The sequence below is a fragment of the Schistocerca piceifrons genome, chromosome 4 (genome assembly GCF_021461385.2).
Source record: "Schistocerca piceifrons isolate TAMUIC-IGC-003096 chromosome 4, iqSchPice1.1, whole genome shotgun sequence".
NCBI lineage: Eukaryota > Metazoa > Arthropoda > Insecta > Orthoptera > Acrididae > Schistocerca > Schistocerca piceifrons.
In genome coordinates this window covers 383422548-383483495 of record NC_060141.1, presented here as the reverse complement: position 1 = coordinate 383483495, position 60948 = coordinate 383422548, and the positions used below count along the sequence as shown (strand labels likewise).

The following is a 60948-nucleotide window of genomic DNA, read 5'->3' as shown; positions in this document are numbered from 1 at the left end:
GTGATAGAATGCTCTTTATAAATCGTTCTCTAAGAGAATAGGGCTTGCACACAGTGTAGAGAGTGAGTGTCAGGTATTGCATGGATGTCATGAATATTGTATCAAATAAAGAATTAAGCTGTTCATCCTGATGTTTCTCTCTTTTTCAGTAACCTCTTAAAAGAACACTGCATTTGTAGCATGATCTTTTCCACCAAAAACTGCATGCCATACCATTTGTTCGAGTTCACCACCAATTCTACGGCAGTATCTTTCCTATGAACTTTACTACCACATTGTATTAGGTTAGTATTATGTAGAACACTACCAATTTAACACGAAAGACAGTTTTCCTGTTTGGAGGAGTATCAAGATGAATTCATAACATAGTAAATATAAAAATACTGACGATATAAAAATTATAAACTTTTTTCATTGTGAAATTTTTAAAAAGTTTATTAAAACAGTAACTTTAAATCATTCAAAAACTGGGAATAATTAACATTTGTTGGAGTACTTGCAAATATGTCTTTTAAGCTGTAGCAGAATAGGACAAATAATAAAAAAGTAATTTGAAGGTTAATATTGTAAGTTGCTGATTTTTTTGATACTATATGTTTTTCCCTAGTATTTCTTACATGTGAAACATCATTAGTGTTTCTTAAATGAAACAGGTTTCTTTGTACTATGATGAAATGGGTCAGTACAAATACATTTTTCGATTGCATTAAAAGCGGGCAGCATATCGATTAACTTTTACATATTTGTAGTAAAGTACCTACTAAAGAAGTTATAAAAAGACAAATACAGAAAATTTATTACAACATATCTTAGAAAATGTGTGTTCTGAAACTGTTGCTCAAGAGCTTGCTTTGTTATTAGCAGACACCTTGGTTTACATCTATATTTACAAAGAAACTGCACTGGTCCCAGGAGTATTTTATGCAGTGTAGGCAGTTTAGATCTCTATGCAACAAATTTATCTACAACCATCAAAAACTAAATTTTTCTTTAGATACCCCTCCCCACACACACACACACACTCACACACACACACACACACACACACACACACACACACACACACACACACACACACACACACACACACACACACACATATATATATATATATATATATATATATATATATATATATATAATATCTGGGTGATCTCGTCATTCTGGAAGGCAAAAGTGATGAATACAAGTATGCATGTATCCTTGGGGACTATATCCCCCCACATGCAGTTTCTTTACTGCAGCATGATGGCATACATCAACAGGACAATGCAACATATCACACAGCTCACAGTGCACATGCATGATTTGAAGAGCACCAGTATGAGTTTACCATACTCCTATGGCCACAAAACTCCACAGGTTTAAAGCTAATTGAGAGTCTGAAGGACCACCTTGATTGGACTGTTTGTGTCATGGATCCTCAGCCAAGAATCCTAGCACAGCTGTCCATGGCACTGGAGTTGCACAGCAATGTTGGTACCTGATTGACTCTCTTCCTGCACGTGTCACAACAGCCTGCACTACAAAAGATGGTTATACCGGCTTTTCACAGGTGGCCACATTACTGTGTACTGTTAAAAATGACTCTGTAGTACCTGAAATGTATGCATCTGATATCAAATTCACACAAAAACCTTGAAGTTCATTAATTAGCTTCCAGTTACTTATTTCCAATATAGCTTCTTCTTTGTCACTAAACAGGAGTAAACACCGTTTGGGCATTACACTTCAACATTTTGAAATTAAAACCACCATAAAAGGCGATGTTTAAACTGTCAAAACATCAGTGCTCTGTGCAAAATTCTATCAGGCGGCTTCCTCTTTCATTTCTTAGCCCCAATCCATATTCACCTACTACGTTTCCTTCTCTCCCTTTTCCTACTACGAATTCCGGTCACCTATGACTATTAAATTTTCGTCTCCCTTCACTATCTGAATAATTTCTTTTATTTCATCATACATTTCATCATACATTTCTTCAATTTCTTCGTCATCTGCAGTCCTGAGAAAGCCTTATTAATTCTCAGTCAAAGAACTATTTTGACTAGTACTCTAACAATCCTAAACTTTCTTTAGGGCAACCTTGCATCATGATCATAAAGTTGATCGGTTAAGAACAAAAATAAGCTGTCTGGATAGTATTTTTGTTTCTTGTAAATCTTCCATATGTTAATAAGATACGGAACCTCAGTGGAAAAATGTCTTCCATTTGTTGTATTTTTCCATCTTTGGATTATTTAATAACTGAACTTTGTATCTTTTTATTCAGCAATTGGCAGTACAAGTGTGTAATCTTTTGCCTTTTGTCACGTGCCTTTGTGTGGCACATTTTTTTGAATAAAGCAAGAGTTGCTCAAGCATGTAAAGGTTACTTCTCCTTCATGTGTTTTTTCAAGTGTATAAAAGTTTGTTTGTAGTACAGTAAATCTCAGCCGGTTATGGGCCCAGGTGCATGTTAGAAGTACACTTGCTCGAAAATGAAAACATAACTCTCTGCTCAGTAGTACAAGTTTATATGCCAACTAGCTCTGCACAGTTTTAATAGTGGTTTCAGTTTTAAAATGATGTGGCCTAATGTGCAAAATGATGATATTCAGATTGACACTAGCTGCTGAAGCTTACACTCTTTTATCACCAAAACCATTCATAATGGAAAAACAATATTGAATTTCTTAACACTGTTGGTACGTTATTTGTGTATCTTGTAATTTTGCAATCATTCTGTAAACCAAGGGTCCTCCAACTTTTTCCTTAGTGTCCCTCTCTGAAACATATTATTTTAACCCCCCACCCCCACCCCCCTGTTATAATTAAAGTGCAACTACTTATGGAGGCCCAGAATAGGCTCTAATTATCATATGGCAGCAAAACTAGATAGATATTCTAATGTGTCAATGTGGTACTGATTTACACTGGAAAACAAGTAGTTCCAATTTCGCGTACCAGATGCAAATCTGGCGCTGTGAATGCAAGAAAGACATACATAAATGTTCCCATATGTGTTGATTAGAAGTGGGTCATGGGCAGGAAAGGTCAAACAAGTGATAAAGGCATAATGGCGATTTTATTATTAATCACCACTTACAAAATCTGTTCAATATGAGCACCAGAGACAACAAAGAGATGCTGCACCTGTAAAACTATGAGATCAACAGTTGCTCACAGCAGTTCAGGTGGAATATACAACCCACATTAGGTCAATCAGTAACCACACTTCAATCATAGCCACCCTGTAATTTGCACAAAAATGGCCCATGTTATCTATTTACTTCTGTCTAGTTATAGCATCTGTCAGTTACAATGACAATAATAATAATAATAATAATAATAATAATAATTAGTGTCATTTTTAGCTCATCAAATGTATACTTTTTTAAAAAATTATTACACATTTGTATTATTCAAAGACGTGTAAGATGACAAATGCAACTAGTTTATAAATAACCATGGCTGTGAGTGTAATTATTGGAGTTGAGTAAATATGTGTACTTCACTATGTCCTTTTTTACATATCAGTTCTTAAATTCGTTAGTTAGTTAAAATTTAACTGTTTACACATGTTATATTTTTAATTAATTTAGAAAGTTTTAATATTGGAAAGATCATGACTTTCAAATAACGACAGAACAATGTTCAACATTTAAATGCCAATTTAAAAAATGTTATATTCAAACTGATCATCCAAAAAAGAAAATAAACAAGAGAAAAATGCAAATGGGTCAAAATTCTTATCAAGATGAAAGCAGATCCAGTAATGGTTGGATCATTGAAACAGCAACTCAGAGATCCCCTTCCAGCCGCAGTAGAAACTGATGATTCGCCTTGTTTAATGCCAGTAAGTTGATGCAAAGGGCAATGAGATATCTGCTGCCTTCCTTGCTAAATTGGGTTATTCATTCCGAGTCTGCACCTAGACATTTTCAAAAAATTTCGATTTCAATTCATTTAGAAGTGTTCTTTCACTTGAGAATTCTATTAAGTCCAGTTCTACTGGTTACAAGTGGCCTGTTATGATCGTATCGAACGGATTGTGGATATAGTCATATTCAGTTGAAGGTTCTGGAAATTTATTCTAGAATTATTGACGAAGGTCTTAGAGAAGTACTACGCCAATTCTGTTACTTTTACCTACATCCACCTCATTTTCCTCTACAAGATCATTCAAATAACAAAACATCTCTCAGTTATTCTTCTCCATCTGTCCAAGTTTTCTCTTAAAGGCAAGCACTTTCTTGGTTGGATAGATGATTTTACTAATTCGGCCTTGAAATGATGCGTTAACATCATTTAGTTTCTCACAAACGTCGGCCATGTAGAACAATATTAGAAACTACTTTTCGTCCAGAAACTGAGCCACAATTGTGGGACTGCTGTTCAATTGGAAAACACAAAATTCATCCTTTAGCTCCACCACGTGATGAAGAACTTGACAACTTCACCACGAGGCGACCAACGTACTTCCAAGCGCAATAGAAGTGAATCCATGAATAGAACCCATCTGCTCGCAAAGACAGGTAAATAGCGTACTGTTTAAAGCTCGTGCTTTCACCAAATTTACAACACTGACTGCATCGTTCAGCATTTCATTGACTGTCCATTATAATTATGTCCATTATAATTATCCAGGCTGTTATGCCGTGGTCGGTTGATGAATTCTGTGGTGATTCCCAACGTTTCGTCTCCGACTACGGGAGACATTTTCAAGGGGGTCCGTAGCTCGATGGAAGGTCCAACACACCCACTGGCTCGCTACTGACTGCCGCTAAATTCCGTGTCTGCGCGCTCCCGCGCCGCGGCGTGACGTCACGTGTTTTGAAAACGTCAGTGCAATCGGCCGCTGTCCGTCGCCGTCGATCGCCGTTGCCATCACCCAGTAGTGGACGGGTGGTACACATCTTCTTTAACACCGGCATCCATATACCGTTTAATTTCACGCCCTTCTCCTTTCGTTGAAACTATTTGGGTGTTTAGCGATTTCGATTGCCTCCCTGTAGAGCCTTTCGTAATATCCGCTTGTGGCCGCTAGTACTTGCGTCTCCTCGAAACGAATTGACTTCCAATTGTACTACTTTAGAAGCTAATGCCTTCCTATGTATCAAACAGTGTGTGAATTTTAGAGAAGGAGAAACAGCACATGAACCTATTTTTAGTTCCAGTAAATCCTGCCACACCTTCGGTACATACACCAACACAATTTTTCCATAACAGATTGTTGTCAATATAAAAGGAATTCACAAGAAAGAAAACATCTTACCCTGTAGTCCTCCCTTCCAGAGATTTACAAAAATAGAAAGTCCGCATACATTTCATTTTCATAACATTAGCGAACAAAAACAAGAGATTGCGAAGATTTCCAATATTAGTACTGTCAACAATTTGCTGATCGAGTTTTTGGCCAACGAAGGTGTCGTAGCATTTTATTTTTCATGTCAGCGACTACTGCATCAATGAGACGAGCCACAATGTCATGTGAGAGTGGGATTGACTTCAAACTCTCGCCAAACCTGTATCCTTACATGATTTTGCACATTTTTACGGCTGCGGGAGGACTAATTTTTCACCAATAATGTGCGGTGATTTTAATACTGCAACTAGGTAGGATACTTCTGTGTATGATCTTACAGCTTTCTTAGGAACTGATATCTGTTTTTTGAGAAAGCTTACATTTCCTTTCAGTTGTTGCTCGTGACTCTTAAAAATGTTCGATGGGTTTACTTACATTGTCTGGACGTTTTGTCTCCAGATGTCTCTTTAGTTTAACAGGCTTCAAACTATTGCTAGCTAAAATCTCCGAACAAAGAACACATTTTGATCGTTTGCCATTATTCAGAAGAATGCTGCTAAAGCCTAATGTCAGACAATCAACGTGATATTTACGAACTTTGATTTTGCGTTTAGAACTAACGTTGCTGATAGGAGTAGAGGAAGACGCGAAAGAAGAATGTACTTTCATTTAATTCGAATGTTTTTCATAATTAGAACTACATGCTTTCGAAGTCCAAAGGAGAAGAGACATCTGGTGAATCGCTTCCATGGGATCTATTGTTACCGCTGAAAACCAGCCACTTATCAATGGGAAGGACGAAACCTGTATGACTTTATTTTAAATCCGGTTAATTGCTTCCAATGAACACGCTCCAGAATTCAATTGCTACCTATCTCGCTACTCTTGAGCTGACTGCGAAAGCCTGGCTGAAATCGAGTGGGCTGTCAAAGTGGATGTGAATAACAATCTGTTCTTGTAGTCAGTGTTGTAAAGAAGTGGCGGTCACATTGTCAAGCGGCATATTGCCATTAGTGGCTGGTAAATGTTTGGTAAGCAGCTAACCCAACTGGTAATTGGTGACAGGGCCTGTGTGATGAAATACATCTCGCGACTTTTCTCAACATTCCTTCTGACAGGATCTACTGGTCAGTTTCGTGAACTAAGAAGCAAATTAACGATTGCCAAGCATCCTAACTTGAGTCATGGAAATGAGAATCTTACACTAGCAATATTTGTTCACTTTGTCTTTTTCTTACATAATATGAAATCTAAATATGTCATTCAGAGCCGGCACCCCCTCCCCCCCACCGAACCCCAATTACTGTCAGCGCCTTCCGCTTTGAGGACGTTTGCCATAAATCAGTGTTACAGTTTTGAAACGTGTATGAGAGAAACTCATGACGTTCAAATTATCAAAAAAACCAAGCTATGAACATGAAATTTGAGGTAGCGTTTGTCCTTCTGTATGTATTCACCCTCAATGTAAAACATTTTTCCCGATGATGGATGACTTGGTGTAGGCTTTAGTTGTTGACATCTGTATTTTTACTGTCCAGTAAATATTCAACCTCGAAAATCACATCGTCATGAATCCACATTTCCAATGATGGAAATAGCTGTTATGGAATGGTTTCTTCATCTGATCAAAGAGGAAAAACTGATTGGGTGGGGTGTCAGAGGAACAGGCGTGTTAGGCAAAGTTTTGTGGTCCAGGTTCAAAGGAGAAGATACACTCGGTGAATGACTTCCATGGGATCTATTGTTACCCTCGAAAATCAGCCATTTATCAATGGGTTGCCATATGTGACTGTTCCTGTGCAGAATGAGTTGAGGTATTGTATTGAAGTAAAAACACCCCCTTTGACAACTTATGCAACGCTTAGTCGTGATTACCTTGCGAGACCGCGTCAGGACGACATTTAGCTAGTATGTTCCTATGACGGTTTGCTCCAAATAAGCAATACCACACCATGCCAGTCACAAAACATACCCAGTACCACTTGTACAATGATGATTGTCTTGGGCTGTTCTAGTAGTTCTAAATCCAAGTTTCCACTTTTGCTTTGCTTCTTTGTCTGGGGTCATAGTGATGCATTCAGCAATCTATGATAATTAGATGACTAAAGAAGTAATATAGATTGGCCTAACACAGCTGCAAGGTTTATTGACTTTTTGAATAGACATAAGCTGCAACAGAATGAAGTAGGCAGCAATGTTAGTTCTGAATCCAAGTTTCCACAGCTTGCTTTGTCTTGGCTCATAGTGATACACTCAGCTCTCTATGATGATTAGGTGGCTGAAGAAGTCGTATGGATTGGTGTAATATAGCTGCAGGATTTATTGGCTGTTTGAATAGATATAAGCTGCCACAGAACAAAGCTCACAGCAATGTTTGTTCAAAATGTTATGGAAGACCTTGAAAACGATCGTTCACGGACTTTCATCTTTTTACTATTGCCTTAATTGTGATTCGCCGACCTTTCTCTTGTATTTTCAAGTTCTACACAGAGAAATTGTCTAGCACTTTGTTCATCATCATTTGGAGTTGTATGACCACAATGGAATAGCCAGTGCAATCTAACCACCATGTCATATGATGGTGCATTATTGCCCTACACTTCTAACAACTCAGCATGGATTGCTACAGGTGTTGTTCCTTAACAAACGCAGAAAATATATTATTGCACAAAACTCCACTTGACCAGAGTGCTGCCCCATTTTGTTTTGGCTCTTTCACTAGTGTGCTACAGCACTGTTGTACAGTGATTTCAGCCTGTATCAGGATTACAGACATATACCTGAGAAGAAACAAAATATTAATTATGTAACTTTAGTTTACTGATATCATAGTTAAACTTTATTTTGCATCCTTGCATGGTGTCAGAAGCACAGTAAGTAAACAGTAGTTCCCAGTAACATCTGCAGCGGTTTATTGCACAAGGTTAACATTAACATGACATGTGGTATTACAGTATAGAAGGCCTTTTCGGGTTCTTGCCTAGACATGCCATGATCCCCAGCAATACCGACAGTATTGGTAACTCGATGAGCCAACGTCGACAGGCGTCAGCGGTCGGTGGGGGCAGTGTTCAACCAGCAGCTACTGCTCAGGACGTGATGATGGCGATGGGCCAGTAATGGTGATGTTAGTTTGGGCGATGGCGGCGTTGGCAGGTGTCATGAACAGCTCGGAGATGGCACTCGACCAGTGGGGCCACCCAGGAAGTGACTGTATCGACATGTCGGCGAGATGATGTCACTAAGTCAATGAGGCGGCGGCGACGTTGGCAGGCCTTAGGATCAGTGGGAGGCAGTGCTCAACCAACAGCGGCCCCTGAGGATGTGAAGATGCATAATGGCCGACGTAATGTGATGTCATCGAGCTGTTGAGACAGTGACGACGTTGACAGGCATTGGGTACCAACAGTTGCCCTCTGCGAACATGGCAATATCGAATGGCCAGCGAGATGGGCGAAGAAGCTCTGACTGATGGGCCACAAGTGGTGGCTAGTGTAATTCCCCAGAATGAGAAAACGATCTGCCTGCTGGCGGCCGTGTTATAGCCTTTAAAGGCAGGCAGTAGATGTGAGTGTAATCATCTGACTAACTGCAGTGTCATTATAGATGGTGTTCACACAGATATGCCAGACGAAGAAAATTGTTCCATGATCTCAGTGCCACTATCAGTGGTGCGCATGCAGCATAGCAGAAAACCTGCAGGATGCATGTGTAACATTGATGGTTGTAGTGGCATGCCTAGGGGCCAGCTACAATGCTTTATATCTGCCCTCGTACAGTTAAGAGTATGGCACTCCACAAAGAACTGAGTTATTTTGAGATATTAGGAAATAGTAAGTACTCTGCAGGGTATCAAGAACTACAGTTGTTGAAGATGTATACAAATGCAAGCATTATATAGTATTAAGTAGTGAAGATGGGAACTCAAAGAGAAAGAAATACTTTCCTTTGCAGTATTTGAAAATAGCAGCTATTGAGATCTGAGCGTTTGACATACTTCAATTAAATTTATGAACACTCCATTGCTACCAGAGGTTGAAAATACCAATCCAGTTGTAAAGTTATTTTATTATCACATTACCAATTTTGGGCTCTAGTACGCTCATCTTCTGATGTCGTAACTTGGTGCTGTAGCCCCTGAGCCCCACAGTGGATGTGTACTAGGCTCATAGATAGCACACTGTGCCTTGTATTTTCAACCTTTGGTATAATGCTCAGTTGCAGACGTTCATCTAACAGGATTGTTTGTAATTCATTGCTAATTAATAATCTGTTATCAGTAGCTTTACCTAGGGTTGTATTGGAAAAGAGAAAAATTGATAGTAAATGCACTGATTAATATAAAGACAATTTCTCTCAAAATGAATTTTTCTCTGTTCAGTTACCTTTATCAGAAATCAATTATAATCCCAGTTTTATAACATGTCACAATCATTAAATACAATTCTATGCTAATCATATCATATTAATCTAAACTAGCAAATAGGCACTTATTATTTCTGACTGTAGGTGTACTAGAGCAGATGCAATATAATTGAAAGTTAATTTCTGTTAAAAGAAAAATATCCTTGACGTCTATATTTATGTGCTGCTCCATGACTCTGCTGTCAATATCTTTATCCTTGGCTTGTGTGTAACTTCTGTGTATTTTCTTACAGTAAATGTGTTTTTTTCGTATCCAGGCTGTAATTACAAAGTTAATAAAATGTTTTCTTGCCTTTAAATAATATTTTTCATCAGGTTATGGGCCCAGTACACGTGTAAAGGCAAACAACACAGTTTAATTAAAACAATATTTGAAATGAGCGTATGTCTGTAAAGAAACATGACTGCTAGCAGCGATTATAAGGTCAGCATTGATAAGCTTGAAGGACCTGACGACTGGGCTAAATGGAAATGGCATATTTCTATGGTGCTACGTGCATATGGACTAGAAGATATTATTAACGGTACACGTGAACGTGTAGAGTTGCCGCAAGATGCGACAAGTGAACAAAAAGAAGCATATGTGGAATGGCTCAAGGACGACGCAAAGGCAGCAAGTCTTATAGCAAGTGCGCTAAGTAAACCTGTTGCAGAACTCGTCTTAACGTGCAAGAATGCTAAAGAAATCTGGGACAAATTACGCGCCCGATTTGAACGTAGCAGTACTCAGCGTTTGAATATGTTGATTGAAACATTTTTCCGTGTTAAACGTGATGAATCAGAAGATATTAGTTCACATGTGGCCAAACTGCAAAAGTTATTTGTGGACCTGAACGATGAATTATCAAAACATGAAGAAAATACGCTATCTGAAAGAATCTTAAATGGTCGAATTTTGTCTACACTGGGAAAAGACTACGACAATTTTAAGGATCTCTGGGATACGATACCGACAGAAAAGCAAAGCTTGAATATATTGATTGAAAAACTCTGTACTATTGAACTGCGTGAACAAGACGTTAATGGAAGTGCAGCTTTTGTCGTTTCTAAAACAAGAAAACGGTAAACAAGTAATCAGCAAGTAAAGATGACGAAGTCACAATTAAAACAGAAGTTTCCATGTAATAAATGCAAACAATTAGGTCACTGGGCAGCAGAGTGTCCACAGAACACTCGTGACAGCAATAAAAGAAAAGAGAAGAAGCGAGACAGTGAACACGCTGCATTTACTTCATACGCTATGGGTGTGTGTACCAGTAATCACAGTGACCCAAATAAATGGTATTGCGACAGTGGCGCTACAAATCATGTCACTCCCAACAAACAGTATTTTGTTTCGTATAGTGAATTTGATGTTCCTCAAGTAATTTCATTGGGAAAACAAGATGTGAAAATGTGTGCGTACGGTCAAGGAACAGTTTACATCCAAATCCGACTAAACAATAAATGGTACAATGCTAGAATGGACAATGTTTTATACGTCCCTGATGCAAGTGCTAATCTGTTCTCTGTGAGAGCCATTGCCTGCAGAGGGTACAGTACTAATTTTAGTTATAATAATGTCTGTGTTCGAAAACAAGTCAGTGGCAATATTGTTATGACAGGTTATGTGAAAAATGGACTTTATGTGTTGAACATGCGTGTTGTTAGAAATGCAAAAATGAATCGTATGAGCTTGATGACTTCATCCGAAACATTTCAAGTGTACCATGAAAGGTTTGGTCATCAGAATGAACAACATGTGAAGAATATTTTAAAAGGAATGAACATTAATGTGGAAGATGCCAAGAGTGAATTTTGTGACGGCTGTGTGGTTGGAAAGATGCATAGGCTGCCATTCAAAGCATGAACAATACGCGCTACCAGTACTGGTGAATTAATCCACGCGGATGTAAATGGACCAATGAGCACGAAATCTTTTGGAGGCAAGCATTATTATGTATGTTTCAAAGACGATTTTAGTAAATTTCGTCGAATTTTCTTTTTAAGACACAAAAGTGAAGTGTGTACTGTGCTTAAGCAGTTTTTAAATGAAGCACGAACTAATGGACATGTTGTCAAACAATTTAGATGTGATGGTGGCAAAGAATTTAACAATAAGAATGTCAGTGAACTGCTTGCAGACAGGGGAATAGAGCTACTGATTCCTCCTCCTTACACTCCTGAACAAAATGGTGTGGCTGAACGGGAAAATAGAACCATTGTTGAAGCTGCCCGGTCAATGCTAAATCCGAGTAAATTACCTAAAGGGTTGTGGGCAGAGGCATGTAACACAGCAGTCTACCTAATAAATCGTACTGGAAAATCTTCAGTTGAAAATAAAACCCCTTATGAACTATGGTTTAATCGACCAGTAGGACGACTTGATCATCTCAGAATTTTTGGTACAGGCTGCTATGTTCACATTAACAAACAATTCCGTTCCAAGTTTGATGATAAGGCAGTTTTTGGACGACTTGTTGGATATGTTAATGACAAAGATGGGTTCAGAGTTTGGATTCCATCTAAAAGAAAAGTGGTGTTGAGTCACGATGTAAAATTTAAGCCAGAAATTGTTTGTGATTTACATAGTGATCATGTTGAATTTGAAGTCCCTCGGGAAGAATTTAATGATCCGAATTCATCTAAAGATGACCAATGTAAATCTCCTAGGCTGTACACTTCAGGAGGAAGCCAAACTCAAGAAAAAAATTGGCACTCTCGATTCTAGAGAAAGTCAAGAGTCGAGTGAATCTGAAGAAAATAAAGAATTAACAGAATTTCTAAAAGTGGAAGCTGCTGAATCTTCTAATGAAGAGAAACAGAAGAATAAAAGACAACGAAGAAAACCAACCTGGATGGAAAGTGGTGAATTTTGTATGGCAACAAAAGTTGATGCACTTGAATACAAAGATCCAAACTGTTTTACGGAAATATTGCAGTCAAACGAGAAGGAAGAATGGATGCAAGCTATTAGTGAAGAACTTCAATCACTTAAGGAAAACAATACTTGGGTGCTGGTTGACCGTCCGAAGAATGCCAAAGTATTGCAAAACCGCTGGGTTCTACGGCGAAAGGTCGCAGTCAATGGAGGTACTCGCTTTAAAGCCAGATTGGTTGCAAAAGGCTGTATTCAGAAAGCAGGAATTGATTATGACGACGCCTTTAGCCCTGTGGCACGTTATGACACCATACGAACTCTGTTGGCTGTAGCTGCTTCAAAGAAAATGCTGCTAGAACAATTCGATGTAAAGACAGCTTTTTTGAATGGAATACTTGAAGATGAAGTATATATGGAACAACCAGAAGGTTTCGAAGATGGTACAGGCCGAGTATGTTTCTTAAAAAAAGGTCTTTATGGGTTGAAGCAAGCGCCACGTTGCTGGAACAAACGTTTTGTTGAGTTCATGAAGAAAGCTGGTTTTTCAAACAGTGATGCAGACCCATGCCTATTTTATCGTAGACAAAATGGAAATAGCCTTTATGTGGCAATCTACGTTGATGATGGCCTGATCGTCGGCAGTAACAAGAAAGAAATTGCTGTTTTTATGGATGTTTTACAACATGAATTCGAAATAACAACTGGCAATCTTGACAATTTTCTTGGCATAAAAATAAAGCAATATGAAGATGGAGCAATAATGATAAGTCAAGAGAAATACACAGAAGAAATTCTGCAAAGATTTCGAATGGCAGAATGCAATACAATCTCAACTCCTATTGGACGTGAGGACAATAATCAAAACGAAGAAGTTTCGTCATTTGTACCCTACCGTGAAGCAATTGGTTGTCTCATGTACCTTTCAACAGTAACTCGTCCAGACATCACTTTTGCAGTCAATAAAGCTGCTCGAGCTATGGAGAAACCAACCACTGAAGACTGGAATAGAGTAAAGCGCATTTTCCGGTATTTGAAAGGGACCTTAAATTTTGGAATTGTATATAATAAAAAAGAAGAGTTAAAGATTTACGCTGATGCAGATTTCGCAGGTGATAACCGGACAAGGCGCTCAACAACTGGAATTCTTGCAAAGTACTCAGGTGGTGCAGTGTCATGGACAAGTCAGTTGCAGAAAGTAGTGGTCACATCCACAACCGAGGCGGAAATAATTGCAGCTAGTGAAGGAGCAAAAGAGTTAGTTTGGTTACGTCGTCTGCTATCAGAATTAGTGGAAATGTCGGGGCAGCCTCCAGTTCTTTACATTGACAATGCTAGTGCATTGAAGTTGGCAAAAAATCCAGAATATCATCGACGTTCTAAACATATAGAGGTCCGACATTTCTATGTTCGTGAAAGATATCTGAACGGTGAGATTTTCTTGGAACACATTGATGGACACAACCAGTTGGCAGATATTTTGACGAAACCTCTTGAACGAGTTCGATTTAATTTTCTATGTTCAGAAATTGGCATGCAAGAGACAAAGCAATAATTTCATGATTTTTTCTTTTGGAGGAAGTGTTAAAAGAAAAGAAAAAAATCCTTGACGTCTATATTTATGTGCTGCTCCATGACTCTGCTGTCAATATCTTTATCCTTGGCTTGTGTGTAACTTCTGTGTATTTTCTTACAGTAAATGTGTTTTTTCGTATCCAGGGTGTAATTACAAAGTTAATAAAATGTTTTCTTGCCTTTAAATAATATTTTTCATCAATTTCAATTATTTTATCAGTTTATGTTCTAGATTACTGATGAACAGCTTACTTGTGCAGGAGTTTTTCGTTCTTCATTGTTATTGTTTTCAATATGTTAAAACTAAAAACTTGAGAAGGCTTAAGTAACTAAATGATAGAGGATTATTTGAACATAGATTAAGTGTCCATTGCTGTTATAATGACTCAAAATGCAGAAGCATCATTCTTGTTTAATTTTATTAAGTCTTTAGCAATCTAGAAATAACAAATTATTATAACTTTAAGACAGTACTGTTTACATTTTATTTTTTGTGGCATAGTATTTCGTTTTCGAGTCCATTATCAGCACTGAATATTAGTGAAACTGATATACTGCACAACTTGTTTAAAACATAATATAATGATTTTCAATTGCAATGTGGATAAAAATTGGAACACTGAAATCAAGATAAATTAGCTGGGAAGTAGGACCTGGTGAATAGCTCTTTAAGGCAAGCACACCACATTAGCTTTCTAGTTAATACCATAATTAATTAATTAATTAATTGGCTGCAAAAGGTGTGCTCTCTTCTGGCAGCAAACACTGGAAAATGGATGCCTCTTTTGTACATTTTTACCAGTGATCTAAAAAATAAGATGTATCACACACAGTACATGTAGATGAGAAGAAATTCATAGAAAACTGCATAATAAATATATGACTTTAATTTCAATGTATTACTTCATAGTAGCTATGTATTGAACTAGAAACAACTAGAACATCTAGGAATTAAGTTTATGTAATGTGATGTACTATTCTCTGTAATTTACTGTTGTGCCGATATGCGTTGCATAATTCTTAGGGACAGTAATAAATATTCATGGGGTATAAAATTTGTTAGTGTCAAAACGAATAAGTAAAGTCGGTATTGTTTAAAATTTTTAAATTTTTATTGGCACTGTTAATTTCTATTAGTCTTATTTTATCATAATACTATTTGGTGTTATTCTGTACACATGAGCGAGGTAGGTTGAATGCACTGAATGTGCAAGACTGAAGAAAACCATGTCACACCATTAACAATTAAGTAAATTGTGTATAATATGCCCTGACATATTACAGGAGCAACAGGATAGCTGACCATGTTAAAGCACCAATTCTGGGATACATGAGCCAACCAGCGTGTATGTGGGTCTTATGGGTTTTCCACATTGAAGCAGGTAAATACCTGGCTGGCACCCATGGACTGCTACACAAACATTTAGAAAATGTTCTCACACTTGAACATAGATTTGGTCAGTTGACTGATTGATTTTGGAGAGGGGACCAAACAGTGAGGTCATCAGTCCCATTAGATTATGGAAGGAAAGGGAAGGAAGTTGGCCATGCCCTTTCAAAGGAACCACCGTGGCATTTGTTTGAAATGATTTAGGGAAATCACGGAAAACTTATATCAGGATGGCCAGAGATGGGTTTGAACAGTCGTCCTCCCAAATGCAAGTCCAGTATGCAAACCACTGTTCCATGTCACTTGGTGAACATAGGTGTACTCTAGGTGCAGACAGATAAGGTACACAATTTATGTCGTAGAGAATGTGGTGGTGCTAGGAAGGGAATCCAGCCACCAGCTACAATTAACATTGCCTCAGTCTATATAAAAATGCTGATTCCGTAGGAGGTATGGGTATAGGGAAATGAAGTCATATTACAGAAAATATATGTAGGAAAAATTAACAACTTGGATCTTTGAAGTAATGAATGCTGCAATTCTAGATTTAGACTGGAAACATTATGTGAGGCCTATTTAATATCCAGTTTAATGGATCTGAACTTACTCATCTCGTTCTGCTGGACTACTAATATGTTGTTGTTATTAATTTCGTCTTTTAAAAACTGGAAGCAGCAGTTCCTCAAAATTTGTTTATTTATTTTTTACTAAGCATTAACGTTTCTTTAAATTCACATGCTAGGACTGCTTTTAAGAATTAAAAATATAGTCTTTTTTTATACATGTCTTCCTTTCATCAACTTATAAGGCATTTATTTGTTTACTGGAGTGAGGAGCGTGCATGTAGGGCTCTAAATATTTACAATGTCAGATGAGGAAATAGAAGGAATTTATTTATCTATGTGCATAGCAATGTGAACTGAAATTACAATGAAATGAATACCCTGAAATTGTAGTTGTCCAGAAACAAACAATTGCTGCCGCATTTCCTTGTCCCTTGAACAGCTCCTACTCACCCCAAAAGTCAGGACAACATAAACACTGATGCAGATGTTTTGTTATCTTGTGCTTGTAATTACCCCCTCCTTTCTAATTCCAGTTATTGTCCAAAATAAGCGAAGTCTTTCATGAAAAATTTGAGAGGAGTGAAAATTACAATAAACTTTCTAGTTTACTTAGCTTTTTGTGTAGAGTAGGCTCCAGTTCTTCTTGTTTAGGGGTCTGATTCTTGAAGCTAAAATTCTCAGATTTTAGGTCCACATGGTTGAATGGATCTAAATAAATTTGAAGATTGTTGTTGAAGAATTTCTGTTGTTACATTAATATATTTTGACAGATTTTAGTATATCATTCAATCTTCTGAATTTTCATATTAACAAAACCGAAATTATATTGTTCATCCAAAATACGAAAATATGTCCGATCACATCAGAGGCATGCTTACTACTGCATCACTCAGAGGAAATAACAATATTCCAAAGGGTTTACAGTTTTTCTTGACAAATGAATTTCTGTTAGTTTAGATTATTGTTATTATTATTAATCCAGAAATAAACATAATAAACAGAACTAGATTGCATGATTGACAATAGAAATTTTAAGTGTGCCAAATAATTTGTAATTTCAAATGTCCCTAAAAAACATAATTTTAACTGTACATTCAGAACTAGTACTTATCGATTGTATAACTGAAAATAACGTAATTACCTTTCATGAATTTTAGCTTGATATATGACATATTGTGTATAAAACTGCATGAAAGTTTTCAAAAAAGCAGCTGAGATAATACTGACCTGTCTAAAATTCGAGATATAATACTGGTATTGACAACTACCGTTGAGCAAAAGTAATGCTAGGGGAGGATGTCCCGTTACATGCTTTTCCACATTCACACATTGTTAGCACTTCGAAGTATCCCCAGCTCATTAGGTCATTCTTTGATTTACCTGTGCCCTTTCGTTAACCTGTTCAGTGATATCTATGTGGTCCAGTCCAAGTTGTGCCCAGCCGGTAAGCATTCTGCTGGCTTTGCCCATGCTTGGAAATGACTACCCACAGTTTTTCTCTTACTCTGTTGGTCGATGTATCTATTGTTGATGTTGACTGTAAAGTGCACTTCCTAGACTTCAACCATGCAGTGGGTGTAAGTCATTGTCATCACTTTCTTCCTTTCAGCATTAGCGGCAACTTCGCAGAAAATCTCAGGAAGAGCAATGCCGGCCATGCAGTACAATATGTCAACAGGAATTGGTTTCAGACATCTAGTAATGATCTTTGCAGTTTCATTAAGGGCTGTGTCTACTTATTTCATGTGGATGGGTCTATGTCACACTGGGTAGGTATATTCACCGACTGAGAAACAAAGTGCCATAGCAAAAGGGCAGGACAGGGGGGGGGGGGGTACCCCAACTACTACCAATAAGTTTCTTGATGATATGGTATTGGACTGACACTTTATGTTTGGCGTTACATCATCGCTGGCAGTGATTGAGTGATGTTTCCAAAGTAACTTCAAGGTACCTGGGTGTAAAATAATGCTCCCACCCAATACCTTCCCGAATAACTTTCTGTTTTCTTCCTGCCTTGCTCTTTTGTAGGAGTTCTGCATAGGTTTGACTTCAAGTGCTTCTTGTTACAGTAGTTAGAAAATGTTCCCAGTGCTCTTGTGAGCACATGATAGACTGTTCAAAAGCACCATTTCAAATATGTTATTAAGATGACATCATAATGAGACAGGTTAATAGCTCTAGCGATCAGAAGGCTAGTTTTCTGGCTTCAGAATAGCGTTATCTTGGTTTTGCTCCATTTGTTGTGAAATATTTTTCTATTTTAAGCAGTTATTGTAGGCTTCCATAAGCTTTTTCAGTGTTGTTGCTCCGAATTTCTTTATCTGCTCTATGCATATATCGTCCGAGGAAGCTACCTTGTTATTCTTGCACTGTTGTACAGCTTTTTGCAACTCCTTTCTGCAAATTGGAGCTGAGAGATGATTTGTTTCTAGATATTCTTGCCTCCTAATCTTAGGCCCATTGCCATATTTGTCTGTACTGCCATTTTTAAAAAACTATTGAAGTACTTTTGGTTATGTCTAACCAGTCTACCATTTCTGTCAACTGATTTACCTTACCTTCTGCCACAGACCGAATAATTTTTAAAGCAGCACCTGATATCTGCTTAATAAAAGAGAATTCCTCGAAAAAATTCTTGTATTCTTCCAGCAGATGGGCGTTTTATTTACTAAGAATAGGAATGTAGTTGGTATGACATCCACATGGGAAGGATTTGTTAGATGACTTCTGAATGACTGCTACAGAATCATCATGTGCTTTGGGACAAGGCTTTATTATTGACACAGTGCTGTATAGAGTCTCAGGAAACACATTACAGTTTGCTTTCTTGAAAATGTATAACCTTGTGAATTGAACTGTTAGGTGCCACAATAATCTGACATACGCTATATCTAAGTTGAGTATTTTTAAATGTATGTCTTATGCTCTTGCCACATTGTGAAGCTGTTTCTTCACTGGTGAAAATCAGATTAGGATTGTATCCTTGCCTCCATCGTCCACTGTTGGAAGTAGTTTACTATCATGGATTTAGCTTAAGTTGCTGGATTCAGACCACTGTATTACTCCTCATATCTCCAGACACTATTATGACTATTAAAAGTTCCTGCCATTAACAAGGTTGTTTGATTGTGAATGTTAGATGGTTCCTTAAAGATGAAGCGTGCACTGGGTGGTCTGTATACTGTGGTGGCTACACATTTATTTAATTCAATGCTCAAGATTTCTGTATTATCTTCCTCAGTGAATACTGTAAGAAGCACCAATAAGTCATTTTAACGAATATTGCTCAGTCATACTGTTCAGTAACAAGATTCTTGCCTTGTATCTTATATCTTCTTTGTTTTGTGTCCCTATGGGTCTCCTGGAAACGTAAGATGTTAATCAAACTTGTATTCTTGCCATTGGGTTTGAAGGAGTTCCTCTTTGGGTTTGGATATGCATTCTGTATTTACATATATGATGTTCAAAGTCAGTCATGAAACTTTCGGGTGAAGACTGATAATCATTACAACTGTGTCTGGATTTGAAATGATCAGCCACCAGGTGATTTGCGGCCACCTGACGTTGCACAGGGTATGTTCTATTGCTTTCTTGTTCCATTAAGCGATCTTCAGGGCAGCATTAATAGTTGATACCACGTATTTTATGTTCTAAAAGGTTGCAATTATTAATGTATTATTTATTAAATTGTTACTGATTTTATTTAGTAATATTAAAGTTTGTCTATATTTAAGTAAATTAAAAACCAATAATAATGTTTCCATAATGAATCTTGCACTTTGCAGTCAGATGTATTCCTTTTTCTAATTCCTGAGAGATGAAAACTGTGTGTCAGAGTGGGATCTGAATCTGAAAACGCACCTTTCACATAAAGATTTTCACGATTTGAGACATCTACGTAAGTAGGAGAGATGTGCTGATTGAATTGAAACTGTGAGGATAGGTTGTGAATTACCTTTAGCTAATTCGATAAGAGCATTGACCATGGAAGGTAAAGTTATAGGTTTGAGTTCTGCTCCAGTACACAGTTTTAACCTGTCAGGAAGTTTCAGTACTATGCTGTTTAATATATTTCAATGGGACATGGTATATAGATTCTCATCAATACACTTGCTTTTGTTTTAGTAAGTCTGGCGTCACTCTTACTTTTTGCTTTTTGTTACTGGTTTCATTAGCTGACCTAAAAGTTAGATGAAGGAAGGATTTACAATATTTCAATGAACGATGAATTGTGAATGAAATAAGGTTTCACATATCTTTCCCAAAAATGCATGCTCTTGAAAACTCCATTAATAAAAATGTGCAGATAATAATGCCAGAATGAAAAGACAAGGTTAATAGCTATGTTGGAAAGTGGGCAACTGTCTTGTTAAGATTATATATCTCTCCAAGATCATTTTAGGGTAAAGAGTTGTATGGGTCCGTAATTGATATGTTTGTAAATTAAGTGTGAGATGTTGAATTCTGTATGTTTGCATTAAGAGCAGACAAGCACACTTCAAGTGGCCCCTGGATGGTAAATATAACTCTGCAATATTTTTAGATGCGCAATAATACTGAAGAGGTAGGGATGAAATTAAGAGGTTGCACAATCATATTGAGTATATCAAAAACGTTTGAAATATATTGCGTAGGCTGGAAATATTGTGCCACCTGTGGATAATATTGACGAATCCTTCGAAGTCTCTCACCCGCTACCGACTCTGGATAACTTTGTGTTTGTGATCACTGTTGTTGTGTTGAAAATGAGTTTAAAAGAAAAGATGAAAGAGTGTCGTTATTAGACTGCATCGAAATATACACTCCTGGAAATTGAAATAAGAACACCGTGAATTCATTGTCCCAGGAAGGGGAAACTTTATTGACACATTCCTGGGGTCAGATACATCACATGATCACACTGACAGAACCACAGGCACATAGACACAGGCAACAGAGCATGCACAATGTCGGCACTAGTACAGTGTATATCCACCTTTCGCAGCAATGCAGGCTGCTATTCTCCCATGGAGACGATCGTAGAGATGCTGGATGTAGTCCTGTGGAACGGCTTGCCATGCCATTTCCACCTGGCGCCTCAGTTGGACCAGCGTTCGTGCTGGACGTGCAGACCGCGTGAGACGACGCTTCATCCAGTCCCAAACATGCTCAATGGGGGACAGATCCGGAGATCTTGCTGGCCAGGGTAGTTGACTTACACCTTCTAGAGCACGTTGAGTGGCACGGGATACATGCGGACGTGCATTGTCCTGTTGGAACAGCAGGTTCCCTTGCCGGTCTAGGAATGGTAAAACGATGGGTTCGATGACGGTTTGGATGTACCCTGCACTATTCAGTGTCCCCTCGACGATCACCAGTGGTGTACGGCCAGTGTAGGAGATCGCTCCCCACACCATGATGCCGGGTGTTGGCCCTGTGTGCCTCGGTCGTATGCAGTCCTGATTGTGGCGCTCACCTGCACGGCGCCAAACACGCATACGACCATCATTGGCACCAAGGCAGAAGCGACTCTCATCGCTGAAGACGACACGTCTCCATCCGTCCCACCATTCACGCCTGTCGCGACACCACTGGAGGCGGGCTGCACGATGTTGGGGCGTGAGCGGAAGACGGCCTAACGGTGTGCGGGACCGTAGCCCAGCTTCATGGAGACGGTTGCGAGGACCTCGCCGATACCCCAGGAGCAACAGTGTCCCTAATTTGCTGGGAAGTGGCGGTGCGGTCCCCTACGGCACTGCGTAGGATCCTACGGTCTTGGCGTGCATCTGTGCGTCGCTGCGGTCCGGTCCCAGGTCGACGGGCACGTGCACCTTCCGCCGACCACTGGCGACAACATCGATGTACTGTGGAGACCTCACGCCCCACGTGTTGAGCAATTCGGCGGTACGTCCACCCGGCCTCCCGCATGCCCACTATACGCCCTCGCTCAAAGTCCGTCACCTTCACATACGGTTCACGTCCACGCTGTCGCGGCATGCTACCAGTGTTAAAGACTGCGATGGAGCTCCGTATGCCACGGCAAACTGGCTGACACTGACGGCAGCGGTGCACAAATGCTGCGCAGCTAGCGCCATTCGACGGCCAACACCGCGGGTCCTGGTGTGTCCGCTGTGCCGTGCGTGTGATCATTGGTTGTACAGCCCTCTCGCAGTGTCCGGAGCAAGTATGGTGGGTCTGACACACCGGTGTCAATGTGTTCTTTTTTCCATTTCCAGGAGTGTATGTATCATTGCCGGCATTGTGGGACTATAGGGCAAATGAGTAGAAAAATGGAAACTGTAAGAATGAATGATTTGTGTAGCAACTGCATCTGACACCTTTTGATCCAGCCACGAACCACACAGCGGAGTTCTGTAGGCTGCCGCCCTGCCAAGACGCCTGGAAATCAATTCAAATGGCTCTGAGCACTATGGGACTTAACATCTGTGGTCATCAGTCCCCTAGAACTTAGAACTACTTAAACCTAACTAACCTAAGGACATCACACACATCCATGCCTGAGGCAGGATTCGAACCTGCGACCGTAGCAGTTGCGCGGTTCCGGACTGAGCGCCTAGAACCGCTAGACCACCGCGGCCGGCGGAAATCAATTGCAGCACATCACACTTGCAGCAGCAGTATTAGGTAGCGCCACATCAGCTGAATACGACGCTCCTGCGTTGGCACTAGCTCGCCTCTGCAAGGCATGCCACATTATCGCGATTTATTGGTATTCATCCACCGGAGAGCTTTATAGGACGCTGCCCAGACACACGCTAGTTGGTAGATATCGGGAGTTCACAGCTTCATTTAGAAGTTGACCGTGTAAGCAATCTCACAATCAGTGTTCCATTCGTCGGAGCGCAGTGCACTCTACTGGGAAGGTACAGTCTCACATTCCATTTCCAAACTGCCGAGTTTTCCAGAGTCAATCAATGATGCTCATGTATAGGCATTTCTTGGTTACGTCAGTACTACCTTGCTAGGATGGACAGTGTACATAACTCAGTGGCAATTAGCACAACGGCGTGGCTTGTATGTTCAAGAAGCTTCCATTGTGTTTGTTATCAACGTTTACCGGCGCAGGCCAGTGTTCTTGTTAAATTTTTTTGGTAGCTGTTTTCTGTTGTACTTTCTTAGGTACTGTATACCAAAGTTATATTGTTATTTTGGTTGCCCTAGAGCCCCACAGTGCCAGAAACGATACTTACACCTCCCACAATGGGATTCAACAGTGACGCCGACGTAAAAGCTTGTTTTCTGTAATGCTCTCATCTCAACACTGATGATGAGGGTAAACTTTTTAGGGACGACTGTTTTGGTTTTGAAACTTCATTCCCTGTGTCTTTGTGCTCATCCAGCTAACTTTCCTGCTGCTGTTTGTGTGTCCTCCATGTAGGGTTTTTCTGTGAGTCTGCTCTACATTCAGGCATAGACCAATTTTTGGTTGGTTTCTTTGGCTTACTTGCATTTGTGCATCCCTTTGTAGGTTCTGCGGAATTTTAGCTAGTTAGTTTCACTACCTGTCGCTTCTGAGTTATATGTGGTTATTGCATCTTTCATGCTTTCCAATTCTTTGTTAACCCAATGTTCTCTGAGAGACATTGCTTTGTGTACAATGCCTGCCATTTACTATTTGCTCTTAGATCAGAGTGCTTGCCTCATCATTTGTGTATGCACAATTTTTGCTCTGTCACATTCCACGATTATATACCATAGTATTACTTCTTTTGTCTTGTTCCTGTCTAGAGATAGTGTTCATTATATAACTTGTTATGGTGTTTTGCTGGGTTAGAGACTTGTGATGTTAAGTGTGCTCTTTCCGCTTCTGTTGCTTTAATGTAAATATTGCAAACTCTTTTGTGTGGGTCATGACTTAGCTCTGTGTGTACCTTTGTTGCATTTTAGCGGGCCACATGGATGTGGATTACCACATGTGCTATAGCTATTCCTTTTTGTTCTGGAGATAACTGTCTGTGGCGAAACAATGTCAAATGAAACGGTTCATCACAGGTAGCTGCTGATGGTTTGACAACAGTTAACTTTGATATTGTGTATTTGCATAGACAGTCTGTGCAACTGTTTTTGGACATGCCCTTGTAGGTTTTGGACATTATATGACTGAGTAGCTGTACAAGAAGACCACTGTTGGCAAAGCGACTAGTATCGTTTGCTCATTTGTCATGACTGATCCAGTGCCACAAGTATTATGAATGCTTGTGCAGTCACAGAGGCGCATACCTTCACTCGTTTGGTTCAATGTGTATCCCATCAACTGTGGAACATGCCATTCCAGCTTCTGCTTCCAGTCTGGCTCTTGCAGTATGCCTCTGTGCTTCTTTTCTGGCAGCTCACCCACCTCGTCTCTCCCTCAGCCATGCCATGGAAGACTTGGAGTCCATCTCCTCTGGATTACCATGACACCTTAAGAGTCATGGCCTATCTTGCTCAAGTGTGGCTGACACTCTTCCTCTAGGCTCTTACAGCATGCCTCTGAGCTTCTTGTCTGGTAGCTCACCCACCTTGGCTCTTCCTTGGCCTTGGCATGGTAGTCATGGAGTCATTATCCACTGGAATATAACAACACCTTAAGAGTCATGGCCCCAGGACCCTAAGTTCGATGTTGTTTGTCTTCTGTTCTCCTCTGGTAGCTCAGCATCCTGTGCTGCCGGTTTGGCTCCAGCACCTCCACAGGTCCTAGCACCTCCAGAGCCCTTGGCACCTCCACTGGACCCAGAACCTCCATTGGCCCTGGTGTCTACACAGGCCCTGGGGCTTCTTCTGGTTGTGGTGCCTTCACTGGCCTGGCACCTCCATCAGTCTCAGCATCTCCACCAGTTGCAGTGCCTACTTGTGCTCCAGTGCCTTCTCGGGCTCCATAGCTGCCTTGGACTCCAGCATCTCCTCAGACTTGAGTTCCTCCTACAGCTCCAGCATCTCCTACAGTTCTGTCTCCATTTCTGGTTCCTGCACTACTGGTGCATTCACCACTGATCCCAGAGCTTTCAGGTTCTAGCACTACTGACGCGCTTACTTCTGTTGCACTCAACCCCCCTTCCATTGGACTCTCTCTTGTGCTTTCTGTGTGATTTCCTTCTGTCCCATTTGTGACCTGCCCTTCTGATGGTGACATCACTCCATCCTCTGTCAATAGCGATGAACCCACTTGGTTCCCTCCAGACGCATTGTCCTTGGTTCAGCCATCCTTTCTGCCTATGGCCGCCACTCAGCCATGTCTTGACAGCTCTGCTTCCTCTCCCAGGCTTTTTCCCTTCAGAGTGTAGTACATTCACTTCATACACTTGGTTTCTCTTTCAACAAGTACCTTTCCAGCCCACAAAGTGTTTTCTTTTGGATCCTGCTCTGTTCCACACCGCCCTTGTCACTAGTCCCCGATATCTCTGATCATGTTGTCTCCCGTTCCCCACAGAGACCTGACTCTTCCTTTCGGGGTACCTTGCATGGGACTTCAGTTGGTCTTTCTCGGCGTTCCTGTTCTCCGATTGTGGAAATTTCGCCACTTTCCAGGTCGTGCCAGGTAACACAGACTTCAGCAGGCACTGTTGCCCTTTTCTACATTATGACCTTATGTGGTTCTTGTTTTTCAAGTTCGCCGCTTCCCAATGGTGCCAGCATCTCCCTCTTGGGGAATGCGGAATGCTGTGTACTGTGCAGGCACCTATGGCATAGCCATTGACTACATGACAAGATGCCTCCACCACCTCCTCTGTGGGGAAAAGGGATGCAGTAACTATGGCAAACACAATTAGATCAAACCAACAGCCACACAGCAGAGTGTCATAGCTTGCCACCCTGCCAAGGCACCACAACTCAACTGCAGCATGTCACACCTGTAGCAGCCATTGTGGTATCTGATGGTGCCACAGCCACCAAATACAGCACTGCTATTGCTGGAACTATCTCACCTCCATGAGTCTCATGACATCACGATTTCCAGGTATTGTTGTGCGGAATGGCTTTATAGGACACCACCCTACCGCTCGTCAGTCGGTTGACATCGGGAGTTCAAAACTACGATTCTCTGGTCTAGGAGCTGATCATGCAAGCGAATCTTCAATCAGAGTCCCATTCCTTGGAGTGCAGTGAGCACCAGTCAGAGCATACCACATCCAATACACCATGTCTTCGCGGGTGCTTCAACCATGGACTACGATCTTGTACAGACATTTCCTGCCCATGTCCGTGAATATATTGAGGTGTGGTTTTCGCCAAATTATAGTACAAATGATGGAGGTACAGACTGCTCTGCAGAGCTATAAACATTTACTTTTACAGTATATGATAAGAAAAAATTACAAATGCACCCAAAGTAATAAATGTAAAAAAACTAAAAAATAATTACATGAATGATGTGATGGTCATTTCATATACAGGATTGGCAGCTAAACAGGGCACTCCAGATATATCCATAATGAATAAATACACTCTAAAACAAAAAAAGAGACACCACAAAGATATTATCCAAATGGCACAGAAATCAGTAGATGTGACATTCATGTACAGATGAAAAAATAATTACAATATTATAAAAATTGGACAATTTATTCAAGAGAAAGAGCTTTACAAATTGAGCAAGTCAGTAATGTGGTGGCGCAACTCTGGCCCTTATGGAAGCAGTTATTCGGCTTGATATTGATAAATAGGGTTGTTGGATCTCTTCCTGAGGGATATCCTACCAAATTCTGTCCATTTGGCGCGTTAGATCATCAAAATTCCCAACTGGTTGCAGGGCCCTGCCCATAATACTCCAAACGTTCTCAACTGGGAAAGATTCAGTGACGTTGCTGTCCAAGTTAGGGTTTGGCAAGCACTGAGTCAAGCAGTAATAAACTCTCGCCGTATGCAGGTGAACATTATCTTACTGAAACGTAATCCCACGATTGTTTGCCATGAAGGGCAACAAATTGGGGCATAGAATAACGTCGATGTACAGCTGGGCTATAAAGGTGACATGGATGACAACCAAAGGGGTCCTGCTATGGGAAGTAATATCACCCCAGACATCACTCCTGGTTGTCAGGCCATATGGCGAGCGACAGTCAGGTTGGTATCCCACTGGTGTCTGGGGCGTCTCCTTACACGTCTTTACTTGTCATTAAGGCTCATTTCGAAGCAGGGTTCATCACTAAAGAGAATTGTACCCCAGTTAATGAGGTGCTATGGGGAAAAATATTTTGTTCCATACCAAAATAACACAGTTGGAGTCATAATTCGTCACTATAAATGATAAAAATTACTTGCAAACCTCAGGACATTTGCCATATTGTCATGTAAAACTTGGCGAGAATCGCACATTGATGTATTCCTTCTGGATGTATTTGGGATGGTCTACCTTGGGTGCCTCACTCTGTGTATGTAGGATTTAGAAAGTTTAATCTTCAACGAGATGTCAGAAATGCTTATTTACAGTTCTTCTTCAGATGATTTCTAAGATAAATTCCTTTAAATATCTGTTGACATTAAGAAATGTCTTATTTTGCTTTTTATTTTTATGCTTTAATTATTTTTAGTAGTCAGATTCAAACTCATGATGTTTTATAATACACTGTCAACAGTGCACAGTAAATTACGAAAGTTTACAATATAAGTTTAAGAGAGTGCAGTAAATTTGTAAGAAAATAAATTTCAAACAGTTTCTAATAAAACTTCATGAAGTTCACTATCAATTTCAAGGTGCTTATGTACTTGCAGGAGAATATATTGCTTTTTCTGTCTTATGTGTAACGTTAATCCCTTGTCTTCCTTCCTTCTGTCTGAAGTGTACCTGTATATTCCTTTATTAGGGCTGCAGTGTTGATGGTGGGGCAAAACAGTCCATCTTATGTACATTCCACTCTTCTATATACTTCTTTCTTTAATCAACGATCTGAACAGAAATGTGCTGGCTTTCATTCCTTGACAAATAATACACCTGTTAAGAAACATAATATTGAGATGTAGCATCCCATGTATGACAGTATATGGAGGACCTCCATCACGCTGCAGATGCATTACTTTCATGTGGCCACCAGACGTTATTCTAATTGTTCAACTAATGTACTTGTGTTTCCCAAAACCAGCAGGCAAATATTTTCTGAAAGGTAGAAAATTCACACCGCCTGCAATGAAACTAATGTATGGGAAACTTATTCCGACTTGGTAAACATATATTCATATGAACTTCTTTTTGCTCTGAATGACCATCAGGTCATCTCTACGAATGTAGAGATTTCCTTTTGGAACGTCCTGTGAGTAAGGTTTTGTAGGAAAGTAAACTAGGTAAATTCTCTTCAATTTCACTTGTACCAAAAATATGAATTAGTGATACACATATTGTTAAACAGTGCTTAGTTAATTGACAAATAGATAAGATATAAATCCTGTTATGATTATTTATCCTTCTATAGAGGAGAGATATTTCACTATATCTGTTGATGCTATGTAGATTTGGGTAGTAACAGGGAAATACTGGACATGCCATGTTGATGGTCTGCAGGACTACAAAGAAGCTGAGGAACAGGGCGTATTGATGTGCAAACTAAATGGTGAGCAGCTGTTGCACCTAGTAACAGGACATCAGTTGGGAGACAGTGACACTGAGCGGGAGTGTCGGGAGGCAGTTTCTACAGCACTACTACTGTTGGCCATAGGACATGGCCGCATGACGTGCCAAGTGCTGCACCAGCCTTTCCTTCAACATGCACTTAGTGTTCAGCTCCTCTGGCCTTCTGCACACCTTGATCGGAGGCGCTGGACCATCGCCGCTCTGTCTCTCGCTGCCTGCTTCATCGACAGCTGCAGACTCAGGTAAACCATTGAAATAGAATGGTCGTAGAACATAACACACTACACTAATGTTTGTGATAACTGTTAACCCCAAGATGCATACTTACGAGTGACGTGAGCTCTGTATCACATACGACTCTCTCCACACTTCTTGAATGAGAGTCCACAGATAATTAACGGTGAGTGGCAGAGAACTGTCATGAACAAGCTGCCAATCTACAATACATCTTATGTGTTCAGTGGGTGACATATCAGCAGAAACCATAGTACCCATTGGTATTCAGTGGAAGTTTATCTTCCTTTCTGTGGGTATCCAAATATGCCCTTCTGAAACATATGGAGTTCCAGAAAAGTGGTTTTGTGCCTCGAGGTCTGCATCTTCAGTTCAGAGACTGAGCACAGATGTGGACTGAATAACGAAGGTGAGGAATCCAGCCCTAACTTTAGTAAGAAACTAATCCAGCATTTAATGATATAACCACAGGAAACCTATTGTAGACAGGCAAAAAGGGCAACTGTCCTGTTGTGATCTCTCAGGTTTTTTTGGCGTTAGTAATCACTAGCGTGATTCTGAGTGTTCTGTTGAATAGTCAGTCACCGAAATATTTTGCACAAATGCAAACAACAGCGCAACATAGCGCTAGGAAGCAAACTATTAATTGTCCTATTAGTATAAAATCCAATTACGTCATTTGTGCTAAGTATAGAATCCAAAATTGCTGAAATGAGGATAATGGCCCAGCCTGCATGGTTGCCAGGTCACTTCTGCTAAGTTTAGAATCCAGGTCTAAGCTTAAAATGGTAAGCAATTAAAAAATCAATGTCCCTACTTTAAAGTGATGGAAAGCCCACAAGTGCAACCTACACAGTTGTTAGAACTATAGCACTATACCACTTCTCCTTATTTGAAAACTGTGCAGATCAGTGATGCAACCTGCATGGTTGCAAAACAGTTGTCAGTACTGAGTGTAGTAGGACAGGAATGGGAGAATTGTGCACTTGCGTTTTATTTGTTCAAACGTTGGAACTCGTGCTAAGCCAGTCCACTTACAGAACTTCCAAAGACTTCACCTACCTACTACTAAGAGATAAGCTGCTGCTGCCCTCCCCAGACAGGTGGCTGTACCATGACTAGCTACACACAGCCGCAAGTCCCCATACAACATGTCAAGAGATGTCGCCAGGGTAGGTGACATACATTAAGAGTTTGTGTGCACTGCACCACACCAATACAGTGATGGACTACTCAGCAAGGCAGTTATCAATTGCACGCATCTCGACCACTCAGGAACTCAGTGTGGGAAGGCTGTAAGGATATGGCAGCAGCTGGCACATCGTGTGGCATCATCGGTGTGCCCCACTGGCTCGGCACTGCTCATGTATCATCTTGCTTTCACCAATGTTAGGCTTGTTGCAGCAGAGTAATGCCACTTCACGCAGTTAGGAATATGGGCAGATGCATGACACGCAACTGCACACTGTGGACAGCGCACCCCACCACAGTTGGTGCACTTTAAGACTACACAGCTTTGCTCTTAACTCTGTTTAGAAGTGGACAGTTTCTAGTCTCTTAGACATCTGAATTGTGATGTTATTAACATTCCGCTGATTAACCTATCAAAGTTTATTTCTACACACACACACACACACACACACACACACACAAACACACACACAAACACTCTCTCTCACACACACACCAAGAAAAGCAAATTTCAGGTGAAACTCTGACATAGTAATCGCATAGGATCTGCAACAACTACAAATTTTTTTGATAGTTGTATTTTTTTATATATGACATCATCATTCTGTATGTAGCATCAATTTTCCTTGTGTGTCACAAGCCACTCATAGGATTCTAGAGGTTTATGGTATCAAATATTTACCAAATTCACATCTGATTAAGATTCAGCAGCTATGGTATTCTTCTGTCATTCTGACAGAACGGCTAGGCAAGTGCATCTACTGCATCATTTTACAATGCAACAAACTGCACTGATTACGTATTTGTTTATATGTTCATATCTGCTAACAAAACAAATGGGGTTCCATTTAAAACAACGTAGGTTTGTGTCAAAAAACAGACTTCCGTGCATTTTTTTATGGTTTGTATTAACCAATTACACTAGCCCCTCTCCTCACGTTCGGTCTGTGGAATCGATTCGTCAGTATTTGATGTGGTTTACGAAATATATCCAGTGGTAATGTTAGGTGACTCACCCTGTATATATCTATATCTTGGTTCTTACAAATATATATATATATATATATATATATATATATATATATATATATATATATATATATATATATATACCAAGATATAGAAATATTCAAATATTCAGAATGAAAATGTATCTACAAATTAATTTGCAAAGTGAATGTAAAATGACTTGTTTCACATCATTATGATCTATTGCCCAAAATGATCCATAGAAGATGTAACTAACTTATCAAAACGATATAAAAGAAATGAACATGTACAGATACCACATACATACAGAAAATCTGTCAATTTTCCTTCGAAATAAACGAATTTTGCTTCGAAATCTTTGAATTTCAAGTTGAAATCGCTGAATTTTATAGCTGAGTCAGTGAATTACGTGTTAAAATCCAATAAATCAATCAATTTTTGTACTGAAATCAACGAATTCTGTGTCGAAATCATTGTATTTTGTGTTTAAATCAGTTAAGTTTATACTGAAGTAATTTATTATTGTGTCTAAATCAATGAATTTTATACTTAAATTAATGGAATCAGTACAGCAAAGAACCTTATGTTGTTGATTCAGTTTTCTGGTCTGCAAAATGCACCTGACAGCAACATGTCATGGAACATTACCATCTAAGTGTTCTTGATTCGCTGTGTTTTACATTGGAAGTATGGTGTAAGACATTTTCATAGGATTTCTGGCAAATACATCCAAGATTGAAAAGGAAGAGTTGCATCAATCTGGTGGAGATACATCTGTAAGTGTTATATAGATGTCATATGTTTCTACAGGATTTCTGAATAATTTATCATGAATGAAGGTGTAGTTCCTTCAACAAGGTGCTCATGTGGTAAGTCTTTCACTTGCCAAGGTTGTAGATGGTCTTGATAGTGAGGACCTACTGTTACAACTTCAAAGACACTCTACATGATGACTTACTATGTTAGCAAAAACAGTATACAAGTGAAGCAGTGTTATAGTGGATTTTTCCAGGTTTCCAGAGTTATTTGGCATTGCATGTTTACACAATTCATATAAACTGCGAATGCACAGCTGATACCTGATAGGGCACCAGATATATTCAGAGCGGATGAATGTGATGGCTACCACATTGGTGTGAATGCTCCTGAAACCACTGTAGCCTAATTTGAACCTTATACCATGACCAATTATAGAGGTGCTCTAACGGGAAGTCTTTTGCTAGTAACCTGCAAGTCTGCTATGTTATGGAACAGTACAATATACTTGACTGTAGTTAGACTTTGACATTTTTCTGACAGTCCTTAAACTTACGAAATTATTCGAGGTGATGGAGAGTCTGATTTATGGAAGCCACTCCAAAATGTTTGGGATTAAGTTCAGACTTTGAATATTTTTAAGTGAAGTGGGATACAATGGTGACTACATACCACTTAACCCCTTAACATGGTACAGTACAAATGCAGAAAATTTCCCCATGTTACAACAAGATTGTAACAAATAGCACTCATGCTAGTGAAATTGTAACAAACTGCCCCATTTTTCAGCAAAAATGGGAACAATGTGCTCCTGTTACAAAAAAGTGAAATATGAGCAAAATGCCTCATTTTACAGCAAAAATTATAATGTATTACCTTGTATAACACTACCTTGTTAAGCAAAATTTGCTGAATGCCTGCAAGATTCAGTGAGATTTGTAGGGCAGACCACAGACCCAGCCTGACAGGTCAGTACAAGTTCCTTATCACTCACATACCAATCATGCTGATATGTGGGCTATTAATAGATGCAACGTCATAGCTTTGACAAGTGCATGGTGCAGTTATGAAACCCCTATGTTGTCACAGTCAAAGATGTCACAGATGGCTTAAGACTCTAACATGGCGATCCAGGATGGCTGATCTAGGGATACGGATGCAGCCTGCTAAGTTACCAGTCCAAATTCTGTGATGTTGCAGTTGCCTTTTCCTACTGCTCTTCTGCAGAGTCCAAGTTTACTAGCCCTCAGATGGACTCACCACTCATTCTCTGCACACCATAGTGAAAGGCTGATCATCTTCAGAAAGGCTCATCAGAGTTGAACTGCCTCCAGACAGAAAAAAACTTGCACAGTCGATTGCAAGTATTCACCCATTCCAATCTCTCATGTTTATTCATTATGGTGTGTATGTATATGTTTCCATGAGTTCCATTTATTTTCCATCAGCACAGCACAATGCAATATATTTGCACAGCAGCGGAAATCAAGTCAGTGTGCTGATACGCTGTCTGGTGCAGGTTCCAGTGCATTAATGTGCAAATATGTCAACATGCTGAACTGCTTCCTGACTCCCAGTGTCCATTATATCCAATGTCTGCACCAATCGTTGAGCTACCATCATTGATTAGTGCAGCCAACATGTTGGCGTGAAATTCAAGTCAGCACACAGTACTGTTTCCACACTTTCGAGTTTCCCCTATCCTTAATATCTACACTGTTGGTTGAGCTATAGCTAACATGTTTCAAAATGCTGCTGTTTGACATTACGAAGGATCAAAAAGTGTAAATATCTGCCTAGCATGACGATCAGTATGTGAGTGATGCAAAGCTTGTACTGACTTATCATTTTCGGTTTCTGATCTGCCCTACAACTCTCACGTATTATGTTACAATTTTTGCTGTAAAGTGAAGCATTTTGATCATATTTAACTGTAACAGTAGCACATTGTTACAATTTTTACTGTAACATGGGGCAGTTTGTTACCCTTTCACTAGCATGGGTGTTATTTGTTACAATTTTGTTGTAATGTGGGGAAATTTTCTACAGTTGTACTGTAGCATGTAGATCTGGGGGGTAAAGTGTTATGCAGTCCCCATTGTACAGTCCACAAGTTGTTCAATTTCTCACCATATTCCCACTTTATATAAAATATTCAAAGCCTGAAGCTCGTTCAAGACATTTCGGAGTAACTGCCATAAATCAGACTCTATATGACCTCTAATAACTGTATAAGATTGAGAACTGTCAAAAGTTTAACTATAGTCAAGTATATTGTAGTGCTCACAACATAGGAGACATAGAATTTCCCCAAGTGTGCACATGTGGCCATTTCACATCTCATCTCACAACACTCACTATTGTGACCATCTTCAACCCTGACTAGTAAAAGACATCCTGCAAAAGTGTCCTTATAATTGTCCATGATCTAATGCTCAAGTCAGACAACAATGGTTTTGCAAGCATTCACATTTAAACTCCCCCTTACTCTTTTTTGACTTCAATAACCCAAGTACTAAAGAAATTATCAAGATAGGCATTGTATAAACAATGTTCCCATTTGTGTGATAATTAGAAAGTTATTATGAGCAAGTGGAAACTAAAAGATGTTAATTACTTACTTTTGTACTCACTGATGCTGAAATTATTGTATGACTGTTTGTCTAGATCGACAAGTCTGTTTCTGCAAGACAACAGGATTATTGGTTGCATACATATGTGCTTCAAAATGACACAATGCTCCAGATTATTTTATTTCACATCAGCTTTTAATGAACATCAAATCTTACACTGCAAAACACTCAGAATATTTGTCTACAATTTAATAAAGTGATTTACAAAACGAATTTACAGTCCAACACCTCATGTCTGCTTCCATCTTACCACCATTACTTACATGCCGTTTCCAACCAAATACATGTTTGTTATTCCAGCGATATAAAAAAACTCACATACAAAGATATGCATATACTGTCGATATAATCGATTTTTCTTTGCCAAAGATATACAGTAGGGGAAGGTTCAAGATTATTTTTGCTCACTAGCAGCTTATCATGTGGAACACCACCTGCCTTTTCCTCCCATATTCTTTCACCCATGTCAATTTTCACTATTAATTGTGATACACACTGTATACAGATTTTGCACTTTGGTGCCTCTGGCTTCTCTTCCAGCTTGGTATCCTGAGCAAACACTACTCTAATTGTGATATGTCCCGCACACAAATCTTATAGTTAAGGCGCCTCTCTCTGCTTGGCACTCCATGTGGCAGCTTGTGTTGCTTGGTCCTTAAACAGACCCTGTTTACAGACTTAATATTGGACTAAGAAAGGCATCTGCCTTGTCAGTTTTATCTTCCTGAGAATGGTCATAGAATACAATTAATAATTTATTAACAATGTATTGTAAGAGTTAATACTTTAATCTGTATAGTTCATGTACTTTGATAATTCACGAAAAAGTGATGTGTTGAGCAGTTCCATTACAATGTTGATGTGTAAGCCGTCAATTTTATCTGATCTGAATACATCTGGGCCCCACTGTACATCCTATTTGCATTCAAAATTTACGGGAATTGAGTAAACATGCAGTGCCAAAAACCTCAGCGAATATGGAAGACTCACTGTAACACTGCTCCACTAGTGTGTTTGATCTGACAACATATTAAGCCGTCTTGTGGCGTGTGGTGTAAGTTGTAACTGCAGGCCCTCACTAGCATTACTGTCCACAACCTTTGTGGGTGAAAGACTTCCCACATGAGCGCCTTGTTGAAGAAACCACACCTGTGTTCATCATAAATTATTTAGAAATCCTGTAGATACAGTCACTTCTGCTTATCTTTAATGATACACCTCTAAAGCACCATGGGACTTCGCCTGTCTGACTTCTGGAAATATGTTTCTTGATGTATTGGATGGCAAATTTCAGGGAGTGTTCCCTTGTTATCTAAAGATAATTCCCTGTTTTACTAGGAGGAGCTAAGAGGTTGGAAAGATCAATTTAGGAATCACAATTGTGTGTGACTACAGCTGGGCGGGTTGGGACAGGGGCTCTAGCTCTTCTCAGGCCTTTTCTGTAGTGCGACTTTCGCTGGGAACTAAATGAAGCACTCCATCTCGCACAGGATGGCTGCTGCTTCATTGCTCTGTGCTTCTAGTGAGAGGAACTGAGCTCTTGTGTCGAGTTCTCTGAGCAGATCTATGATGTCTTTCATCTCCTCTTCTCTCTTTGGGACGAGTTGTCATGACGTTTGAGTGGACGTTTCTATAATCACCAGCCCTGTCTAAACTTGTGGCCCTGAGGTCTGCAGCATCTCAGTTCTCAATCGCTGCCCCTAAGGTCTCCTGTGTCTTCTGTATCGCTGCAGGCACCACAATAGTGAGTGGCTGCTCGATCTGTGCGACTGCCTCAACACGCAATGGCATGGCGGTCACCCTCTCATGGGCTGTTGCAGCATGTTTTGACGCTGCGAACATCTTGGTGGTGGGAACGAAGTTTTTCGCGACGGTACTTATATGTAAAATATTCTCGTATTCTTTCCGTGTCAATCCTGGATAAAATCTCGAGCTTTCAACGATTACCTCCATCGTCATCGTCAGGAGCTGACTGTCTTCACTGCTGATGTGGTAGCCTTATTTATAGCCCGGGGACGGCTTCTGATTGGTCGTTTTATGATTGGTCGGTGATTGCATACTGCTGTCGCAGACGATGTCACTGCGTCCCCCGGTGGCGCCACCGCTTCCATTGGAACGTAAACCTTGGAAGGAACGTCTCTGATGCTTTTCGGCGTCAAGCACTCGTTTCCACGGGCAGCTCAGATGGTATCCGCTATCGCGGTTAAAGTTATTTTGGCTCATTCTTATTTCAACAGCCTCCTTAATAACAGAATCCCAGTACGTGGAGTCATGGGACAGAATTTTTGTTTCATCGAACAAAATTTTATGTTTTTTCGTGAGGCCGTGCTCCGCAATTGCCGATTTCTTCAGTTCTCTATTTTTAAAATGGCGTTGGGGTTCTGTACAGCGGTTGGAAACGGTACTGTGAGTAGCCAACTGGAGCGCCGAAAGCAGGCAAAGAATGTCTCGTTCATTCCGGTTCGCTGGCAGGCATTGGGCTGCGCAGGTCGGCGCCGCCACCGACTGTCGTTGTGTACTGCTTCATTAGATAACAAGGGGATATTTTCTATACTGGGTCAAGCAGCATCATGGTGGGCCCCCCTGTGCATGTAGCCCGCTTTCGTTACATGCACGTTCTGGCCACATTTCTAAAACCAGAGCGGAACAATCCGTCGTTGACTGCCATCTCATCGCAGATCCAAGGACAACCCATGAAGAAGAGCCTTGGATATCTTCTCTCACAATTTTGGCGTCATCGTCCTCTTCTTCCCTGGTGCCTCCACGGTGAGGGCAGCCGCAGTACTTTGAGTGCGATGTTGCTGGCCGTAGTGGCTGCCTGCAGCTTGATAGCAGCATCTGAGTTTACAGACTTGATGCCGACTACCTGATTACAGCTGCCAAAAATCGTATCGTATATTTCTGACCGTCCCGCGTCTCCGCATTTTATGTACAGGGGTGGAACAGGGAGTCCTCTTTCCTCTGTTGATCTACAAAATCCCCAAGTTCGACGTTCGAAAACCCATTCATTGCTTCTAATTTCTTCTCTCCTCCTCTCCCCATGCTGCGGCGCTAGAAAACAACATAATTTGTGTCGTGAGAACAACACGCAACAACTCTGCTCTATATCTCGCCATAGCACAAGCATATGCTGCGGCTGAAGCACTTCTTCGCAGCTCCCTTGCCTCTCTGAAACAACACCATTAGAAACTTCAGATGTCTATGTCGCCCTTACATAAGATCTGTCCAGAAAATAACAGAACATTTTGAATTACACGTGAAAGGAGGTATTTAGTGATATGTGGTTGCACTGTCTTGAGCATTACTTCCTTTCTAACAATGTGTTTATTACTATCTCGTTTAATTTCTGAGATTATTTGACTGCAACGTGTTTAATGGGTTGGTGACGATTTTTAAAATATGCGATTTTGTGGAGTAACACAAGGTAACAAGGTAAAATTTTGTTCAAAACTTGGGAAAAGTTTCTTTAAAATAAGCTTACAGATATGATGCTCAGGATTGTACACAATGTTACAAATAGTTTTCACAATTTAAAGGTGGTTGTCAGTCAATTGAAGATGATCCTGGATCAGTAAGTCCTTCCACTTCACCTGATGACTCACACATTCAGAAATGGTGAAACAATGAACTGTGTGTACTAACAAAGCATTTTGCAGTTGTTACATGAGCTAATCCTCAAAAAGAGGCCAGAGTTCTGACGATACAACTCATAGTTCTTGCACCATGACTATGTGCCTGCGCACTCAGCTTTGTGATTTCGTTAGTTTTGCGCCAAAAATGAGATAACTGACCTCCCACAGCCTCCTTACTTGTCAGACCTGGCTCCCTGTGATTTATTTTTATTCCTGAAATTAAAGTCAGCGCTGAGAGACACTGTTTTCAGAGCATTGATGACATCAAAGCAAATTCGTCCAGACCTTAGATGCCATCTCAATTGATGATATGAAGCATTGTTTCGTGAAATGAGGAAACCACTGGGAGAAGTTTGTGACTAAGAGAGGGGATTATTTTAAGGGGAACAAGGTACAACAGTCTGTAAAATTAATAACAAAGTTTAAGAAATGAAGTTCGATTATTTTCTGAACAGACCAAGTAGACATGTCTCCAGCAGACTGTTTCAACTCTTCCTTTTTCAGTCCTAGACGCATTCGTCAGAAATCTTATGGAAACGTCTGATGTCATATGTATAATGTAAAACACATAGTGAAGCAAGAACACTTAGACGTAAATGTTCTGCAACATGTTGCTGTGAGGTGTCATTTGCAGATTGTAAAATGAACGAATAACTACATGCCTTCTTTGCTATACTGGTTCACTTGCTGTGGTGTAGATCTGGCACAAAATTCGTTGATTTAGAGATAAAATTCATTGTTTTAGGCATAGTATTTGCTTATTTCAGTGTAAAAGTATCTGGTCTCAAAACAAAATTGATTTGGACACTGAGCTCCCTGATTTCGAAGGAACACTTGAATATTCCGCTGAATTTCGATAAGAAATTTGCTCATATTTCTATAAAACTCACTGATCTCAACATGAAATTAAATGATTCCGTCGCGAAATTTGTTTATTTCGAAGCAAAATTGACTGATTTTCTGTATGTATGCGGTATACTGTGTCTGCTCATTTCTACTTTTGTCGTTTTAGATAGTTTGTGTCTGTGGTTCTAATACTAAACCAGGATTATAGAGGTCTATGAATAATAGTAGATTGTGATGCTAAGCTTTTTTGATGAAATTTGTGATTACATTCTTTCTTCAGCTGTATTTCAGCTAAAATTGCAAGTCTGAAGTAGCGAATTGGATATTATCAAATCGATGTACCATTTGAAAATATTTGTTTAAATTCATCTGTTTTCCAAGTCTTTTTGTAATTCTTTGGAATATTATGTTTATTTTAAGAAGTGAACCATCCTACAAATTCCATTTATTTCATTCGGCTATAACGAGAATATATTTCGCACTTCGCAAATATTTTGGTTTCGAAATTTCCCATAATATTTTATTTTTCATTAAATTAAGAAATATTATCAGTTTTTAAAAGTGAACTCGATATATCATAAAAACAGTCCTATGGAAGAAAATACGAAACGTTTATTATATTGAAAATGTGACATACTTCATAAATTTAACAAAACTTTATTTCTAAATTATGTCTAATAATAATTACTTCTATCTTTAAAACTTTTGCTAACACTAAGACGTATGATTGCTTTATAAATGTTCACTCATATATGCAGAAAGATAGGTACAAAATTTAATTTGACCAATTATCAGTTCTGAAACAAATTAGAACTTCAAGTTGTAATACATCATACATCATATGCATCAAAAGTTGGTGAGTCTTTGTTTCGAATAGAATAGAACAATCTTTGTCTAGATGCTGCGTAGTAAGTTAGTCTTTATATTGTGAACAAATTGTACATCATGTACATTGGGAACTGTGATTTTTAATGGAATATGCACCTAAAAATTTAACGAAATTGTTAATTCAAATCAGTGAATATTAAGAAATCTGTGGAAGTCTGCAAGAAGACTCTGTTTAGCAAAGTGCAGAAAGTTGATGCATAAGTGCCACTGTTTGTAGTGTGTGGATGGGAAATAAACCATAATATCACGAAAAAATTTGGACCTTCACATCATCCAATAGACAACAAGAAGATGACGTTCAGAGCCACAATTACATTGATATAACAAGATCAGTATTAAAAAAATTTTCTTATTGCAACAATAATTTGACATCATATACCTTTGGAAACTTATGAAGGGCTTGTGTCACATAAGAAAACTCGACGCTAGTTAAAGAATAATTGTGTGCTATGAGAAAAATTCATACTAACTACACTCTCTATGCGCTTACTATGCTGGAGTTTCATCTAAAGTTTTCGCTTATTTGTGTGTGTCTGTGTGTGTGTGTGTGTGTGTGTGTATGAGAGAGAGAGAGAGAGAGAGAGAGAGAGAGAGAGAGAGAGAGAGAGAGAGAGAGAGAGAGACAGAGAGATGATGATGATGATGCAAGCAGTTGGAAGAGCAAAGTCCACGCAGGTTGGGCCAGTACCCACCAAGTTCACCATTTTTGATTCTCATGTCGTAGGGCAGAGGGAATCTGACAATCATATAGGCTGCGCCAGCATCTTCAGTCAACAATAATGAATTCTACACTTAGCACAAATGAACTACAAGGATTTCCTACCAACAGGACATTTGTTCATTTTGAATCTCTTGCCAGTGTACATTTAGTACAATTGGGCTCTGGGATATGACATCAGAGGGGAGGGAAAATACTGTAGTACAATTGGCTGCTTTGCATTTCCCCAACAATTTTTTAATTTACTGCCATTTTATACATAAAACAGCTGGCTCGTGATGCCAGAGGGTTTGGAGGGGGGGAAATCTGGCAACAGCACATGGTGGCGTCATTGATGACATTATCAGAAATCTGGCAAAAATGGAAAACACGGCAGTACCGTCCCAGCTATACTACTTACATACTGATTAAGTATAACAAGTTGTTGGGGGAGACTACTAGCCTGTCTCAGTCTACTCTTAACTCCTGTCTCCCTTTCATTACCTTTGATTTGTAACAGCAGTGTATTGTTGAGGCATTTGTTCTTTGTATTTCATCAGTGGTAAGTTCAGAATTTCAGCGCACACATCTAAATGAAGAGGTACTTGTTGATGCAGCATGAGCTGTGGGATGTGATTGCGCAAAAGCCCCATACTACAATGACCCGTTCAAAATGCTAATCTGGAATTGGGATGCCTACAACCCTAGAACACAATGATCCACTTTGAAACATGTTCACACTTTATTGCTACTCTACAGTGAATGTGGTTAGTTAGATAATAAGCTAGTATAGACGTAAGTAATGTATGGTGTTGGACTAGATGTCGCAGAACGAGATCAACCCATGGGTAAGACTTCTACTTTATGTTAGGACACTGTTGGCATTTCACGATTGATCAATAAATTAGATAACTACATCTAAATATGTCTTTCTCAAGGCATCTTATGGTTTGTAGCGGACGATACTGCAAGTACCACTATCTTGCAAAGGCAGCCACTGGAACTGGATCAGCTTTTGGTTATGGTCGCGCACTTACTAAATTAACTCGTGACAAAACGTGCAACTCTTCTTTATATTTTCTCCATCTCCTCTACTAATTCTACGAGGTAAGGCTCCCAGAGTGATGAACAATACTGAACAATCTGCCGAATGTAAGCTACCTCTTTCTTCTGTTCCAGTGATTTACGGTAAATTACTGATAGAAGGAGAGCAGTTTCTTTCAGATAATCTAGTCAGAGCTGTAGAGCCTCCAGTCAGACTTTTAGCTCTTTCCCTATTACTTTCATAGTATTTATGTTTGCGGCTTTTGTGCAACAATGAACAGGATGAACCGTATTACGATGTTTCGCAGCGAAATAAATTCAAAACACCTAATTTAGTATTTCAGTCTTCTCTGTGATAGCCTCCATTTCTGAGAGAGTATGATAACCGAGAGAACATATAGATGACTCTAATCTGGTTAATGATTTTACATAAGATCAAAATTTCTTGTAATTATATGTTACATCAATAGGCAAGAGAACACTTTTTGAATTGATTGGATGTGTCTCGAATTTCTCGTCTGATGATCATTTTGGCTTCATCGGCTTTCATTTGTCAATAATGCTTTGACTTCGTGTACATCCATAAAAATGCTCTCTTTTCATTAGCAGCATCTTTCTTAGATGGTTACTGAACCACGTGGGCATGGTACGTGAGTGTCTTAAGTTTATTGTCTAACACTGTTGAATTTTATCATATGGTACTCCACATTTTCATCCACAGAGATGAATATTTTTTTATGTTGACAGCTTAGGTAACCGACAATCCGTTTCTTGTGGGACTTTTTAGGCAGAAACTTATTTCTGCTTTTCTTAACATTCATTTTAATACCTATAGGTATGCAGCAGCAAGTCTTACGACATCTGATTGCTTCCTCTCACCCTGTCGTTGCGGCCCCTCCTCTCGTCGCTGCATTCCCTTCTACCCATCTAAAGCAGTCAAGATGAAACCTCCCTCAGTTTCCCCAGATTTATAAGGAAAATTATGTCTGATATTTTCCCAGTTATCTCTAAAGTATCTTACCTCCGAGCAACTCTTGAGAAACATTGTCTATAAATGCATCCAGTTACCATTTTTGAGCCACCATTGACACTTACATTTTCCTGGATTATTTTACAATTGGAGCCTTTGGTTACCTCTGGATACTATCAAGTTTTTGTTGGTGAACAAAACGCAGCAGCCTTTCCTTGACATACAGGGTGGAGAAAAATTGCGTCACGAAATTTTAACGCTGGATGGCTGATACCAGTAGGAACCAAAATTTCTAATATTGTGCACCATTTTTAAATACGGGAACTTGGCACCACGCACTCCGGTTGGCCGTGGGATTGCCCTGTTGCCTTTCGTCGGGTGACGGGCAGCGCTATGGTTGTCGATTCACACATACACACGTCCCTCTCCCCGTCATTACCCCAACGTGATACGCATACGTGTCGAATGGGTCTTGCCGTTTGTCTCCACCTCACGTCAGACGCATTACGTATTCACTCATAAGCTTCGCTTCGGAGCACACACACGTCACCTGCGATTTAGTCATACAGTAAGCATGGTAGCACAGTATTCGTTTGAAGAACAACGAGATATGGTTTTTGTTTATGGACTAGCCGACGGTAATGCGCATGAAGCTCGACGGTTGTATGAGAAACGGTACCCAGCGAGACGCCAACCACACCCGCAGATGTTTACAGCAATTCACCGGCGACTTAGTGAAATAGGCACGTTAGCGGGATATCATGGTGCTGCTGGAAGACGGCGGGATGCTGCATTTGAAGAGACTGTTCTCGAGCGCTTCGAGGAAGCACCTGCGACAAACACTCGAGCGATTGGACACGACATGGCGGTCACTCATCGGTTCGTCTGGGAGGTTTTGCGGGATGATGGCCAGCATGCATTTAGTTTCCACTCTGTCCAAGACCTGAATCCTGTGGCGGACTATGAACACAGGCTAAGGTTTTGCCAGTGGTTTTTGCAACGTGTTGCACGAGATCCCGACTTCACCACCATTGTGTTGTGTACCCACGAGTGCACCTTCCATCCGAATGGCTCTTAAAACACTTGAAACATTCATTACTGGGCGAAGTGAACTCCTCACGTCACGTACGTCCACGGACACCAGTAACGATTTTCGCTCAACATTTGGGCAGGCATTGTGGGTGACCATCTGATTGGTTCGGTCCGTCTACCTCCTCGACTTACCGGGCAAATTACCTTCACCTTTTGCAAGAAACTCTACTCAGCCTGCTGGAAGATGTTCCCCTGGACATACGACTGCGCATATGGTTGCTGCATGATTGGGCTTCCGGACATAACAGTCGTGCAATGCGCGGATATTTAAAGGAACTCTTCAACGGCCGGGTAATGGGCAGAGGTACTCGTAGGACATGGCCCCCACGATCATCAGACCTCACGCCAACGGACTTTTTCCTGTGGGGATTCTTCAAGGCTCTAGTTCACCAACCCGGACGCGAACCATCTAGAAACGAAGAGGAATTTATGGATCGCATTCAGCATGCTGCCAATCACATCAGGACAGTGCCAGGAATCTTTGAAAGAGTCCGGCAAAACGCCGTTCGACGTTACCAAGCTTGTGTCGCGTCAGAGGGTCGCCAGTTCGAGCACCTGCTTTAAGAAACAATGTCCTAGCTACAAAAAAGGCTCTTTTCAGGGCCGACATAATTTGTAAAAGACTTTCTGTACGCGAACTAACAACTGTTCACGGGTTTGTTCCCAGTACGTCCTATTATTAAACTACAATGGATGTGTCGGGACCCCGGCGGATTCGCCCCCAGGCCACCAGCGTGGAAGGCTGCCGCGCTATCACCAAGCGTGCGAGCCGCCTTGGATACATCGCGACCTCCGACAGGCAAAGCATTCGCGGTCATGCGTTCGCCAGAGCATCCGGCAACAGGGCAATCCGAGCGCGTGGCGCCAAGTTTCCATAGAAATGAAAAAAAGAGAGGGAAGTAGACGTGAAGTGTTCCAGACAAATCCGATGTGTGACGAAACCGAACGCGGACCCATCGGACACCTTTTATTGTGCCACTTACTCGCAATTACCATTGTTAGCAAAGTGATTATCGCCAAGCGTGAACGTGCTTCGTTTTCTTCTCAGTTCTTGCTCTGGGGGGAATAAGCAGGCAGCTAGTTTGTTGATGTATAGAATACCTAATAACAATTCAACACGTAAATACACAGCTCTAAAACGGGCAGTATATTTACAATACGCAGCCGATATTTTTATAGGCCTGTACATTGAAATTTTTCCTTAGATATATAGATAATTTTTCGATTTATCGAACGTATAATGGTGCTCTTTTAAACATCGATATATTGTATTCCTGATATTTTTAGAAAATATCAACAGTCCTAGCAGAACCTCGAACACGTCGTGAACGACACATCGTAGCAAACATACCGAATGGTATGGTCTTCATTTCCGACCTGTGTCTGCATTACCTGCATTACATCCCTAAGTGTCTGCACTACCCGTCTAAATATGTAGCTCCCCAGGGCCATCACACCCAACCTATGAACTGACACTAGAGGCTATGTAATTGCTTGTAATTTTATGTTAGTGCAGTAGACAAAATATTCGTGGAAGATTAGCGAGCGTTGTCCGACAGCTGCGGGTGCGGAGCTGCTTGGGCACACTTTTGGGACCTGAAGTGCAGCTTCAGTTCCTGTCTTTTTGTTTCATCTGTAGAGAGCCTAATTACAATTATACTTGTTTAATATCTTGGAAGAAAAAGAAAATAAGCACAACTGCCTCCATAAAGTCAGGACAGCTTATCAAACAAACAATAAGTCATTCTCTTGGTAACGCAGAAACAGGAGAAGAAAGCAAAACTAAGGTTTGGGTTCGCGATTAGATAGCTCAGAAACAATGTAGTGGTTGTCGTCGTGAGGAACTTAGACATGTTTCCACTCTGGCACACCTTTGATCTAGCACAAATTTTCCTTTTCCAGAGACGCATTTGGAGTGAGAAAAGTGTGTATGTGTTTTTGCAGGGCCGCTCGCCGCTATCTGTGTGCCGCGGGATACATGCTGCAACAGGAAATCAACAGCAAAAACAATGCTCTGCCTGACGTTAGCTGGTGAGTCTGTACTATAGCCGAGGCTGCGTAAGATGATACCTGATAGCTAGTAGCACTGTTGCCAACATTCGACTGTGAATCGCGTGGCTGCAAAATCATGTTACGCGACTGGTTGATGCAGCCCCGTGAAACTGCAACGCTCAGCGTGCCGCACATGTCAGGAATCAACTTACGCCGACTCACTACAACTAATTAATGTACCCTGTAATACACATATACTAACAAAACGAATATATTACTCGACAAAGCGAACTGTAGATTTGCCGTTGTGGGAAATGTCTTCATACAGTATATATTCTTTTGGCGACATGGATACATGCTTTATTAGGCAGCAAAAAACACATACCAACCTTGCGAAAGGGTCACAGCTTTTGTCACATAGAACAGAAACCGACTTAACGGGAACACACTGTGGTTCAGGTCGAAAAAAATCGATTTTCGGTTTTCATCACATTTTGATGGGTTAAGGTTTTATTTAAGTACTCTGAAAAGTATTTTGCTGAAAAAAAAATTTTTGAACATTTAAAGAGCAATTTTCTACCACATGTGTTTATGTGCCACGCCCACTTTTCTGTCTTCCACTTTTCTGCATATATTTTAGATCTTTATATCCACTACACTGCACTTTAGGGTTTTTTTTACCCCCGAGTGTGTTGGCTATCCTTGGAATGCAACGGTCGTTATTCTTTTGTTTCTGCTGTTTGTGAACAACACACTTTCAAACACGCGGTTAGTTTTGTTCAAGTGTGATTGCGAGTAGTTGTTATACGTACGTTTGCAGTGCTTGTTTACAAATGTACTCACCTCTTTCACAGCTATTTATATAGAAGCTCCTGCAAGTTAAGCCTATACTTAACGTCCTCTACTGATGATAAGCCATTGTGTCCATCAGGAGAAAATTCGTGAAGCAAATACAATGGGCTCAGGCAAATGGAGAATCTTATTCTCATCAGCATTCTCTTCCTGCTGCTGTTATTACAGTAATTAAACCTATTTTCAGAGACTTACCTGATACTGATCTTCTAAGGAAATGTCTGCATGGGCAGACATAGAACCCAAATGAATGTTTCAACAGCGTAATTTGGAACCGCCTTCCTAAAACCGTATTTGCAGGCATGCATACAATGAAACTAGGAGTTCATGATGCTGTTATTACATATAGTTGTGGTAATATTGGAAAGTGTTGGGTACTGAAAAACCTGGGAATTAATCCTGGTGAAAATATGACCAAGAAAGCAAGACAAACATCCAGGAAGGTGAAAAAGAAGCTGGAAGACCTGCTAGAGGCCAAAGAAGGGCCATAAAATGCAGCAGGACAGTTTTAATTACCTGTAAGTAACAATTTCAAAAGTTTTTTCTTTAAAGTCAATTTCCCACTAACTAAAATTTTCAGTACGTATGCCCCATTATATATTATCATAGATAAACGAATGAAATTTTCAGAGACTCTGCATAACATAAAAAGCCGCCTTTGGTACTACATTCATTGATATTCCTCCATTAGGAAATTCACAAAAAAATATTTTCTGCAGAAAAAACTTAATATTTTAGTTAAAAAATTTAAAAAAGTATTTCTTAAAAACTATAAAATGGATAAAGTAGATTTAAGTACAGTTGATTCTATTCGCATCATGTAACATACAGTAGAGATATTAAGGTCCTGCATCAAATAGTTTTTTCAGAAATGGGTCAAATACTTGCCTAAATTAACATGGGTTAGATAAGCAGGGTGTGGTCCCCTTAATGGATAGCAAGAGAAAAAACAAACAAACAGAAAACATGGTTCAGTCCAAGGGATTTGGTTTCAGATGGTGCTGGAATAAACAAGTCGTCTTGCGTGTGAACGAGACGACTGTTTCTGATTTCAATAAGGCATAACACATGAAAATTTTACGAACAAGTGAGGCATCAAAATTTAAGCAGGCAGTGATTCATAACAGACAGGACGTGTAATCGTACAAATCACATGGATGCTGTGAATAACTATTGTTAAATTGTGCGCCAGTCAGTGCTTAATTATTATGCTATGCAGGTCATTGGCATATAGACTTGTAGCATGTTGCAGTGCTCAACTGGAGCGTGTGCATAAGCTATCACAGGGGCCATCAGTATTGTCTTCTATTTTTTTTCCCCATCATGAAGTTGGTAAAGTAGTAAATTGAATTTGACGCACTTCCGCAAACCATTTTCTACAGCCCACTCCATTTGCAGCGTTCTACATCAACAGATGGCAGCACTTTATAAGTTTATAAAAGTTGGTAAAGTAGTAAATTGAATTTGACGCACTTCCGCAAACCATTTTCCACAGCCCACTCCATTAGCAGCGTTCTACATCAACAGATGGCAGCACTGTATAAGTTTATAAAATGGCCGACACTGACGTGCCTCCTTCGCGTGCGTCCTTTGATTAAATTTCTTATTGCAGAAAGAGAAAGGCCGAATCACATACATGAAAGACTGAAGCTGGTTTACAGAAAAGGTACTGTGGAGTCAACATCGTAATACGATGAGCTCGTCGCCATAGAGAAGATGCAGGGCGAACACAATTGTCTAATGCACTCGCAGAGCGGCTAGCCCGCAACTAGCTGTTACGACTTCCCACAACATCCTGGGTGTGTATCAAATCATCTGTGGCGACCACCAGGTGACAAGAAATGAATTGTGTCGTCAGTTATCCATCGGTAAATCCAGTGTGACGGTCATTGTAGTAAAACTGGGCTACTACAAGATATATGCACATTTGGTAGATACTGAAAATGTTGACTGACCAGAATAAACAGTCAAGGAAAACAATATTACATGCAAATATCGGACAATCAGACGACCATATGTTTCGCTCGCGCAGAGAATCTAATTGGGAGCACCACTTTGAAGGTGTGGAGACTGTGAAAATTCAATGTTTCAGTAGCTGAGGAATCAAGACCATGAGTTTTACCACATGGGTAGGCCTATACATGCTTCTGTTTCAAGGTGAAAAAAAAACTGTGGACTACTGTGTTGATTATACTGAAAAATGACGAATTAATCGTAAATGTTGTATCTGTTATCCTATGTATATGGCATTTACTTTTTTGCGAAATAAAAAATAAAAGAATAGGACACACTACTTTTTGACTGACCCTGATACTACCTACACTTTCTGTTTCTTGGGTATAAACAGGATATTGGTGTCACCCTTGCCAGGCCTTCAGTTTGCCAGGTAATAACTGCTCGCATTACTAAGCAAATATTTTCATGGCACTGCCGTTACATGACTGTTTTTCGATTCTGAACTGTGTCTTAATGCTCACCGGCAACCTACGAACTTCTAAAAAAATCTAAGCTTCATGTAAACAACATACACAAAGAATAGAACTACTGCTAATACTGATTTTGAAGTTCGCCATAGTGCAAACACTTTGTTGTATACAAAAGATACAAATCTAGGACAATTCAGACTCATTAGATTACAAGTTACAAATGTGGATTATGTGAATTAATTTAAGAATGTGAAAGCATAGGAAATTAAATTCTGCAACAAGTTCAGCGTCTTACAAAATAAAGGTTATACAGGAATAAACAGGAGGGACAGTTATTTTACAAAGGTAGTACACAAAACAAAATGAGAAATAGAACCCTCAAACGACACGTAAAAGTGTCATCTGCGCGGAATAGAGACGTCAATCCAGTGCCCACACAGAATGTGGTTTTAGAATTGTCTAGTTCATAGTGAGCACGTGCTGTCGAGGGGCAGAGGGCTTCACGTTTTCCCGAGGCCTCTGCACCTGAGCTGCGTTGGTGATGCCTGCTGTAAAACTTCCACCTGCCCTGTGTGGAGAGCCAGGGTGGATGACCCCTATGGTGCCGGGTTAACGGCAGGACGATGACTGGTGACTGTGTAAGGAAACATAATTAATAGTCATAATTTTACTAGCAAACAACTACAACTCTTATAGCAAAGCTCTGCGGCTGCAAGGCACCCCTGGGCATATGCTAGCAGCATGAAGTGCTGTTACGCTTGTGTAACAGGCGGCCATTGGCCAACTTGACGCCAGCAGCATGACAGGATTGCTGGCATGCGGAATGCGCAACACACGTCAGCCGTCTCAGAACAGCCCTGCAACTCAGAGGATGACGCGCCAGTAGATGAAGAGATCCGCCATGGTTCTTGTAGCAGAAGACAGCACCCTGCACTAGTGCCTGTCCTTGAGAGCGGAAGGTTACAGCATATGTCCACCCAAGCAGCTGCCACGAAAGCAGCTGCGCACCATGTACTCGGACAGCTGCCCGCTCTCAGGGCGCGGGGATGCCGCTGAAGTGAGCCTGGGGGTGACCACCAGCTAGAAGCCCATGATGGTGTACTCAGAACCCGTAGTGGGCGTGTTGTTGGTGGATGCCAAGCCTTGTGGCAGATGCTTGCAGAGCCATTTCACTCTGATGCCTGGCATAGTCCTTTCCACATATATGGTGCTGCCACACTGAGATCCATTTGGCTAAAAATGTTGGGCATTTATACAGGTTGAGGGACTACTTATTTTGGCAGAGCATCGATTCCAATGACATACTCCAAAACACGGCCCTACCTCGGAGGGATAGTAACTGGCCTACTGATCTTGCAGTCTTACTGCATTTCTGCCACATCGATGATATTGTGATGCCATCGCCCAGCTCAGCCCGCCACGTGCAAAACGTCTGGTGGCATTAGTGCCTCAATCTACTCTGAATGCGACTACTCTGCAGTCCTCTTGCAGCAACCGACAAGGTAATGCTGCTATTTTACGCAGCAGCAGCGAAAAATAATGACGGCGCTACATCTGGTTTGTTTACTCCCTCTTCTTAAAACCAGTGACCAGTGTTAGTTAAGTACTTTTTCTACTTCTCATTTAATAGGGAAGTTTCAGAGTGTTGATAAAAGCTGCAAAGGAGAAACAGTTCCGTGATATGACAATTTTAAAATGAACTATGATGCAGTATGTGCTTTACAAGACAATAACTTGAAAATGTATGACTTGTTCCACAGTTTAGACAACCCGTCAAGAACGTTATCTCTATAAATGCTGGCACCTTCTGCAGCCTGTACGCTGTCAGCGTCACCTTATTCACTACAGAAATTCACTGCTCGACAAAGAAATAGAGAAGCTGCCAGAGGACATGGTTGGATGTCAGTGTAACTTCATACACGGTCGTACACAGCCTCAGTGGGCATGTAAATTATTAGAACTGCAATTGTCGATGACATGGTGGAATGACCACTAGATTGCATTAATACTGTTTTTGCGAAATGTTGTTTCCAAGCTTGACAGGTTATTTAAAGGATATCGGCATTATCAGGTATCCAGTGGTCACTGTGAAGAACTTGGAGATGCTGCATAGTCATGCGAAACAGATTCTTTGTCGAGCAGTGAATTTCTGTAGTGAATAAGGTGACGCTGACAGCGTACAGGCTGCAGAAGGTGCCAGCATTTATAGAGATAACGTTCTTGACGGGTTGTGTGTCTCCATTTGACTGGTTAGTAGAATCGTGCAGTATCCTCATTTGTGGGCGTTCAGATGTGACAACTGCCTGATGTTGAACTGCATGGTAAAGTGATAGCAAACATACTCGTCATCAAGGTTGCAGTCGGCCACGTCTGATCACCAGAAGCGACGATTGCCATATTGTGCACCAAGCATATCACAACCTCTTCACACCTGCACCTCCCATCTGACAACAAGTGATGGGATACCTGCAACATCCCGTGTCATCTTGCACCAATGTTCAGAGACTAGCAGCAGGCCCATATGTAGACTGTCGTTAACATACCACAAATACACACACCAATAAAATGTTTTGCATCACCTCGGTTTCGAGAGTTCCTGAACCCGTACAGAACACTGGAATAGAGATCCACATAAACATCATTTCCGCCCTTTTTATTCCTCATGAAAACCACACATTGCACATTATACCACCATACAGCGAGACCTCCAGAGGTGGCGGTCCAGATTTGCTGTATACACCGGTCACTCTAATACCCAGTAGCACGTCCACTTGCATTGACACATATTCGTAGTGGCATACTACCCACAACTTCATCAAGGCCCTGTGGGTCATATTGTCCCGCTCCTCAACGGCGATTCGGCGTAGATCCCTCAGAGTGGTTCGTGGGTCACGTCGTCCATAAACAGTCCTTTTCAATCTATCCCAGGCATGTTCGATAGGGTTCATGTCTGGAGAACATGCTGGCCCCTCTAGTCGAGCGATGTCGTTATCCTGAAGGAAGTCATTCACAAAATGTGCACGACGGAGGAGAGAACTGTCATCCATGAAGATGAATGCCTCGCCAATATGCTGTCGTACTGGTTGCACTATCGGTCGGAGAATGACATTCACATATCGTATAGCTGTTACGGCGCCTTCCATGACCACCAGCAGCGTACGTCGGCCCCACATAATGCCACCCCAAAACATCAGGGAACATCCACCTTGCTGCACTCGCTGGACAGTTGTCTGTAAGGCGTTCAGTCTGACTGGGTTTCCTCCAAACACGTCTCCGACGATTCTCTGGTTGAAGGCATATGTAACACTCATCAGTGAAGAGAACATGATGCCAATCTTGAGCCGTCCATTCGGCATGTTGTTGGGCCCCCCTGTACCGCATGGAGTCATGGTTGCAAAGATGGACCTCGCCGTGGACGTCGGGAGTGAAGTTGCGCATCATGCGGCCTATTGCGCATAGTTTGAGTCATAACACGACGCCCTGTGGCTGCACGAAAAGCATTATTCAACATGGTGGTGTTGCTGTCAGAGTTCCTCCGAGCCATCCGAGTCATCCACAGCAGTAGTAGCCTTTGGGCGGCCTGAGCGAGGCATATCATCGACAGTTCCTGTTTCTCTGTATCTCCTCCGTGTCCGAACAACATCGCTTCGGTTCACTCAGAGATGCCTGGACACTTCCCTTGTTGAGAGCCCTTCCTGGCACAAAGTAACAACGCGGACGCGATCGAACCGCGGTAGTGACCGTCTAGGAATGTTTGAACTACAGACAACACGAGCCGTGCACCTCCTTCCTGGTGGAATGATTGGAACTTATCGGCTGTCGGATCGTCTCCTTCTAATAGGCGCTGCTCATGCATGGTTGTTTACATCTTTGGGCGGGTTTAGTGATATCTTTGAGCAGTCAAAGGGACTGTGCCTGTGATACAGTCAATGTCTATCTTCAGGAGTTCTGGGAACCAGGGTGATCCAAAACTTTTTTTGATGCGTGTAGTTGCATTTGGAGTAGTGCCGTGGCTGGGAAGCACGGACTGCTGATGAATGGTGTCGCATTGTGTTCAGCGATGAGTCGCGATTTGCGCTACCCTAGATGACCATCATTGGCGAGTGTGGCAACAACCCGGGAGAGTTCGTGTTCTTCCAGTGTGTTGGAAAGCCACAACGATGTTACTCTTGGCTTTATTGTATAGGATGCCATCCGAACATGACTGAAAGCGATTGAGGGATATCTGACGGCACAACGGTAGGACGTGGACATCGTGAGTCCTCACATGTTACTTCTCTGCAGCAGTATCGTGATGGTACTTATCAACTGGACAATGCTCGTCCACACACGAGAGACAGTCTCTGTAAAATGTCTGCGTGATGCTGAGCTACTCTTGTGGCGTACGAGATCCCTTGATTTTTTCCACATATCAAGGACAAGCTTAAACAATTGTGGGCCATCTTGCCTAACGATAGAAGACAATGGCTTTATGACAATATTCCCAACTCAATCGGTGCATGTATTGAGGCCAGATAGGGTGCGACGTGACACTGATAAAGGGATTCTTTGTAAATGTGACTCGAATTTGTAATCACTGAAATGACGTCACATACCCTTTCAATCCATGAAGTTTGAACTTCGTTTCCTCTTCTCCTTCTGAGTTCTTTATTTTTTATTAGTCAGTGTACAAAAACTGTTTCCTCTTGAGCTTAAAAACAAACTCGTAGAATTATTAATACTCTACATACTTGATTATGGTGACTCTATTCTCCAAAAGATTCTGCTCCAGAACTCAGGCGAGCTGAAATTGGCATTGAATGCTTGTGTGTGATACATTTGAGACGTTCGTTATTTCGGCCATATCACTCCTGGTTACGGACTATTCTCGTGATTACATGCCAATAATCGTAGAGACTATCGTACCCTATGTATGCTGCATCGTCTTCTCGGTCATTACATTTCCTCTACTTTATCGTCGCCCCTTACACTGATATCTGAACAGTAAAGTAGAAAAACTGATTTCAACAAACTAAAAATCTTCTGTATTAAAACAAAATCACTTTCTGTAGAAGGAATCCAACTTTGAAATGATATTCCTCCAAATATTATTGTTATTAGTATTGCCAATTATTACTGTTATTGTTATCTTGTCGAAAGCAGACGTTATGAGAACTGTGGGTGTAGTATAAGGTTTACGGCTTGAAACAGCAACCAACCATAAGTATAGTTTAAAAAAGTTTATTTAAATCAAACTATTACTGTTTTGGCCACATTACAAACCCATCTTCAGATGGATTCTACACATGTTCCTTCTTTCCTTCTGGGTCGTTGTTTTGTTGTCGTCATTGATTTGTTATTAACAACAATCATTTGTGTTAATAATTATAATTATTGTGGTAATAATTCCTCAGAATACACAACTTAACCAGAAGTATGCATAAAAATTACTAATGCTTCTGTCATTTTTTTTTTGTATATGTTGTTCCTGATCCGATTTAAGAGAGGGTCTTAAGGTTCTAACACGGTTAGGCTAAATCTATGCTAACATTATCTACATATATGCGAAAGTACCTCTGTCTGTTACGCTTTCACGGCTAAACCGCTAAACAGATTTTGATGAAATTTGGTGTGCTGATAGTTTGGAGGCTGAGGAAGAGCGAAGGCTACTTTAGCAAATGTGTAATGTAACATATTCATTGATTTGAAAATATAACGTGAAATGTGGAACAATAATTACTCTTTTAAAAAGCTAATTACTCTTTGACTTTTGAACTTTAACGCATTTGTGAAAATACGTTTTTTATTTCATGTGCCCTACGTAATAAGATTCAACGAATGAACACAATGCTTATGCAATCCTTTGTGTGTTTATCCGCACTTCCTTACTAATATTAGTCCAAAGCCCGTTGCCTTTTAGCCGATGGACGTCACATCTCTCTTATAACTTCGAAGACGCGTTTCGATTTACGTGAGCAGTTCGTGGTCATGTGTTTACATTACTGACTCTTGGTCATGTGATACTGGTTCGGATTTTTTTTCCGCTCGCGACTGAATGTGTGTGTTGCCCTCACCATCATTTTAACTTCATCGATGCGCAAGTTGCTGAAGTGGCGTCAAATAAAAAGATTTGCATCACGCTTCCGAACATCCCGACCGGTGACTATCGCCCAATAAAGCTGTACGCACAATTCATTTCATTTTACCGACAAGCGAGCGCAGCGGCGGGTAACAACTAGAATAAAGTGCTTATACAATTCTCAACGTGTTTAATTCTTACTAGTCCAAACTTTCATACTAATGCTATAAATGCGCAAGCAGCTGTGTCTGCTATGTTTCCACGACTAAACCGCCGAACCGATATCGATGAAATTTGGTATGAGATAGCTTGAACCCTGAGGGAGACCAAGGGCTACTTTAGAAAGAAGTGTTATCTGTTTGAGTAATATTAAAATGTTTAATGTGGTACACGTCAGTGGTATACAGTTGACGTTTGCGCGATGGTCGGCGACTCTTAGTGTTTATAGATTATTCCGTGACAGTACGAATCCAATGTTACTGTTCACACAGTTTGTGATAGTTGTTAAACCATCTGACATAACTGGAGGTTTTATTTGTGGAAATAAAACAGTAAAATCCGACGATAAGCCTGAGAACCATATTTAAAACTGCGAGTATTTCGATACGCGTTGAAAAGATAAGTTTGATTTAGCGCATAGGTCAAAGAGAGCACGAGTTGTAGCAATTACTCGAACGTAGCAAACCTCGGAGCAATCTTAGGTCCGCCGGAACTTGGATGCAGAACTCCAAGGGGCCGTAAGAGCTACAGGGACAGTAGAACAGTCACAAGCCCGTCACATTTTAGACGCTGAGCGCCAAGCGTCTCTTACAGCTTGCAAGGCACTTGAAGACCCACAAAAATGGCTCCATTTAAAGGCTGCGCAACAAGTATGTGGAACGTGGGAGGCTTTTGGTGACGCTACATTTGATTATGATACGCTACTGGCCATTAAAATTGCTGCAGCAAGAAGAAATGCAGATGATAAACGGGTATTCATTGAACGAATGTATTATACTAGAACTGACATGCGATTACATTTTCACGAAATTTGGGTGTATAGATCCTGAGAAATCAGTACCCAGAACAACCACCTCTGGCCGTAATAACTGCCTTGATACGCCTGGGTATTGAGTCAAACAGAGCTTGGATGGCGTATACAGGTACAGCTGCCCAAGCAGCTTCAACACGATACCACAGTTCATCAAGAGTAGTGACTTGCGTATTGTGACGAATCAGTTGCTCGGCCACGATTGACCAGACGTTTTCAATTGGTGAGAGATCAGGAGAATGTGCTGACCAGGGCAGCAGTCGAACATTTTCTGTATCCAGAAAGGCCCGTACAGGACCTGCAACATGCGGTCGTGCATTATCCTGCTGAAATGTAGGGTTTCGCAGGGATCGAATGAAGGGTAGAGCCACAGGTCGTAACACATCTGAAATGTAACGTCCACTGTTCAAAGTGCCGTCAATGCGAACAAGAGGTGAGCGAGTCGTGTAACCAATGGCACCCCATACCATCACGCCATGTGATATACCAGTATGGCGATGACGAATACATGCTTCCAATGTGCATTCACCGCGATGTCACCAAACACGGATGCCACCATCATGATGCTGTAAACATGGTCTCCGAGCTGATAGTGCATGCTGCTGGAAACGTCGTCGAACTGTTCGTGCAGATGGTTGTTGTCTTGGAAACGCCCCCATCTGTTGACTCAGGGATCGAGACGTGGCTGCACGTTCCGTTACAGCCATGCGGATAAGATGCCTGTCATCTCGACTGCTAGCGATACGTGGCCGTTGGGATCCAGCACGGCGTTCCGTTTACCCTCATGAACCCACCGATTCCATATTCTGCTAACAGTCATTGGATCTCGACCAACGCGTGCAGCAATGTCTCGATACGATAAACCGCAATCGCGATAGGCTACAATCCGACCTTTGTCAAAGTCGGAAAGTGATGGTACGCATTTCTCCTCCTTACACGAGGCATCACAACAACGTTTCACCAGGCAACGCCGGTCAACTGCTGTTTGTGTATGAGAAATCGGTTGGAAACTTTCCTCATGTCAGCACTTTGTAGGTGTCGCCACCGGCGCCAACCTTGTGTGAATGCTCTGAAACGCTAATCATATAATCATAAATTAGACGTCTTAGGGGATGGATAAAAAATGTAGGTACCATAATGCATTGAAATCGAAGGAAGGAACGGCTGGTATTTGTTACTCTTGTGGAAAGATATAACATCCAGCAATGTGAGAGCCAATGAAATCCCTAAAAACTGTACGAATGTAACGAATCGAGGAATCTTTTAAATGTCATTGGGAAATAAATTACATGCTTTCAGATTGGACATGCAGCAAAATAACAGAAACACATTCATTATGTACATACATACCATCACTGCATAATTTGGATACACACGTCTTTACACCACCATATACACAGTCATTTATAAATTATTAGCTTGCTTGCTCACCATCATTTATGATAACAAAAATAATGATGTGCAACCGCAGCCGCGGGTAACAGCTAGTAAGTAAATAATTATTCTTGCACGAAGAGTCTGCTGTAGTACTATTTTTAATGCAGATCTCCATCTGTTACAGGTTTAAGTCAATACAAACGCTTCTGCGTCACCTGTTCGAGCTCATTGTGGGTTACGCACTAGCTGTCTTCAGAACATCACGGCCGTATTGGGAAGAGCCTCCACAGAAATCTGGGGAGCAAAGCACGCGAAGCCACGACCTGGCTGGAGGTTCGTCTACTGCAGAAGAAAGCGACAGCGACCTCGCAGAAGCTCCTGGTTCTGCACAGTTCGCAGACCATGAAGACGACGAAGAGTCTCTGGATCTCGGCGCTAAGCTAGGAAAACTTGTTCAGGAGGCAGACAGGCGCCTCATTGATCAGTTCAGAAAAACGATTGCGCCTGGGCTTTCTCCTTTCGTCGAGTTTGCAAACGCGATCGATTCAGTTCCAACCACATGTCTCATAGATGTGTCCAAAGGTACTGTAGATATTGATGAATTTGCCATGACTGAAGGAAATATAGCTACGAATGACGAATCAAAGTCTTCATATACGCGGGGAGATGCGTGTGGCAATATTTCTGCTTTTTGTGAAACTTCAGACCACATGGTTGCAATAAATGAACCAGTCGATATTGAAGAATTTGCTATTCCCGTCAGAGAAATCCATGAAGAAAGCTCTGACCATAGTGAAATCGATGAGACAGCAATCTCTACCCCACCGGAACCACTTGAAGGCAAGGCAGACGGTACAGACCAGAATGAAAAAGAAAATATCTCGGAGAAGGGTGAGTCTGAGACAATAGGCGAAGGAAATTCGAAAGAAAGAGAAGAGCGCCTGTCGACTGTGAACGCCTACGCGTCAGATGAGGAACCGGGTGTACCTGAGGAGCTGAAAATCGAGAGTTCAGAGTCGCCACTTTCTAGTGAGAAGAAAGATTATGTAGACGTCAATGGAGACGTGATGGAAGTGGGCGAAAAAGTTGAGCGATCTATAATTGGTTCTGACAGGCATTTGGCGGGATCTGACACGGGAAAGAAGAAGCAACAGGAAGAGACGCCAGCAGAGTTTCAGCAGTCCCTGCTGCGATCTGGTGCTGGTGACTCTGAGTTCTCTGTACAAGTGTGGTCTGAAACAGTGGCTCTCAGCAGGCAGCGGGTCAGCACCTCTGAGGCACCGTCGGAAGAGGCTACAGATTCACCAGGAGTAGCACAGACCAAGGCGGACGCTGACACAGCCGGCGAGAGCAGACAGGTTGGCTGCATGGAGGTACTGTTTTGTTTCATTGTTTAATTTATTTTTTGTTTCAGATATGAAAGGAGGAAGTATGTGTATGAGGGAAGGTATGGGTATGAGAGAATAGAGGTGTAAACTCTCGAGCATGAGCAGGTAGCAAATTACTCTTTGCATATTCCGCCATACAGGGCTGGAACTTTAATAGTCGTAACTATTTATTTACAGCTCGTACAAAATAGATACGTGTTTCAAAGTTTTACTTACCTTCAAAGTAGTCACCAGCATTGTGTATAACCCGTTTACAGCGATGTGGAAGTCGTAGGATACTCTTAGCAGTGCCAGTTGTGTCGACAGTTCGAGCGGCGCGGTCTATTGCCCTACGAATTTGTAGCAGTTCTGAAGCGAATGCCGTGAAGTGTTTCCTTCAGTTTAGAAATCGAGTTGAACTCACGAGGGCTTAAGTGAGGGGGGTACAGTAGGTGGTATAGCACTTAGCAGCACTATCAGTCAAACAAATCAGTAACTGCTTGCACAGCTGGTAGCAGGTTGTGTTCCAAAAATGAACAGCATAGAGACAGAAGTGATGACACTTCCTGCAGGATCTGACCATCATTTTGCAGGACAATGCTCAAGCATTCACAGTGCAAGCTGTTACTGATTTGTCTGACTGATGGGGCTGCTAAGTGCTGTACCACCTACTGCACTTCCTTGACTTAAGCCCTCGTGAGTTCAACTCGATTTCTAAACTGAAGGAAACACTTCACGGCATTCGCTTCAGAACTGCTACAGATTCGTCGGGCAATAGACCGCGCCGCTCGAACTGTCAAATCTAAAAGTATCCTACGACTTCCACATCGCTGGCAACGGGTTATACACAATGCTGGTGCCTACTTTGAAGGTAAGTGAAACTTTGAACACGAATCTATTTTGTACGAGCTGTAAATAAATAGTTGCCACTATTAAAGATGCAACCCTCGTATATGAATCCGGAAGAATATTAAACCTCTTATGGGTACCTCTTGTTCCACTAATAAGTGTTCTGAAAAAATGGTTCAAATGGCTCTGAGCACTATGGGACTCAACTGCTGAGGTCATTAGTCCCCTAGAACTTAGAACTAGTTAAACCTAACTAACCTAAGGACATCACAAACATCCATGCCCGAGGCAGGATTCGAACCTGCGACCGTAGCGGTCTTGCGGTTCTAGACTGCAGCGCCTTTAACCGCACGGCCACTTCGGCCGGCAATAAGTGTTCTGAAAATAATCTGTCATGATCAGAGCACATTCGTTTAACTTATAGGTTTCTTATGAAGAGCTTTCATGCTGACTCAAGCTTTCGAAAGAACCATTCGATTTTACAAGGGAATTAATAAAAATGTAAATGTTGTCTAACTACGACCTCCCGTTGGGTAGACCGTTCGCCAGATGCAAGTCCTTCAACTTAACGCCACTTCGGCGACTTGTGCGTCGATGGGGATGAAATGATAATGATTAGGACAACAGAGCACCCAGTCCCTGAGCGGAGAAAATCTCCAAGTCAAGAATCGAACCCGGGCCCTTAGGATTGACATTCTGTCACGCTGACCACTATTTTTTTTCTTTTTCGTTGCGTTTGGTCTGCGCGGACGTCACTAGACATCCATTCACGTTGATCGTTGATTCCTTTTATTACATAGGGCGAGCAGCCCTCTGACTGAACACGCTGAGCTACCGTGCCGGCATGTCACTCAGCTACCGGAGGCGGACTTACAAGGGAATGTGTGTGGTCCAATCACACTAATGTGACCACACGCCCTAGATGCTGGACTTGAAGGTCATGTTTGCCTGAGGTCTGTGGTAGTAGGACAAGGGTCGTACGATGCCACTCTGCATTGTTGCCAAATTTTTCAAGATGGCGTCGATGACGTCATCCAAGATGGCGGCATGTAGACTTGGAAACAGTGCATGACGTTATCCAAGATGGCGGGAAAATAGACCAATTGTGCTACGTCCACTAACCTAACCCTCCAGAAAAATTGCGGCAAATTTGAATTTTGGCGGGAAAATAGGCCAATTGGGCTACCTCCACTAACCTGACCCTGCAGAAAACATTGGCGCTAAATTCAAACTCCAACAAGATAATGCCTGCAAGACCATACTTTTCTTTATTATTATTGATGATCATTTATTATCATATGTTATTATTAATATTATTGTTATTGTTATTATTTATTATTATTTGCCTACCTCCACTAGAAAATTCGTGCCAAATTC

At 41.0% G+C, this 60948-nt stretch overlaps 1 protein-coding gene across 1 annotated transcript; it reads left to right on the top strand.

Moving 5' to 3' along the window:
- Positions 1 to 10112: 10112 nt before the first annotated feature.
- On the top strand, positions 10113 to 10778 carry LOC124795858. Its single transcript, XM_047259940.1, has one exon. The coding sequence runs from the start codon at positions 10113 to 10115 to the stop codon at positions 10776 to 10778; it is 666 nt and encodes a 221-aa protein (XP_047115896.1).
- Positions 10779 to 60948: the final 50170 nt, after the last annotated feature.

Coding starts and splice junctions, on each gene's coding strand:
- LOC124795858 (XM_047259940.1), top strand. CDS start 10,113: ATGACTGCTAGCAGCGATTATAAGGTCAGCATTGATAAGCTTGAAGGA.